The sequence below is a fragment of the Procambarus clarkii genome, chromosome 32 (genome assembly GCF_040958095.1).
Source record: "Procambarus clarkii isolate CNS0578487 chromosome 32, FALCON_Pclarkii_2.0, whole genome shotgun sequence".
Taxonomy (NCBI): domain Eukaryota; kingdom Metazoa; phylum Arthropoda; class Malacostraca; order Decapoda; family Cambaridae; genus Procambarus; species Procambarus clarkii.
The window spans coordinates 38,276,423-38,348,511 of NC_091181.1; the positions used below are offsets into that span (position 1 = coordinate 38,276,423).

At 43.1% G+C, this 72,089-nt stretch overlaps 1 protein-coding gene across 1 annotated transcript; it reads right to left on the minus strand.

Annotated features, from left to right (window-relative positions):
- Positions 1-8,942: 8,942 nt before the first annotated feature.
- On the minus strand, positions 8,943-50,664 carry LOC123759473 (ankyrin repeat and fibronectin type-III domain-containing protein 1). Its single transcript, XM_069335257.1, has 13 exons — positions 49,206-50,664; positions 39,618-39,710; positions 31,509-31,587; positions 30,282-30,385; positions 20,688-20,873; positions 19,770-19,883; positions 17,418-17,603; positions 17,013-17,235; positions 16,585-16,717; positions 16,147-16,260; positions 14,040-14,214; positions 12,222-12,453; positions 8,943-12,045 (listed from the first exon to the last, which is right to left on the minus strand). The coding sequence occupies exons 1-13, from the start codon at positions 49,906-49,908 to the stop codon at positions 10,125-10,127; spliced, it is 4,263 nt and encodes a 1,420-aa protein (XP_069191358.1). The 5' UTR covers positions 49,909-50,664; the 3' UTR covers positions 8,943-10,124.
- Between the last annotated feature and the right edge of the window lie 21,425 nt (positions 50,665-72,089).

The following is a 72,089-nucleotide window of genomic DNA, read 5'->3' on the forward strand; positions in this document are numbered from 1 at the left end:
CTTTTCCCCTTTTCAATATATTACTCAGCATTTTAACGAGAAACAAATAGATGATTGAAAACGAAGTATTTAATGTTATTTTCTGATCAATTATGGGTTTGCATAATTTTTATCGTATATATAAGGAATTAATAACAATAAACTGAAAATTCACAAAAACGTGGAAAAACGGCCTAATTCGATGATATTTTGTTTAAATCACATAAAGTAAAAGATGATAAAGGTCAAGATATTGCTAAATTCGATGATTTTTAGTACAAAACAAAATGCAAGAAAACTTGCTTAAAAATGCAAAACTTGCGAAATTCTGAGATTTGAAGGCCAAATCACATATCGTGAGAAAACATTAAGTAGTATCGAAATATTGGTAAAAACCAATATAAATACGTAAAATCACACTACATGAATAACGTGAAAAAAGTCACTATATTATCATTTTTGAGGATTTTAACTTCAAATCATAGAGCGAGGTTTCGTATTATTTAGATCCAAGAAAAGACATATGACAATGTTGTTTCAAATACAAATGATAAAAATCAATGTGTTTTCATTAGAATTAACTAAAATGTTTTCTGATTTTCCGTTTATATTACCTATGGAAGATGTACACCTTAAACCGCTTTAATCCGGCTGAAACGTCGATATATACAATAAAAACAGAACTTCTCCCCTTTCCAATATCTTACTCAGTATTTTAACGAGAAACAAATAGTTGATTGAAAATGAAGTGTTTAAGGTTAATTTCTAATCAATTATGTGTTTGCATCATTTTTATCGTAAATTTAATGAATTAATAGCAATAAACTGAAAATTCACAAAAGCGTAGAAAAACAGCAAAATATTGCCTAATTCGATGATATTTTGTGTATATCACATAAAAGAAAAGGGGATGATAAACCCTCAAAATATTGCTGAATTCGATGATTTTTCGTACGAAACAAAATGCAAGAAAACTTGCTTAAAATGCAATATTATGCGAAAAATCTGAGATTTGAAGGCCAAATCACATATCGTGATACTACATGAAATAGTATCGAAATATTGGTAAAAATGAATGTATATACGTAATATCAAACTACATGAAAAACGTGAAAAAAGTCATTATTATACCAAATTTGAGGATTTTAACTTCGAATCATAGAGCGACGTTTCGTATTTTTTAGACCCTAGAAAAGACGTTTAAAGATGTTGCTTCCAATACAAATGATAAAAATCAATGTGTTTTCATTAAAATTAACTAAAATGTGCCTGATTTTCCGTTTATATTTTCCGTTTATATTACCTATGGAAGATGTACACGTTAAAACCGCTTTAATCCGGCTGAAACGTCGATATATACAATAAAAACAGAACTTCTCCCCTTTCCAATATCTTACTCAGTATTTTAACGAGAAACAAATAGTTGATTGAAAATGAAGTGTTTAAGGTTAATTCTAATCAAATATGTGTTTGCATCATTTTTATCGTAAATTTAATGAATTAATAGCAATAAACTGAAAATTCACAAAAACGTAGAAAAACAGCAAAAATATTGCCTAATTCGATGATATTTTGTGTATATCACATAAAGGAAAAGGGGATGATAAACGTCAAAATATTGCTGAATTCGATGATTTTTAGTACGAAACAAAATGCAAGAAAACTTGCTTAAAATGCAAAAATTTGCGAAATTCTGAGATTTGAAGGCCAAATCACAAATCGTGAGAAAACATGAAGTAGTATCGAAATATTGGTACAAACGAATATATATACATAAAATCACACTACATGAATAACGTGAAAAAAGTCACTATATTACCATATTTGAGGATTTTAACTTCAAATCATAGAGCGAGGTTTCGTATTATTTAGATCCAAGAAAAGACATATGACAATGTTGTTTCAAATACAAATTTTAAAAATCAATGTGTTTTCATTAGAATTAACTAAAATGTTCCTGATTTTCCGTTTATATAACCGATTTTAGATATACACGTAAAACCGCTCTAATCCGGCTGAAACCTCGATATATGCAATAAAAACAGAACTTCTCCCCTTTCCAATATCTTACTCAGTATTTTAACGAGAAACAAATAGTTGATTGAAAATGAAGTATTTAAGGTTATTTTCTGATCAATTATGTGTTTCCATAATTTTTCTCCTATATTTAATGAAATAATAACAATAAACTGAAAATTAAAAAAAACGAAGAAAAACGGCAAAATATTGCTTAATTCGATGATATTTTTTTAAATAACATAAAGGAAAAGGGGATGATAAAGGTCAAAATATTGCTAAATTCGATGATTTTTAGTACAAAACAAAATGCAAGAAAACTTGCATAAAAATGCAAAATTTGCGAAATTCTGAGATTTGAAGGCCAGATCACATATCGTGATACAAACATGAAATAGTATCGAAATATTGATAAAAATGAATATATTTACGTAACATCAAAACTACATGAAAAACATGAAAAAAGTCATTATTATACCAAATTTGAGGATTTTAACTTCGAATCATAGAGCGACGTTTCGTATTTTTTAGACCCTAGAAAAGACGTATAAAGATGTTGCATCCAATACAAATGACAAAAATCTGTGTGTTTTCATTAAAATTAACTAAAATGTGCCTGATTTTCGGTTTATATTACCGATGGAAGATGTACACGTTAAACCGCTTTAATCCGGCTGAAACGTCGATATATACAATAAAAACAGAACTTCTCCCCTTTTCAATATCTTACTCAGTATTTTAACGAGAAACAAATAGTTGATTGAAATGAAGTGTTTAAGGTTAATTTCTAATCAATTATGTGTTTGCATCATTTTTATCGTAAATTTAATGAATTAATAGCAATAAACTGAAAATTCACAAAAAACGTAGAAAAACAGCAAAATATTGCCTAATTCGATGATATTTTGTGTATATCACATAAAGGAAAAGGGGATGATAAACGTCAAAATATTGCTGAATTCGATGATTTTTAGTACGAAACAAAATGCAAAAAATTGCTTAAAATGCAATATTATGCGAAAATCTGAGATTTGAAGGCCAAATCGTGATACTACATGAAATAGTATCGAAATATTGGTAAAAATGAATATATTTACGTAATATCAAACTACATAAAAAACGTGAAAAAAGTCATTATTATACTAAATTTGAGGATTTTAACTTCGAATCATAGAGCGAGGTTTCGTATTATTTAGATCCAAGAAAAGACATATGACAATGTTGTTTCAAATACAAATGTTAAAAATCAATGTGTTTTCATTAGAATTAACTAAAATGTTCCTGATTTTCCGTTTATATAACCGATTTTAGATATACACGTAAAACCGCTCTAATCCGGCTGAAACGTCGATATATGCAATAAAAACAGAACTTCTCCCCTTTCCAATATCTTACTCAGTATTTTAACGAGAAACAAATAGTTGGTTGAAAATAAAGTGTTTAAGGTTAATTTCTAATTAATTATGTGTTTGCATCATTTTTATCGTATATTTAATGAATTAATAGCAATAAACTGAAAATTCACAAAAACGTGGAAAAACGGCAAAATATTGCTTAATTCGATCATTTTTTGTTTAAATCACATAAAGGAAAAGGGGATGATAAAGTCAAAATATTGCTGAATTCGATGATTTTTAGTACAAAACAAAATGCAAGAAAACTGGCTTAAAATGCAAAATTTGCGAAATTCTGAGATTTGAAGGCCAAATCACATATCGTGAGAAAACATGAAGTAGTATCGAAATATTGGTACAAACGAATATATATACATAAAATCACACTACATGAATAACGTGAAAAAAGTCACTATATTACCATATTTGTGGATTTTAACTTCAAATCACCCATACTCATCCTATGGGCGATTCTAGGCCCCATACCCATTCAACAGGTGGTAGTGGAGAGGGTATGGGGTCCACTATCTCCCACCTGTGTGTGGTAGTGGACCCCATACCCATCCAGTGGGCGGTAGTGAACCATATTAATCAGCCTATTAATCTTTGTTAAATTATCAATCAAGCTGTCGATGCAATCAACCCTGAGGACCACATAAAGAACATTATATGAGGAGCCTATGCTATGCTTTCCTACCTCAGAATCACTTTTAAATACATGAGAAAATATTAAAGAAATTATTCACGACCTTTGCAAGACCAAAATTAGAATGTGCAGTAGTTGTATGGTGCCCATATTTCAAGAAGTACTGCACATCAATAAATTGGAAAAGATGCAAGTACGTGCAACTAAATGACCGGTGGGGGTGCAGCGCCGGTCCCCAAGTGTCCCGCTGTCCGCAGCTAATACTTTGCCTAGTCTAGGTGCTAGTAAGCCCTACTTTTAGTCAGGAACCCCTTCTCCTTATTCATTAGGTCTTTACGGCCTCTTGGTCAGGGTCCATTATGTGTTATGTGGTCGCTCACTTATTAGTTACTCTTTGTGTCCTGCCTGTTATATCCTAGTGTTATATAATTACTACACATTTGCCCACGGCCTTAATTCTAGTACCAGTTAAGCTATTAGGTTTCTGCAGAATTCGTTTGCCATGTCACTAGGCTAAGCTTATCTCATACTTACTACGGGTGTACCTTTTAAGTTAGATACTAGTCCTCGGACTTGGAATTGTTACTTTTGTTAATTCTTACTTTATATATCTACATGTTCTGCAGAATTTATTTTATCAATAAAATTTAAGCCCCATACTGTCAGTATCTTTCTCTCCCTGATCAGATAATGGCTTCTGTTACTGAAAAACGAGGTATAAAGAAAGGCTAGAGGCGTTAAATATACCAAAGCTAGAAGATATTAGAATAAAAGGTATATGACCAGGAAAATAGTAACAGGAACTGAATTCTTGAACCCTTTCCATTACCGCCCACAAGATGGGTATGGGGTGCATAATAAATGAACTAAACTAACTCAAGAACAAGAGGTCATAGACTCAAGCTAAGGAAACAAAGCTGCTGCAATAGAAAGTTCTGATTTTGCAGACAGTTGGAACAGGTGAGAAGATGGGACACCATGAGTGTAGCTCTCATCACTTAGGTAGTTGCTAAGTACAGTACCTACTTGTCTTCCAAGGGTGAACTGTAACCCCCATGAAGGCAACCAGTAAGAGTGGCAGAATTTTGGAACATTAAGAAACAAGGCATGCACTCTGCTAGACACCCACCTGTAGTAAGGCTGCAAGTGATGCCATTGTGCCCAGAGTGCCTGCTAATTCAGAATGGCAAATCAACAACAATGTTGATGGCTCTGACACCCCATGCCAGAGCCATCAACATTGGCCTGGCCAATGGCCTGTCCATTGGCCTTAATAGAACACTGGCAGCCTCCAGTACCAACAGTTTCTACTGTCCAAATATTAGAAACCTCAAGCTTTCATTGCTAAAATATTAGCAGGCACCCATGACACAGTAGTGATGCTCCAAGTAGTCACATTCACACCCACACTCAAACAACAGTAACATGTAGACGATCAGTCACAATAACGCAGCTGAAGATATGATGACTAAGCCACACATCAGAAGATGGAAAAGCTACGATGTTTCGAGCTGGACCATTATCATTGTCCAGGTTGGACTGAAACAGTAATATTATAAAAAAAAAAAAAAATATTGTATGAGCCCCTATTCAACTGTTTTAATTTGAAAGAATATATTTCTTTAATGAACCTCGAGACCCAAGTACTGTACTGTACAGTATTGTGTTATCAATTGCCCTTCCCTTAAGCTTTTATTATTCCCAAGAAAATGCAGATATTTTTGCAAGTACAGTACAGTACTTTATTTTTTTTTTTTTTTTAAGAATTAAACAAAGTTCTTCAGATAAATTATTTTATTTCAACATCAAATATACTTGTACTATTTAGTATTTACATAATTTGGTATGCCATTTACAAGGTACGTATGTATAATTTACACAACATAGCAAATTAGATAACAGCACTTCGTCTTTTCAAGCCGAGAACAAATTCAGGTAGTGTGCTATGAAAGCCAAAGGGTAATGCGATGTGAGGGTGAGGTGGGACCCTGGCACCACACCAGCCTCGCAATATACTGTACCATACTTTGGTCCACTGGACATCACATTAAATAGTTCATCTACTAAAATAGCATGTCTAATCTGTACACTATAAATACAAAATAATTCTAGTATAAATTTATTTTACTCTTATAAATACATAAAAATGAGACCAATGAAAATTGTGTGGTGCCATGGATTATATATTTAATGACATTTTTTTTTGCTACATCTGTAGGGGGCAATACATTGCATTATTATTAACCATTCCTAGTGCAAAAATCACTGAAATAGTTTTCACATATGTAATATATTCACAAATGGATGGGAATAAATAGGTGACCAGATGAGGAATGTAAATTAGAGTAGAAACTTACAAGGATTCCTTGGTCATTCATAAGGTTTACCATAAAAAAAATATTTGTTAGGTAATGAACACCAGAAAAGTTTGTAGACAAGTTATAATTACAGAGAGGTTATAAAGGTCTATAAATAGTGATGATACCTGTGCAAAATGTTCCATGGGACAATATTACTGGTGTTAGCTTGGCTTTTAACTGTAGGTGAATGTATGGGAAAAAATGTTTTGCTATTAGCCTTGGGCAGAACACTACATTGTTTCAAAACTATTATAATTAAAGTCTGCAAGGACAAAGTTTATAACTTTGTTAAATATAAAAATTATGTAGAATTGCTGTACAATAAACATCATTTGTATTCAATAACAAAAATTAATTCATTAAATAATATAACTAGTGAAACTAAGTTCACTTTAACAACAACATATATACCTTTATAATAAATCATTCAAGCTACAGTAGGCCTATTATGTTTGATTTCAATGACATTTAATGGATCTTCATATGGTAGAGCTCAACTGAAATTAATTCTTTGTATTCTAAACCATAAATTAAATAGGTTACAGAAAAGGTTAACATAGTAATTGGTATAATTGAAATCTTTCTAAATTAAATTTTTCACACGAGTTCCTCTGGGAAACGTTTCTTTCATTTCTAATTTTGTCTTTCTATTGTCTTAAATATTATCACTATAATAATTATTTTTTTGCAGGCTAAATGAGGCAATGAGGAAATGTTTTCGATTTGAAAATTATTACATACAATAGTAGATGTAACAGCCGTTTAATTTGTTTCAGAAAAAAAAATTGTGAAATTAATACAAATGTTATACAAAACGATCATTTTGTAATCTGGTAAAGTTCAGGAAAACCTAATGATATACAGTACTGTTCGTATTCAGCATTATGACAAACACTGATCAATCACAGTTAGCTAGTCTTAATTTGCACATGTTAAATTTCTTCTTGCCGTAACTGCAAGATACTCATGGGAATAAAGTAATCTGTAAAATGCAATTTACAGTACAGTAGCACCTAGACTTATGACTGCCCCTACTTACGAATTTTTCGAGTTACGACAAATTTCGTTGGAAAATGCGACTTGACTTAGTACCTTTGCCTCGACTAGAGACTTTGTTGATGCACGTTTGGGTCAACCGAGTGCGTGGTTCTTGTGGCAGGGGCCGACCCGACCTCAGTTTACCAAAGCTGCCCGCTTAGTGACGATCGAGCTCGTAAAGAATTTAATTGTTTTTGTGCTTTTTTGTTTTATGATGATAAAAGTAATTATTATATATCATGCCATGGAACCCAAGAAAGATGGTGGTAAGGTTCAACCTAAGAAAATAGCTGTGAGTAGAGGCAGTAGAGGATGTTCCTTCCTCATTAAGAAAATGTGTGAAGTATGGGAAGAACTGCAAAGTTTTGTTAAAAAAAAATCACCCAGATAAAGCTGTAGCAGGCCATTTCCTTGACCTTTTAAATGACAATGTGATGTCTCACTAAAGACAAGTGTTAAAATGTAGGGAAAAACAAGTGTCTTTATACAGATTCTTAGTAAGACAAGCAAGCAGTGAGCCACAACCAGGTCCTAGTGGTATGCCTGCAAAACGTAGGAGAGAGAGTACCCCAGAGAAGTCATCACTACCTGATGTTATAATGGAAGGGGATTCCCTTTCCAAACAGTAACACCTCTCCTCCTCCTTCCCTCCTCACCATTTTCCATATGCCAACAAGAGTCCTCAATAAAGGTAAGATATACAGTACATACTGTATTATAGCTAGTACAAGAAGACTGGTATTCGGTATAAAATGTATTTTTAAACTAATATTTTTGGGGATGTGGAACGGATTAATTCAATTTACGTTATTTCCTATGGGAAAATTTGTTTCGACTTATGAATTTTCGACTTACGAATTTAATCCATTCCCATAGACGGGTCGTAAGTCGAGGCCCCACTGTATAATGTATTCACCAGAAATTCTGGCAATCTGTATATTTAATACAAAATTAAAACATATATGCTGTTATAAAATCTCAAATGTCAATATGAAAAAAAATAAGCTAGCCTCCTGTATAGCCTTCATAAAAAAAAATTTACCAAGAAAATAATTATGTTTTGTATAACAAAGTAGAGTATAAGTTATTCAAGTAAATCTTAATTTAATGCCTTTGCCAAATAATTAAATTTTTGTCTATTATTTGCTCAAGAATGAGGTCTGATCATGGAAGAAAGTAATTATTAGAAGAAAGTGCAAACATCTTGCAAGTAAGGCACAGTTGACAATGCTGCACCAAGTGTTGGCTTTATATTTGCAATAATGTAATTTTGTATAAAACCAGATTTCTGTTAATGTATTTTGCCATCATATATATTATATATATTATATATATATATATATATATATATATATTATATATATATATATATATATATATATATATTATATATATATATATATATATATATATATATAAATTAATTTTACTGATCTTTTAAGTTGTGGATTGATTAGGTATGTTTAATGAATGACACATCATATAGGAAGCAAGAGTAATAGGAAGCAATTACTGTACGTCATTTCATTTCTCAAAATGTCATAACATTACAATTATTCTTCAGTTTGATTTCAAATATATTTTCTGTTGTGAATATAGTCTACATAAAAATAATAAAATTATATATTCTTGCAACTACAAAAATACTATAAACAAAAGGCAGTACTGTAAGAACACTCTCAAGAGAATCTTAGATACTGTATCAGAATAATTCAATAATTTGACAGCTCCATTTACTCTTAAGAAATGAAGCAACATTCATTTGGTGTATATATATATATAAAAAAGTAGGTTTCTGGTAATATGTTATGATAGGCAAGAAACATGTCACACTTGGATAAAACTTGCAACAACAGGGAATGTTATGTTTATGCACTTAACAAACAAAACTACTTCATATATACTAGGGGTCACATAAATAGATGTTTAAATAAGTAAAAAAAAAAACTTACCACCTGAACTGAATGCTACTATATAAATCGATGTGCAGTCAGTTACCCCTTCCTTTGGCTAACAAATCGTTGCTTTAAAGTCACTACATATTTTAGATTTATGGTGAATATCTACTGGGTTTCTCTCTTATTTCCTTTAGTTTTTCTTAATAAAGGGGTGACACTAATAACTAGAAATACTGTTTGTTATATCAAAGTTCACAGACTGTGCCTCGACAAACTACACTGCCAATTTCATCGATCGTGAATGCATACATAGTCCGCCTTATAAGAAATCAAAATTAACTGTCAGTTTCATGGGTATTGAAACATTCTTCATGCTTACTTGAAGTAAGCCCCAATGTTACTTATAGCTGTTTTATTTCATAAACTATGCTTAACTTCAAATGCCCTTAATTCCCAGGCTTGTTGCAATAATGCATTGAGGCAGGAGCTGTACACGGGTACCAAAAAATTTGGTAACACATAGAGAAGAGTGTTTAGAACCTGAAAGCAACTTAATACTTTTGGTTTTTGTAAAGCACTGAAAAAAATTGCACAAAACATCTAAATGACTAATAACACTGTTGTACCCAAGTACGAATCCAAAATTTTCCAGTACTGCATTCGGTTAAGGTAGACATAACAAGAATTGAAATTTCTCGAAGAAGGAATATAGCCATCCATTCTTACATATAAATAATTTGAAATTACAGAATGATAATGTATAATGTGGTGGAATGTACAGTGAAGGTTGATTTTACAGGTATGCTGAGTGACGTGAATTACTCTGCTCAAGAGCAGCCAGAACATCTTGTTTCAGTCGAACATAAAGTTTGCCCCGCTTCCATGGGTTTTGTAGCTGAAGTGGCCTAAAGTCTTCACGTAAACATCTTTCACGCATACCAATCACAGCCACCAAACAGAAATCTTTGAGCTTATCATTTCCATAGGTAGGGCCACTTTTTCCTTTTAGCACAACAGCTACATTAAGTTGTTTCACTACCAAGTCTATCACTTCTCGTGCTGTTGTTCTGGGTGTAATGTGTATTTTAACCGAGGTACCAGATGCCATACCAGTCTGATATGCAGCATACACCCGTATTATGGTAAAATCCTCATTACGAGCAGCTCCTTCAACTAACTCCTCACCTTCTGTACTCTTTGCTTCACTTCGCCCACTCTCTGAGCACATGAGACTTAAATTGTCTGTTTCTGTTTCATTTGAAGACAAGGACCGCAAACTAGCTGTCATACTAGAGAACGAGGCTTCGGAATCGTGACTCAGACTACTCCCTGCCCTCTGCATTTCAACATTTAGGTTGCTACTATAACGATGGTGTAAATCAAAGCAACTACTTGTCGGTGATTTACTACATGCCATAGTCTCTTCATATTCGAGATCAACACTATTTTTTTTCCTCTTACCTTGTTCTACAGACTCTAATGATGAAATGCTCTGATTTATTTTTGGTTCACTAGTACAACACTGGGATTTTAGGCATACCTCATGAGTATCATAAAATGCAGGAGCACTGGCCTTTCTAGGGGGATAACCATTATCTACACAATGTTGCAACTGATTTTCACTTCTAGAAGTTGGTAGGTCTTTACTGTACATTTTTCTCTCACCACTATATTCCATTTTTTCATGTGTCCATGAGAGCAATGGAACATTTTCATTTTGTTCTCCACTGTCTAATAAACAATCATTTAGAGAGTTATAGGATTTGATACAACTATGAACACATCCACTACTATGAACTAAACATTCTGCTGTTTTTGATTTGTGAAACCTTGTCTCACACTTGACTGCAGCCCGTATGTTTTCTGAGGTATTAGATTTTAGCATTCTTGGTGTTTCTGACTTTTTTACACTAAAATTTAAGTCATCATCTTTTCTTAATCTTTTACTATCCGCACCATGCTGAAGGGACTCACTAGAACTATGAGTATCCTGTAAAGGTGAAGTTGAAGCAGGCATGTGTGAGGTAGACTGCTGCACTGCTGGCTGAGGTGTTGTAGAGGGGAATGAACAAGAGAGCAAGTTCGTTAAGGGGGCACCAGATGCTGCCTTATCACGAGCATAGCTAATAGCATCCATAACCCACCGAAGGCCTCGCCACGTAGCATCAAGTTGTTCCTGAAAGGTTTGAAGCTGCCACAGACGGTACCGTGAGCAGTTAATCTCGTCCTGACTGAAGGCCTCTCGACTGGCATGTTGTGCCATCAGTGTATCCATCTCTAGGATGTATGAGAGTCTAGCATATCTTCCAATTAACTCCCTTTGGTATGTGCCCATATGTATCATTTCAAATATTTGGAGAGGCAAGGTTGCAAGATTAGGTTGAGAAAAAAGTGCATCTTCCTGTCCTGGAGCAGAACACACAGCATCCACAGGTGGCATAACAAGGAGAAGAGCCACATCGGAGCTCAACTCTAACACTTCTCTACAGTAAAGTCTGTGTTGCTGCTGAGCATCATCTTCAACCTGCAATTGCTTTAATAACTTCTGTGATGCTTGGCAAAGCTGAGAATGCCACACATGCTGTGCTGGCGATGGAACATTGGGAAGAGGAGAACTTCTTTCACTTTCATTTTCTCCAGCCTCAGCTCCAGTATTTAGATGCCATTGCTCTGTGCTTGCTAACTCTAAGCTCTGCACCCACTCCCACTCCTCTCTGAAAAACAATCATAATTTAACATGTGTTTTAAACAAATTAGCAAATCTAGACAACTGATTGCTCAATTTACTTTCTCTACTGCATACATATATAATCATCCATGATTATTATTATACTTGTCATGATAAAATATTTACAAAATACTGCATAACAGAAGAAACCAAACTACAAACCTTGACACGTGTGGATTGTCCCTGATTTTAACATGAGGGAACATATTGGGTGTTTTCTCTGGCACTAACACCTGCAAAACATCCACAGAACTTTGTAATTTGAGGTAACCCAAATACAGCCCTCTGCGTAAGGGTACACGACTCACTTTATCGTACAAAATCTGGTCTTGTATTGATGACAACAAAATGTCACCAGCTGATGTTCCTGGGTCGCTGTGAGTTGAACTTTGCCCTGTAATATTTGAAAGTAATTTTATTTAATTTTGGAATCAATAATAACTATACAAAAAAAATTATTATTCAAGTAGTCTTATTTAAGAAATAGTGGATGAGAAACTAAATAATTAGTGGATGAGAAACTGGATATTATTTAAGTTTCAATTACTGTATTGCTTTTACTGCTTTATTATTATTTTGCATTTCATTATTATTATTACTGTATTATTATTAGCAACCATGTTTTATGATATTCAGGCTTCATGCACAATTCTGGTAAAATCTAACATGGTTTTGTGATGAGCAAACCCTGCCTAAACAAACCTGCTCGCATTTCTGGAAACAGTAACCAACAACATAGAGCACTCAGTCCTTGTCAACATGGTGTTCACTTTTAAGCATTTGATGAAGCAATACACAAAAGACTAGCCTGTGTAACTACAAGCACATGGAATCATTCAAAATGCTGGAATGGATAAAGTAACTGCTAAAACTCGAAAAGAAGTGTTCCATAATGGAATATAATCAGACTGGAAAAACATTGTGAGCAGAATACTGCAGAGATTTATTTTTGGGCTAATCCCTACTGTATTCTACATAACACAGATGAAAATATCACAAAACACATCATAAAATTTTTGGATGTTACAAAGATCTGAAAACTTGAGAAACGAAAATTACATTACAGCCTTTGCAAAGTATCTACACAAACTTTCAAAACTGACCATTTATTAAATTTGTGTAGATAGTTTTGGAAGGTTGTAATATAATTTTCACTGCTGAGTTTTTCAAATCTATGTACCATCCAAAAATTTTATGATGTGTTTTGTGACTAAAAAATTTCTTCCGTATGACAAAATGAAAAACCTTACATAGTGACAAAATAATCTTGTAACACAGTGAGAAATGAAAGGACCTCAGAGTAATAGTCCACTGATCATTGAAAATGGCTCAGCAAATAGGGGCTGCTACAAAAATAGCCAACCAAATCCTAAGAATAATTAAATGACCCTTAAATTTCAAATTAAGGGAAGGATGTTGTCATCCTGCTGTACAGATAGATCCCTTGTGCACCCCATCCAAGACTGTATCCGATAATAGAAAACTAATCTACAAAAAGGCTATTTTTTTTTTTTATCTGCAAAAAGTTCAGTGCAGAGCAATGAAAATCATCTTAAAGTAAGTCAATACTCATAACAGAAAGGCTGATGGCCTCAGGACTAACAATTCAACAAATAAGACATAACAGAGCTCATCTTAAAAATACTGAGGTTAAAGACAATATTTTAGACCATGTTTTTGTAAACATTGTGATGTGACTCACTGTCAAGTATGCCAAGACTCAATGTAGGCCACATAATAAGAGATGTTTTTTCACCCATTTGACAATATACCCATGAACCCAACTATCCATCAAAGATCTAGAAGAGGAATACTACATTTCAAAAATGTTTTTCAGAAAAAATCCTCGGAAAGAATGGGGGTATCTGTCACAAGCTGGCAGTTCCCTCACAACCACTGGAGACGGTGGATATCATGTAAATCAGGAAAACAGTGGGGAATTATATTAAATAGATATTTGAAGAACGTTTGTAAACTCACCTGAAGCTATAGTTTTCTTCTCCTTTAGTTTAGAAAGTGGAATCCATTTAACATTCATAGCCGATATGACTTTTGTGCTTTTTACGTGTCGTATTGTACAAAACACCAGCGTTCCATTACTGCCAACAATGGGCTTATGATAAAACTGACCCAAATCTTGGATGCCAAGTGTTGTCTGAAATAAGCAAAAGTGCACATACAATGAACAGAGTAAACCAAAAAAATATTTAGATACTATAACAGACGATAGTTCAGAAGATTATATAGTGCATAAACTATTATACGCAGTATGCGATTATTTCTACCATATAATAATCGCATATGCAGTATGCGATTATTATATGTGTTATTCAGCAATTAAATTAAATACAGTACCTGAATAAAATGTGTCAAGTAGAATTGCTACTTCATAAAAATTACTTTTCTATATGTCAAAATTATCTCTGCCATTCTGTTATACATTTCTTATGAATATAACTTTAAGTACCTGTACAATTAAACAGTACAGTATATAATAGTACTGTATACTGTACTGTATATAATACTTGGTATACCAGTTATTTTTTTTAAGTGCATCTCTTTCCTTAATTTAACAAAAGTTGATGGGCACCAAATTTATAAAAACAAAACAATTAATGGAAATAAATGGTGGCACTCTTCAGGTGATGGGCTGTTGCACCCCACACGGTATCTTTAACTGTCTTCCTACTTGGATTGCAGCATAGGATGTCTATATTTTCTATGAGGCTCTGGATGCCTGCGGCAACATTTTAAGGGGTGGCAAAATTTACCTTTTATATTGGGTAAAATTGAATAAACTCTCAACTGGGGTGTGTTGGATAGGCAAGGAGTGCATAGGGCAGGAGAGGGTGGAGAGTTTGTTTTGAAGTTAGAAGGTGGAAGAGAATATGTTGAGGGCAGGGGAGGATGGGAGTGTATTTGTGGGAAGGAGCAATATGTTATGGGTAGGAGTATACTAATGGTAGGGAGGATACGAGAATGTTGAGAGCATGAGTGTGCTGAAAGCAAGGGAGATAGGGAGGGGGGTGGCAGAAATATGTTCAGGGCAATATAAGGTGTGTTGAGGGTGGGGAGTGGGAGTGAATGGTCAGAAGGGAGGTTATTGTACAGGGGAGGCAGCAATAAGCTGACCTATATTGGAATAAAACGAATTAAAGCTTTTGTCTATAGCAGTGACACACAGAGGAGGACACGGTGCTGTAATACAGTAGTCAGCAGTTGATTCACAACCAAAAGGTCCCAGATTTAATTCCCACAACAGGACAAGGATGTTTGGGACCATTTTCCCCGAACAAGTGTTTGGAGATTTGGCAAAATGAGGGATGTGTAGCTTTACTTAGGAAGTAGGGCCAGAGTTCACAGACTTGTAGAAGTTATCCCTCATATGTATGTAAAATGCATGGGAAATGTATGGAATGAATGGTAATTCTTAATATGTCTCCAATTACATTTTTCAATGATTTTTGTAGATGGATGCAACATTTGAGGAAGTTGTTGTAGCCTTGGAGAAGCTATTGATCATATTTAAAAATAAATTCTATGTTTCATTTTCATTTTGTGTTGCCACAGTTTTCGTTTACTTAAATTTGGGCCCTTCTTCCTTTGAAAATGAGGTTCCAAAGCTAGGATGTGGGAAATATTCTAGAAGTGGTGAAATCTCTTTACAAAAACGTTCTTGTGGTAGTTGCCCATCATATGATTGGTCGATTTTGTTCTGTGAATTTTGCTCACACTATGGGAAATATTAGACCATGAATTGTAACTCTTAATATGGCCCCAATCATATTTTTAATGATTTTCATAGACAGAACATTAAGTGAAACAATCGCACTATATATATAGCAATGTATCACAGAGCAGACAAATTACTATTTGTGTTTAACTATGCACCCTTTAAATGTCAATACGTACCTTAATATTTTTTATTTGTCCTTTAATTGGATATCTATTAATCTATCTATATCTGTCAATCTATATCTATCTTCACTGGATGATTTTTTGTTTAATAAAGCAACTTAGACCTAATGTGTAGTTAATACTGTACAGTATATTGAAATGATAACACTCCAGCACATTTTGTTCATACCTGCATATTGGCTGCAGCTTGTAGCAGTTTTATTCTGAAGGGTACATTAGAAGCTGACCCTGCTCGATCCATGTCTTGTCTGAGAGATTTGACATCTTCCCATGTTGTAGCTACCTGAAAACATCATTTGCGGGAATAAACAAGGAGACTATGGTGGGAAGAATGCTGTAGCTGTGTTGTTTGTAACTCTAGAGTTGTATAGTTCAAGTTCAAGTATGTTTATTGAGACAAGAAAGAAATACATCTCAAAGGGATAGAGTAGCTTAGGCTATTTCTATCCCCCTTGTTGTATAGCTGTATGGTTATATTATGCATCAACTTTTGCCACAATAATGTTTCTACATGATTAGTCAATCTATTATTTACTAATGAAGTGAATATGCCACGAAGTATTACTCTACTGCAGTGTAATTACCAACTTCATACAAAAGCTTTTACCTTCAGAAGCCAATGAAAATGAGATCTTGCTTGCCCCATATAGTCATCATCAACTTCAACAACTGGAGGAAACTCTTCTGTTGTTACAAGCACTTTGTCTTCACAGTATACAATGCATGCTAGATACGAACCCCTGAAAATATATATACAGTATATGAATAATTGAGTGTGACGATGAGTTGTGACGGGTAAAATCAATTAGAAGGAAAAAGTATGTTAGTAAGAATTCTAAAAAAAAAAGAACATCACTCAATGAAGAGAACCACGTAAATGTATAATGTACATTTAGGCACATATTGTAGTAGTGTACAATATATAGGTTCTAAAAATTATCTAATAATTGATGTGTACATTGGAAAATGTTATAAGTTAAATTAAGTAACATATAAAATAATGGAACATACACAATATTAAAAACAAAATCATACTTTTTTAAATTTCTATGAAATTTTGGTGCAGGAGTGAAGAGATTTTTTATACTTTTCTTTTTTTGTGCTTTTCTAAGATTGAGCGGTGTTTCTTGGCCTGGTTCTATTGCTTTAATTTCTGCTGCATGCTGTGGTCTTGAGTTACAAACTTGGTTGAAAAGGTTATCCAGTTCGCTTACTTGTCCATCTAGCCGAGGTTTCTGGGAGTCTGCATCTCGCCAACCTAAAATGTTTATTTTAAGACCATGAAATATAAGGTGAATAAAGCGATACAGTGTGTACCCAAGGAATTCAACTAATGAGTACAGTTAATTTTTCAAGATATATACAGCATAAAATTTCCTTTATTTAGCATGCTCATTTAAAAGTCCTGAAGACTCTAAGGAATTGGTAAAAGTAACTCACTGGAAGGTATTGCAGCTGGAGGGGTAGTTGTTGCAGGGGGGCCATAATCCTTCAGGTTTCCTGCACTCACTCTAAAATGATGTCTTTTTCCTTGTGATAAACCATCCACGAATACAGACATACGACGCAAGTCGTGAATTTCGAGACTCCCTCCAATAGTTGCCCATTCATCCATGCTCCATTCAACTGTAAGTGACAGTGAAAATTAATTAAATATTCTGGGTTCAACATGTATTATAATTACATTAAACATTATAATTAGAATAATTAGAATAATATTACAAGAATGTAAGAACACGTGTGTGTGTGTATGTGTGTGTGTGTGTGTGTGTATGTGTGTGTAATTACCTAAGTGTAATTACCTAAGTGTAGTTACAGGATGAGAGCTACGCTCGTGGTGTCCCGTCTTCCCAGCACTCTTTGTCATATAACGCTTTGAAACTACTGACGGTCTTGGCCTCCACCACCTTCTCACTTAACTTGTTCCAACCGTCTACCACTCTATTTGCGAAGGTGAATTTTCTTATATTTCTCCGGCAGCTTTGTTTCGTTAGTTTAAATCTATGACCTCTTGTTCTTGAAGTTCCGGGTCTGAGGATTTCTTCCCTATCAATTTTATCGATTCCTGTTACTATTTTGAATTTTGTGTGTGTGTGTGTGTGTGTGTGTGTGTGTGTGTGTGTGTGTGTGTGTGTGTGTGTGTGTGTGTGTGTGTGTGTGTGTGTGTGTGTGTGTGTGTATATACACATATACATATACACACACACATCTGTATTCGCCTGAGTTTAGGCGAGAGAGATAATAATTTACACGTAGAAAATATCAGAGGGGCTGGTTCCAAATCTGAACATAGAAATAACATCGCATGAAACCAGCAGGAATGGCAAGATGTGCAGAATACCCCCATTGAAAAGCAAAGGTGCAAAAGGTACGCTGAGAGAGAACTCTATCAATATAAAGGGCCCAAGACTTTTCAACACTCTCCTATTACACATAAGGGGCATAACTGGCGGGCCTCTTAGTGTTCAAGAGAGAACTCGACAAATACCTCCAAAGAATACCTGATCAACCAGGCTATGATTCATACATTAGGCTGTGAGCAGCTGCGTCCAACAGCATGGTTGACCAGATGACCAACTGGGAGGCCTGGGAGACTGGGCCACAGGGCCTTTGATTCCTGAAACCACCACAAGGTAGCCAGATGCTCGAGGCTAGCCTTGCCCATCTTTGCAGGGGGAATAGTCTGGGGTATGGGATGGACATAGGCTAATCAGGGTTGCCAGAATTTAGGAGACAACAGTGTACCAGGGTCATATTCTGACCCCCAATGGCCATATTTGGCACTGCCTGCTGGCTACACCTAGCTGAATATTTTAAAGAAAAAAAATATTCTTCTAATACTTTTTTTCCCCAAGATCAGTGAATAATACACCATTATTCACTGATCTATGGTAAATTAACATAACGTTTCTGCTAGTCATACTTTGGGCATAGTAGCATAAAACAGACAATCCTCCCACAGCTTCAAAGGCTTTCCAAGCCCTGCCCATGTCTGAAAGTAAACAGGTAAATATTGTATCTTTAATATTTCATGCCTCTAGGTTACTCCCACTGGCCGACGACTTACATGTCAATGGTAGACTATTATTTTATGAGAGACAAACAAGAGACAAAAGAGATACAGACACAGATAGGGAGAGAAAAAGGGGGAAGAGGGGGTGATGTTTGAAGAGAGGGGAGGGGGGAGACAGGTGGAGAGGGGAGGAGACAATGGGTGATTGGTTGTGAAGATAGAGAGGGGCAAGAAGTGAGAGAGAGGAGAATGGAGGAGAGGGTGGAAGAGTGGCAGAGAGGGAAGGGGAAGTGGGTGAGGAGAAGGTTGAGAGAGGAGGAAGGATAAACAACCCAGCGGGTTTTCTTCCTATTGGGGAGTGTTGTACATGCTGCTATGGCGGTATGTCCACTCACAAGATGAGTGGCGCTGCCCAATAAACTCACCCCTCGGGGCAAAATTTAAATTTAAGGAGGAAGATGGTAAGTGGAAGGGGGATAGGGAAAGTTTGATGATTGATAAAGATTAAGCCACCCAAAAAGTGGCACGGGCATGAATAGCCCATAAGAAAGAGAGGTGAGAGAAGGGCAGATTAAGAGAGAGGGGCAGTGTGAAAGGGGCAGGGGTAAGAGACCCTGTGACAGCCCAGTTCCCCACCCCCCTCCAATATACAAATTTTGGAAACAAAATTAGAGTACTGTAATTAAAAACAAAACATAGAAAACGTATGTGTGACCACATCAGTTTCTTTGTAAGCAAGAAACACATCTGGCTAACCTTACGCTGACTTTTAACAATACCTTTGATTTTTGTCGTAATAGCATAGTTTTGTGGCTCAGGTTCCCTGTATGTGACTCTGACTCGTGTGCTGTCGATGACCTCTACCGTCGCACTGCTGGGAGGACCTGGTGGCTCTGTCAAGATAAAATTCCATGTTCAAAAATATTCAAATTGATTTGAGAAAATTATACCTATAGTATCTACAATGAGCCCTTGCGAGTTCACTACCAACTATACTATATGTTCACTATATATGTGTGTGTGTGTGTGTGTGTGTGTGTGTGTGTGTGTGTGTGTGTGTGTGTGTGTGTGTGTGTGTGTGTGTGTGTGTGTGTGTGTGTGTGTGTGTGTGTAAATCACGAAAATTAACACGCGATAAAAAATGTGAGTGTCAAATCACGGAGGAAGAATTGAAACAGGAATTTCCTTAAGTACATTCGTATATTAATATATCTTCAGAAGGAATGAAGATGTATTAATATACGAAAGTACTTACGGAAATGCCAGTTTCAATTCTTCCTCCGTGGTCTGACATTGTCACATTTTTAATCACATGTTTATTTTCGTGATTAATGACAATGTAAGACCACGAAGCAAGGATTGAAATAGGAATTTCCTCAAGATCAGCTAATAAATTTTGCTTTGATTAGCTGATCAATAAAAAATGGATCTAAATTATACAAACCACTATTAATGTTAAAGCAGATCCAATAATGTTTCTAGTGAAAATGCTTTGACAATTCGTTATTATAGAGCCTTCTCCCAATCAATATGGTGAGAACCTAATGACAAGCTAACAAACAAAGCATTAGGAAATTGGCCATTTCTTACAGTACTTAATGTTGCAAAATTCTAAATTTAGAATTTAGAATCCCTTCATGCAAACTGCACCTACTATCAAAAAGAAGAAGAAAGAAGAATTTAGAATTTAAACTTACTCATTTGTTCCAACCCCATCTTCATGTTGCGCAGCATCTTAACCCGTCTGTCCCAGAGGTCCCGTTGGCGCTCTGTTTCCCGCCCGTGCGGCGCGCCCCCAGAGAGCTTCGAGTCGAGATCCTCTCGCCGCCTCTCAGCCGCGCTTACCAGTTCGTTGAGGTGGTGGATGCGTTGTTCAATAGTACCTGTTCACAACGTCACATGTATCAGATACGTTCATTTCAGCTGTTAATGTAGATTGATTAGTTTGTTATGGAAAAAAATAATCATTCTATGGTTGATGTCAGAAAGGTTAGTCACAAAACGTGACTAACACATGTTAGTCACGTTTTGTTAGGCTTGAGTCACAATACATGTTAGGCTTATATTGAGCCCCTCCCCCCCCCCCCAAGGGTCTTAATTATTGACCCTGTTATCTTGAGTTATCTTGAGATGATTTCGGGGCTTTTTAGTGTCCCCGCGGCCCGGTCCTCGACCAGGCCTCCACCCCCAGGAAGCAGCCCGTGACAGCTGATTAACACCCAGGTACCTATTTTACTGCTAGGTAACAGAGGCATAGGGTGAAAGAAACTCTGCCCATTGTTTCTTGCCGGCGCCCGGGGTCGAACCCGGGACCACAGGATCACAAGTCCAGCGTGCTGTCCGCTCGGCCGACCGGCTCCCTTCCCAGGATGCAGCCCTACATCAAGCTGACTAACTCCTGGGTACCTAGTTACTGTTAGGTGAACAGGAGCATTATGTGATAGGCGCGCTCAACCAGTCCTGTCCCGCTCTGGATTTGATCCGGAATTCCCAACTGCGAGTCAAGAACGAACCCGACTGTTTCAGAATTTGGTTCAAATATCTAGACATTTATTGCATTTTATTTTTTATCATTCAATTACTAGGCGTGGGAATAATTTTGCTAGCACCGTTACATTTACCCAAATCCACATTCCACAAGTGTTGCAAAACTCTTAAATATACTTATAGCTAAACCTAAGAATGTTGTTTTTCTTGCATGGTAGTATGATAGATGGAATAGTAAATTTAGACCACTTTATATCATTATGGAAGGGGGACGGGGAACTACCAGGGGAAAGAGCCAATCCATCACGACTATATAGCACTGGGAAGGGGTCAGGATAAGGATTTAGGATGGGACGGGGGGAAGGGAATGTATCATTATGGAAGTTCTTGGTGTACCTTACCGTATTTTTGTTTTTTAGGTTGCATATTGGCCATCTAAAGGTTATAATCATAGCCGTTATCAACTTTGAAAGCATATGCTTTAATTAGTTCATCAGTAATGTTATGCCTTTGAAGGCCAACAAGACAGACTCCACACGAAGTGGTTGTTGATACCATCATTAAAAATTACTTTTGTCCGATCTGTGCCCAACTCTGGAACCAACCATGTTACAGTTGGTATTGATGTGATCTTGTTCATGTGCGCTTCCCTCGTTAGTGCTGGTATTATGGTATCCCATTATCGGGGATAGTTAGTCTATCAGGGTTATCGAGGTACCGATAGGGGTTAAGGGTATCGAGGATTAATGGCCTCGAGCGAGGTCAATAGTAATCGGCTGACCTTCCCGAGGCTACCTGGCTCTTTGGTCGTGGTTTACTTCTCGTAGTGTAGCTCCCTTCTAGCCTCCTTTGCTCTCGTCCCGTGTTCATTGCCTTACACTTACTGAGTTGAGGTCTAGCAGCCATTTAATTCCCACCCCTGAGATTTTTCAGTGCCTTTCTGTAATACTCTTTATGATAAGCACAAACTCGCCCCTTCCAATAGGTAGTTAACAGATTTTACGAAGAGTATCGACCCAATTAAGTGTAGTACCGAGTCTTGAAGAAATCGTCGCCCATGTCCAAGACTTTATGACCATCCACAAATATGAAGTCAGCCGACCATTCTCAATCTTGTCAACTGGTCACAAAATTCGTAAAGCGAGATTTGCTCTTCCTAAATCCATGTTTGTGTTGTGTTATAAATGCCTTTTTTCTCTCTCCATATATTCAACCTGCTTGTTTTGTCTTGTCTTTTCCATCACGTTAATTTGACACCTCCTCTCTGTTTCTCCTGCTGTAAACTATTGCCTGTGTTTTGACCAGACCACACACTAGAAGGTGAAGGGACGACGACGTTTCGGTCCGTCCTGGACCATTCTCAAGTCGATTGTGAGAATGGTCCAGGACGGACCGAAACGTCGTCGTCCCTTCACCTTCTAGTGTGTGGTCTGGTCAAATTACTTTAGCCACGTTATTGTGACTCATCGCCTGCCTATTGCGTGTGTGCATGTATAAGTACATGTATACTCATACATATCCACATCATGCAATTAGAAAACACGGCGATAATGATAATATATGTGAGCTCACTAACAACACAACTTAAAATCGTTTCTTCAGGTAACATGAATGTAAATGGAGCGTCCTTGTACTGTTTAGTCGTAAAGAAAGTAAAATGATAAGTTAGAGGACCTCCAGGATTCGGAAATGACTCACACGAACACCTGATTACTTTTACGAGCTAACCTTCCCACACTCCCGGTCACACCAAGTGTAATTACATAAGTGTAGTTACAGGATGAGAGCTACGCTCGTGGTGTCCCGTCTTCCCAGCACTCTTTGTCGTATAACGCTTTGAAACTACTGACGGTCTTGGCCTCCACCACCTTCTCACCTAACTTGTTCCAACCGTCTACCACTCTGTTTACAAAAGTGAATTTTCTTATATTTCTCCGGCAGCTTTGTTTCCTTAGTTTAAATCTATGACCTCTTGTTCTTGAAGTTCCGGGTCTGAGGATTTCTTCCCTATCAATTTTATCGATTCCTGTTACTATTTTGAACGTAGTGATCAACAGTGTGTGTGTGTGTGTGTGTGTGTGTGTGTGTGTGTGTGTGTGTGTGTGTGTGTGTGTGTGTGTGTGTGTGTGTGTGTGTGTGTGTGTGTGCGTGCGTGCGGGCGGGCGGTCACACTGGAGGCGCTCCGCGGTCACTTGTTTTTAATTTATTTTTTTTATTTATATTTTTATACAAGAAGGTACATTGGGTTTGTGAGAATACATAGCATAGTATTTACAATCTTGTAAAGCCACTAGTACGCGCAGCGTTTCGGGCTCAAACCTAGCCTGACTCCATCATTTCCATGCCTATGGCTATCTGGTGTGGATGGGTATGGGTACATCCGGCTGTGGTACGGGGGCACAGGAAGCCCGCGGTGCATCGAGGTTTCAATTCCTGACCAAAGTACGAGACCATATACCCGTGGTGGCCCACCCGCTGCCACACACACACACGCCAACCCTGCTGCCATACACTGTGGCAGCTGCCATACACTGCGGCAGCTGCCATACACTGCGGCAGGAGGGAGGTCAAGCGCGGCGGGTCTGTGCAACCCGTTCTCGCACTTTCTTATAGTCAATATTGACTTATTAAATACGTGCATATGTGACATACTAATTTATTGTGAATATTTTAGTTTACCTTGAAAAGCTTCATAGAAAACACCGACCTTACCTAACCTTCTTAGTATGTTAAGATAAGCATCTTATTGCTTCGTAATTACAATTATTACTTAACTTATACCTATAATTGGTTAAGTCTGTGCCACAACCCATTTATCGTAGATTTTGTACTTTACGTCCTGCTGACTGAGGTTGTAAGCCGGTTATTAATGTTATTATAGGCAAGTCTATCTTAGGAAACTATTTTATTATTTTTAGTCATTAGTGTTATTTTATTTGCTCTTTAAGTACGTATAACTGCAGGAATGTAGGGTGTGTAGTGACCAACGTCCACGACCCCGGTAACTATCTTTGTATCTGCTGGATAACTATCTATAGATATCACAGTTATCACAGTTATCTTCCATGTACATGGAAGATCTGCTGGAAGGCCTGAATCGAACCATGTGGCTGGAAATGCAGAATAGAACCAGTTCAGTCCGTCCTCTCAAGCGTTCACAACCTCACTAAACTGATGTACTAAATTGCCCGAACCTAACCTAACCAAGGATCCACAAATAGAAAACGTGACATCACGTCAATTTTTGCGAGCCGCTACAGTTTTTAGTACATCAGTTTTTGGCTTTTGGGGAAATTTACACGTCAAAATCTTATGTACTATTCGTACATGGCATTGTACTTTTCGTACATGGCATTGTACTTTTCGTACATGGCATTGTACTTTTCGTACATGGCATTGTACTTTTCGTACATGGCATTGTACTTTTCGTACATGGCATTGTACTTTTCGTACATGGCATTGTACTTTTCGTACATGGCATTGTACTTTTCGTACATGGCATTGTACTTTTCGTACATGGCATTGTACTTTTCGTACATGGCATTGTACTTTTCGTACATGGCATTGTACTTTTCGTACATGGCATTGTACTTTTCGTACATGGCATTGTACTTTTCGTACATGGCATTGTACTTTTCGTACATGGCATTGTACTTTTCGTACATGGCATTGTACTTTTCGTACATGGCATTGTACTTTTCGTACATGGCATTGTACTTTTCGTACATGGCATTGTACTTTTCGTACATGGCATTGTACTTTTCGTACATGGCATTGTACTTTTCGTACACTGCATTGTACTTTTCGTACATGGCATTGTACTTTTCGTACATGGCATAGTACTTTTCGTACACTGCATTGTACTTTTCGTACATGGCATTGTACTTTTCGTACATGGCATTGTACTTTTCGTACATGGCATAGTACTTTTCGTACACTGCATTGTACTTTTCGTACATAACATCGTGCTTTTCGTACACGTCATTGTACTTTTCGTACATAGCATCGTACTTTTCGTACATAGCATCGTACTTTTCGTACATGGCATCGTACTTTTCGTACATGGCATCGTACTTTTCGTACATGGCATCGTACTTTTCATACATGGCATCGTACTATTCGTACATGGCATTGTACTTTTCGTGTGCTGCATCGTACTGTCAAGCACTCTGGGAGTTGCATGTACTCCCAAGCTAGAGTACTTGACGAAGGGGGGGGGGAAACTCCCTGCCTGGGAGGTGTGCTCCCAGAGTCAAGTAGATGGGAGCAGAACTCCTAGAGGCCACTGTGGGAGTAGCGGACAGCACGCTAGACTTGTGATCCTATGGTCCTGGGTTCGATCCCAGGCGCCGGCGAGAAACAATGGGCAGAGTTTCTTTCACTCTATGCCCCTGTTACCTAGCAGTAAAATAGGTACCTGGGTGTTAGTCAACTGTCACGGGCTGCTTCCTGGGGGTGGAGGCCTGGTCGAGGACCGGGCCGCGGGGACACTAAAAAGCCCCGAAATCATCTCAAGATAACCTCAAGATAATCACCCAAAAGGTGGCCCGTAAGTGGTGGTGGCCCTTTGGAGCCATTACCAGCATCATTAGCTGATACTGGAGATCTGTGGAGGCGCGACTGCACCCTACGGAGAGGTCGTGACCTCTGGGTCCAGTTGAGTCAACGTGTGACCCTTCACGCACTGACCCACATCACGGATGTGTCAGCAGGATGAAGCTGTGCCAATGGGACACACACTTAAGTCCACTTTCGGGACCAAAGAGCCAAAGCTCAACCCCCGCAAGCGCAAATACTCACTTAATCGCCTCAGAATTTGGAGCAATTTTAAAATTTGAGATTTTTATTTGAGATTTGAGATTTGAAATTTAAAATTTAAAATTGGAGCGAAATTTAAAAAAAATATGTTAAAAAGTTAAAGCTAAATAACAAATTCACGACTTTTGAAGAAATAATTATCATGTTTATTAGTGGGGAAAAAAAAAATAAGATCCGCACGTTTAAAGTGTGCGGACTGAGTCAGGTGTTCTACCGTGACTACACACCTGCAGGGTATCAAACACCTGTTGGGGGGGATAGGGCTGGGGGACTACTGAAACGATATGCTACAATACATCGCATATTCCGCACCCAATACAGGCTCCAAGCCTCGTTCCTTACCTGGTTCCAGCAGGTGCTCTCTACCTGGTTCCAGTAGGTGTTCTCTACCTGGTTCCAGCAGGTGCTCTCTACCTGGTTCCAGTAGGTGTTCTCTACCTGGTTCTAGCAGGTGCTCTCTACCTGGTTCCAGCAGGTGCTCTCTACCTGGTTCCAGCAGGTGCTCTCTACCTGGTTCCAGCAGGTGCTCTCTACCTGGTTCCAGCAGGTGCTCTCTACCTGGTTCCAGTAGGTGCTCTCTACCTGGTTCCAGCAGGTGCTCTCTACCTGGTTCCAGCAGGTGCTCTCTACCTGGTTCTAGCAGGTGGTCTCTACCTGGTTCCAGCAGGTGCTCTCTACCTGGTTCCAGCAGGTGCTCTCTACCTGGTTCCAGCAGGTGCTCTCTACCTGGTTCAAGTTATGTTACTCTTTCACCTTGTTGACCCAAACATATTGTCGATGAGTATGTGTGATGAGTCAGGGGAGAGGTGAGCCACAGTTGACATGAGTAGTTGGTTATCCTGAGTGGTACTCCACTCAGGATAACCACCCAGGAGTGTTCACTCCACTGTGTTTGTAACTGCTCTGCTGCTTGTATAATCTTACCCAATTTCTCCCGTTCATTTTGAACCTGATTTCTTAATTATCACTTTCTTTTTCCTATCTGCCCACTTCGATGTTTCTGTATGCCACTTTGCCAGTATTAGGTCTAATATATTATTTGCCCTAAGTGATTCTGTAAGATGTTTGAGGGAGTACTCTTGAACTGCCTCCACAAATTTGTCTGCCTCAGTATACCTTGAGGTGCCTTGAGGTGCTTCCGGGGCTTAGCGTCCCCGCGGCCCGGTCGTCGACCAGGCCTCCTGGTTGCTGGACTGTATTCCAGTATTATCCCACTATTTGCGCAGTTTATTAGCTACAATTTAATTTTAGTTGATTTTACAATTCTACAATTCAATTTACGATACAATTTACCATTCTACAATTCAATTTTATTAACTACAGTTTCGGTTTGCCCGAAACGCTATGCGTTCTAGTGGCTTTAGGTATTGTATGTACTAGCTCTATCTATAAATCCAACATTATGTGTGTAAATCACGAAAAATAAACACGTGATTAAAAATGTGACAGTGTCAGACCACGGAGGAAAATTGAAACAGGAATTTCCTTAAGTACTTTCGTATATTAATACATCTTCAGAAGGAGTGACATTATGTTGGAGTACCTCCAACATTATGTTTGTAAATCAACTATGTAATTTCCTGAATAAAATTTACTTTAAGTCGCCTATAATGGAACTGTTACACCTGGATGCTCTAGATATTTCTGCTTAGATATGGCTTCCCACTGTCGGTGACAGGAAGCCTGGTAGGCTTATGTAGGTCGCCCGCCGCCAAACACTGACCTTTTCCAGAGAGCAGGCCACAACTGCTGCTTAACTCCAGGTACCTATTGACTGCTTGGCGAACAGAGGCATTAGGTGAAAGGAGACGTGCTCTAAACCTTGTTGGCAGGCTAAACTTTCCGTCACCCTGGCCTAATGATTCCAGCCTCCCGTCACCCTAAGCTATACACGCCAGACTAAGCCTCGCATCACTTTAACCTGTACCTTGTGTGCTATAATATGTGGACATTCCAGGAGGCAACTTAACCTAACCCAGTGAGGATTTCCCGCGCTCCCGACCGTCCGAAACTGTTGCCGCTGGTGCCTGGGCAGAGGGCATTGGGGAGGGGTTCTAATCTGGCAAAGGTGTGTCCGGTCTACCATAATAAGAACGCTTTAAGTGGAGTGTAGCGAAAGTGCGCCTGACGGTGGGCCTGGGAACGCCAGGCCTCTTGTAAGTGTTCATTAACATGTTTGATTGCATCTATAATTCCCTAGCAACATTGCGGTATCAACCAGCACCCACAATCTCCCTGCGGCGTGGAGAAAATCATTCCCTAGTACATATCACGCTATGTAAACAATGAGAGCAGGAGACATTGACGAAGATTAAGCCAGCCAAGAGGCGGCGCGGGCATGAATAAGCCCGTAGAGCAGGAGACAACACGCCATGACGGTTTTATATAAACACACGAGTCGACGCTTCCAGGAAAATCCCCAGACGCAGGCGGAGGAGGACAAGTCCGACCCGAGTCACACTGGTATCTCGGTAACCCTATTGTGGAACACACTCAACCTGCAGCTTAATTAGCGCCGGCACGCTCACAATTACAGAACTGTGGGGTTGTTATCTCGAACGCGGAATAGTCACGCACATTGAAGGAATGAGGAAAAACGAGGCGAGTTTCAAAAGTAGGTGTGTAATTACACACAGAGATCACACTAACGTGATGCATCAAATGAACAAATCCACAAGGGCCGTGACGAGGATTCAGTCGATTAGGGCAGTGTCTGGGATGTTCCCGGACGCAGGTTCGAATCCTCGTCACGGCCCTTGTGGATTTGTTCATTAGGTGTGTAATTGTGGAACGAGAACAGGTGTAAATAACTGGTGTGCGGGGGCACGGGTAATAGGAGGTACTATTAAATACAATGGGGGAAGGGGGTCTTTTGAGTATTAGGAAATAGGGCCGTTCCTCGCATTATACACATCACCCCTTCCCCAGGTGTAAATTACAAAATTCGGAGATTAGCATACAAGCAAGTCATAATTTATTTTCCCAGGATTCATTACATTTCACAACTTTTCAAAAAAACTGCGGGAAAACAAGATACAGTGACACACATCTCTCCCGTCTCTCTCTTACGAACACTTCCTCTCCCGTCTCTCTCTTACGAACACTTCCTGTCCCGTCTGTCTCTTACAAACACTTCCTCTCCCGTCTCTCTCTCTCTTACGAACACTTCCTCCCCCATCTCTCTCTCTTGCGAACATTTCCTGTCCCATCTCTCTTTCACGAACACTTCTTCTCCCGTCTCTCTCTTACGAACACTTCCTCTCCCGTCTCTCTCTCTTACGAACACTTCCTCTCCCGTCTCTCTCACGAACACTTCCTCTCCCATCTCTCTCTCGTATGAACACTTCCTCTCCCATCCCTCTCTTACGAACACTTCCTGTCCCATCTCTCTCTTTCACGAACACTTTCTCTCCTGTCCCTCTCTCTCTCTTACGAACACTTCCTCTCCCGTCTCTCTCTCACGAACACTTCCTCTCCCATCTCTCTCTCTTACGAACACTTCCTCTCCCATCTCTCTCTCGTATGAACACTTCCTCTCCCATCCCTCTCTTACGAACACTTCCTGTCCCATCTCTCTCTTTCACGAACACTTTCTCTCCTGTCTCTCTCTCTCTCTTACGAACACTTCCTCTCCCATCTCTCTCTTACGAACACTTCCTCTCCGGCCGTCACTCAAGTGTTTATCTTCCAGGATGACGACAATAACGCGTGAAGAACAGCCAGGGGAGGGGATGGATGGGGGGGGGGGATTTCACACCTTCATGCCAGCACTTTCCTTAATTATATTTAAATTAGATTAATCATCACCTATGACATTCATGACACTTTTCTCCACCATTCTTGACACTTTCCTCCAACAAAGATAAGGAAAAAAGAAAGGGAGAGAGAGAGAGAGAGAGAGAGAGAGAGAGAGAGAGAGAGAGAGAGAGAGAGAGAGAGAGAGAGAGAGAGAGAGAGAGAGAGAGAGAGAGAGATAGAGACAGTACCTGCGTTACTCTCTGTGGCTCCCGCCTGCTGGAGGACCCTGGCCAGGGCGGCGTGGTTGTGCATCACTGCCACCTCCAGCACGTTGGAGCCGTCCTTGTTAACGCTGTGGGGGGACCAGAACACTTGGTTAGTGCCACTTGTGGTGGTAGTTGTGGTTGTGGTGGTAGTGGTAGTTGTGGCCGTGGTGGTTGTGGTGGTAGTGGTGGTTGTGGTGGTGGTAGTGGTGGTTGTGGTAGTGGTGGTGGTGGTGGTTGTGGTAGTGGTGGTGGTTGTGGTAGTGGTGGTTGTGGTAGTGGTGGTGGTGGTGGTGGTAGTGGTGGTTGTGGTGGTAGTGGTGGTGGTGGTGGTGGTAGTGGTAGTTGTGGTCGTGGTGGTTGTGGTGGTAGTGGTGGTGGTGGTGGTGGTAGTGGTGGTTGTGGTAGTGGTGGTGGTGGTGGTGGTTGTGGTGGTGGTTGTGGTAGTGGTGGTTGTAGTAGTGGTAGTGTGAGAGATTGAATTTTACCTCTAGGTTATAGCTACTCTATATCAGTGCTCTCTCTCTCTCTCTCTCTCTCTCTCTCTCTCTCTCTCTCTCTCTCTCTCTCTCTCTCTCTCTCTCTCTCTCTCTCTCTCTCATACACTGTCCAAAGGCCCTTCATTCGATTCCTAGCCAAGGCAGAAACAAATGGACGGTTTCTTTCACCTGATGCATCTGTTCCCCTAACAGTAAAGAGGTTTCTGGGAGTTAGACAACTGTTACGGGTTGCGTCCTTGGTGTGTGTGTGTGTGTGTGTGTGTGTGTGTGTGTGTGTGTGTGTGTGTGTGTGTGTGTGTGTGTGTGTGTGTGTGTGTGTGTGTGTGTGTGTTTGAGTGTGTTTGAGAGTGTGAAATACATGTAGTAAATATAATACCGAAAATTAAGTCGGGAGTCAGCACATTAGACAACCGACGATTAGAAAGGCGGGGTCCAAGAGCTAACAGCCTCGATCGTGCAGATACAAATAGTAAATACAAGTAAATACTCTCCCTCCCCCCCCCCACACACACACGCCTGCTTCTCCATACACACACACACACACACACACACACACACACACACACACACACACACACACACACACACACACACACACACACACACACACACGTGACTTACCGATTTGTCGTTGTTGTTAAACATTCGCTACCTGGAACGTAAAATTCCAAGTAGCACGGGCTATGGTGAGCCCGTAGGCCTTAGTACTTACCTATTAATGTCTAGTTGATTATGTTCGATGATATTCTTTGCCTTCTCCAGCTGCCCGTGTTCCACCGTCGCAAAGAGCGCTGTGGAGGGAGAGAGAGAGAGAGGAGATCAGCGGACATAGAATACACACACACACAAGCCAGACACACACACAGGGAAAGAAAATTGTAGATATGTCGTAATAGCAAGCCTGGGGGGGGGGGTGTCAGACTTGCTGACACGGTGTGTGTGTGTGTGTGTGTGTGTGTGTGTGTGTGTGTGTGTGTGTGTGTGTGTGTGTGTGTGTGTGTGTTTGGTGGCTAAGCTTGCTCTGTTGCCAGGTGTTTGGTGGCTAAGCTTGCTCTATTGCCAGGTGTTTGGTGGCTAAGCTTGCTCTATTGCCAGGTGTTTGGTGGCTAAGCTTGCTCTATTGCCAGGTGTTTGGAGGCTAAGCTTGCTCTATTGCCAGGTGTTTGGTGGCTAAGCTTGCTCTATTGCCAGGTGTTTGGTGGCTAAGCTTGCTCTATTGCCAGGTGTTTGGTGGCTAAGCTTGCTCTATTGCCAGGTGTTTGGTGGCTAAGCTTGCTCTATTGCCAGGTGTTTGGTGGCTAAGCTTGCTCTATTGCCAGGTGTTTGGTGGGTGTTTTAGTAAGGTGTTTAACCTAAAACGCAGCATATTTAGAATGTGCGCAGATGAACGCTTTGGAGCGTTCATCTGCGCACACACACTGATGCCTGTGGGCATGCTTAGCTGCTCCTCTGCATAGGTCATGATTTTGGGTAGCTATGCCTTCTTACATGGGGAGGGGGGGGGGGGAGTCAAAATCAACATTCTATCATGCAATTATGTATTGAGGGACTGGGTTGCCCACAAGTAAATTCAAGCTCTTGGGCCACCAGGGGCCAGATTCACGAAGCAGTTACGCAAGTACTTACGAACGTGTACATCTTTCCTCAATCTTTGACGGCTTTGGTTACATTTATTAAACAGTTTACAAGCATGAAAACTTCCCAATCAACTGTTGTTATTGTTATAAACAGCCTCCTGGTGCTTCGGAGCTCATTAACTGTTAAATGATTGTAAACAAAGCCGCCAAAGATTGAGAAAAGATGTCCAGGTTCGTAAGTGCTTGCGTAACTTCTTCGTGAATCTAGTCCCAGATTAATTCTGAAAGAAAAATGAGCCAAGAGAGTAAACCAGTCGTTGTTTATCAGGATAGTCCTCTTGTGGAGAGGATAAAGATACACTGAAGACTGAGTGTATGGAGCGGGATAATCCAGAGTGCTGCACAAGGGCCATGTTGGTGTGTTGTGCGACCATCCCTGACCTGGTCACAAGGGTGCAGGTGAAGACGTTATCTGGTCAAATGAACAAATCCACAAGGGCCGTGACGAGGATTCGAACCTGCGTCCGGGTGCATCCCGGACACTGCCTTAATCGACTGAGCTACGACAGGGTAAAAGGGTTGAAACCGGCCCTTGTGGATTTGTTCATTTGATGCATCACGTTAGTGTGATCTCTATGTGTAGTTATCTGGTCGACGACCCACTCGCTAAGAGTACCACGACAGGACCAAGAAGCAAGTCGAAAACAAGGAGACAGGAAGACAAGTGACTAACGTAAACAACGAAGAAGGGGAACATAACAAAAAATAACAAAGAAACGTACAAAATCTTAAACAAATGATATCAGGAAATGCTCAATCAAGAGTCGGGAAAGCTGGGGCTTGTGTGAGGACAGTGGCAGACAGACAGACAGACAGACAGACAGACAGACAGACAGACAGACAGACAGACAGACAGACAGACAGACAGACAGACAGACAGACAGACAGACAAGAGGACAAGTACCAGAGTTGTGACAACACAAACATGATTTAGTGGAGCTGGATGAGACAAAAACAGCAGATCATTGACCAAAAAGTTTATGTGGCACACTAAAGTAAACTTCTGCGGAGTAGAGAATGTTGTTGTTTTAGATCGCGCTACTCCACGTACAATATTTCCATGTAGTGGGCTCCTTGTGATGCCCGCTACATGGGCACCATAAGGAGCGGGCACCATAAGGAGCGGGCACCATAAGGAGCGGGCACCATCAGGAGCGGGCACCATAAGGAGCGGGCACCATAAGGAGCGGGCACCATAAGGAGCGGGCACCATAAGGAGCGGGCACCATAAGGAGCGGGCACCATAAGGAGCGGGCACCATACTCCTTGTACGTAAGGAGGAGAGAAGACTACTGCCGTTGATATATAACACCTCACTATAAAAAGGAGAACACTTTTATATATCTTGCCAGACATGTAAAAACCAGGAGCGAAGGTTTATATATATCACTGAAATCCTACATATAGGGAAAAAAACACAATCTAGAGCTATCAATCACCCTAAATTGGATACCAAGTCACATTGGCATTGATGGTAATGAAAAGGCAGACTCACTAGCAAAAACTACCACTGCTCTACCTGTTGTACAGGTAAAAATACCTCCACGTTTCTCACAGATTAAGGAGCAAATCAAAGAAGAAAATACTCCCAACTATCAAAAGTCGCCACAGAGCCAAAGTAGCGGAAGGGAAATTCACTGCGATGTGGTACGAACAAGCCACTGGCTTGTTCGTACCACTGCCACTGGGTACTACTCTTTCAAGCCTGGCAAAAACCTATCCAGACACACTGCAGTAGCCACACACACACCCAGACTTGGCTACAAGTGCTGCTGGGAGGTAATAAACCCAATAGTTAAAGTGTGTCATATCTGTGCAACAGAAGCAGAAAATGCCACTATTGCATTACTTACTGGAATGTGAAGCAAGTGAAGCCTTGTCCATCAAACTCAACATTCAACCAACAAGAGCAGCTGCATTAAATGCAAAATCCACAGCGACTACAATTGTTAAAACACAGTTGAAGAATGGGACACACTAGTGAACACTGTGCACCTATATCCCCCACCAAGATAACGTTATTAAAACAAGACTAAAAAAAAGAAGGAAACTCTACTTTCATTTAATACTGTGACCCAAATATCACAGTAACAAGGTTATCGTGACTAACCGAACTTAATTACGGGCTCACCATAGCCCGTGCTACATAGACATTCTGTTCAGAGTAGCTAAATCTAAAACAACAACAACAACGTTTACTGTCAAACGAACAAATCCACAAGGGGCCGTGATGAGGGTTCGAACCTACGTCCGAGAAGATCCTAGGAGGCATCCATCAGTCTCAGGAGACTATGGTGTTGTGGTCTGGAGTGGCCTCACCAGGGCGCAAAGCCAGGGTAGGTTGATATGGAGGAGAAGCTGTTACCCAGGCAGCAGGTCCCCCCTCTCCACGGCGCCGAAAGTCCCCAATGGAAAGGCGAACGCCAATACGATTGGTTCCAGCGCTGTCGCAGGCGGCGACGACGATCTAGAAGATCCTAGACGCGCCTTAATCGACTGTGCTACGACCTACGTAGGTTCGAACCCTCATCACGGCCCTTGTGGATTTGTTCATTTGATGCATCACGCTATTGTGATTTCTGTGTGAAACGTGTACTGTCGCTTGTGTCTGGCAAGATATATACACCCAAGCTCCTAGAACCTTGTTCAGAACATTGTATACAGCACACAGTTGAGAGGCGGGACCAAAGAGCCAAAGCTCAACCCCCGGAAGCACAAGGCGGGACCAAAGAGCCAAAGCTCAACCCCCGCAAGCACAAGGCGGGACCAAAGAGCCAAAGCTCAACCCCCGCAAGCACAAATAGGTGAGTACAAATAGGTGAATAGGTGAGTACAGAGAAATGATAGAGGTTACATGCGATAATTAGTTTTTTAATACACTTACACTTACACCTATATTGGGTCTTTCCTTCATTCAAGTACTACGGCATTGTAGTAAGTTTCTTAATACGAATATTATATACAAGATACAGAAGGACGTGGACAAGTTTCAGGACTGTTCTAAGAAATGGTTACTAAACTTCAACCTATATAAATGCAAGGCAACGCTAACTCTTAGGAGAGTCATCATAATATGTAATGATGGGTTGTAACATAAGAGTTGTCAAGAATCTAGGAAGGCTCCTCCAGAGTGCCGTAAACAACGTACATTAGACACGCCTAGAATATATGCAGCTCTGGCACGGAGCCTCCTCCTAAAGCAGCATAAAATCAAACTACAGGTATGCAACGCTTACACCACTGGCGAGAAGACGAGAGCAGTGAGGGAGCTGGGCCTCACCACACTTGAGAAACAGAACAGAGGAGACATAGTAGTGACATACACGATTCTCAGGGAATAAATCGAGTAAATGCACAAGCTGTGAGTAGTATGTGAGCTTGCGGCCTGTTAACACATTCTCACTGACCAAGTAATCACTAGAAAGTTGACAAACTCTCGAAGTCAGCCACGGGTAAACGGGCAAGGACAGGCACTGTAGGAGCGAGTGGTGACGAGGGTGTTAGGAAGAAGTACCCTGTAAGAGCAGTGAGCAAAGAGAGAGGATAAGAGGAAGGGGTGTTATAATCTAGTTCAACAGCCTCAAAAGCATGTGCGATAAGACACAAGAGTGCCTGGAGTGGCTGCATTAGACAAGTGACAGCGTATAGGTCGGGGCTTAGGAGGGAAGGGAGGGAATTATCAAGAGAAAGCACCAAGCCATTACGACTATATAGCACTTGGAAAGGGTCAGGATAAGGATTTGGGATGGGACAGAGGGAAGGAATGGTGCCCAACCACTTGCACGGTCGGGGATTGAACGCCGACCTGCATGACGCGAGACCGTCGCTCTACCGTCCAGCCCAAGTGGTTGGACTCGGGGCTTAGGAGATAATGTTCAACCCTGGAAGCACACACACAGGTCAGTATAAACACAACAATTAGGTGAATGTACACTTGAGATCTTATCACTCTTCCTTCTGCTTGGTCTTGAAGGAAGCGGGCCTCGGGTAAAAGAGGGCTGTGACGATCTCTGTCAGGAACCCGTAGGTGCGGGACAGGGACGTTCACCTCCTGGGGCCCGTGCGGCCCCAGACACTGCTTCAGGAGGCTGGGGTCGTTCATGCCCTTGCTGGGGTGGTTCTTCTCCGGCCCCGACCACGGCGGTCTCCGGGTTTGGAGTCCCTGTGCCTTCTTTCACCAACTTCGAGGTCAACTCCGGAACTCACAGTTCCTGCGACGGCGCTGGAACTAATCGTATTGTCGTTTGCCTTTCCATTAGAGTCTTTTGGCGCCGTGGAGAGGGGGAACCTGCTGCATGGGTAACAGCTTCTCCTCCGTATCAAGCTACTCTAACTTTGTGCCCTGGAGAGGCCACTCCAGACCGACAACCAGAGAGCAGCTCCATAGTCTCCTGAGACTGATGGATGCCTACTACTACTACTACAATTGCCCAACCATTTGGGCTGGACGGTAGAGCGACGGTCTCGCTTCATGCAGGTCGGCGTTCAATTCCCGACCGTTCAAGTGGATGGGCACCATTCCTTCCCCTCCGTCCCATCCCAATTCCTTATCCTGACCCCTTCCCAGTGCTATTTAGTCGCAATGGCTTGGCGCTGTCTCCTGATAGTTAATAATAATAATACTGCTACACTTGCCTACACCCTTCACCTGTACTGTACTACCCCCAACCAGTATGAGCCGAGCCTTAATGTTGCAAGTGTTTCGGCTATCTTGCCTGCCACGCTCAACACATACACAGTGCAATCGCAAAAACATGAGTTATCTGTGAAAAAAACAACATTTTAAACCCGTAGTTCTATCAAACTTCATTTCCCAGATGTCTGCCTGATGGCTGAAATAGTCCCAGTAGTCACGTCAAGCTATCAACAGTTATCAACACTGTCTGCAGTTCCTCAGCAGCAGACAAGTGGCTTTTATTATCCCAAACAAATATGACTGGTCGCTGGTGACAGGTGTAGGTGACAGCAGTAAGCGTGACTTATGCCAGTAAAGCTGAGAGACTCCATAACATGGGGGCCAAGTACACGTCTCTGGCCTGCACTCCTGCCAGTTGAGTGACGTTCAGACTCCTTCATTAAGGTCTGCTCTGAGGGACCTTTATCTTTCTTGGAGGTGTTGTACAAGAGCGCCCGAGATTGTTAGTATTGCTGCACTCTCTCACACACACACACACACACACACACACACACACACACACACACACACACACACACACACACACACACACACACACACACACACAGAAAATGGAATGCACTTCAGGAACAGGTTGTGGAAGCAAATACTATTCATAATTTTAAAACCAGGTATGATAGGGAGTCATTGCTGTAAACAACCGATGCTCGAAAGGCGGGATCCAAGAGTCAATGCTCGATCCTGCAGACACAACTAGGTGAGTACAACTAGGCGAGTACACACACACACACAAACACACACACACACACACACACACACACACACACACACACACACACACACACACACACACACACACACACACACACACACACACACACACATCTGTGTATCCTGTGTATCTGACACAGGATACAGAATGGGAGATGAAGTACTTCATGAAACGGACAGAGAGAAGGATCTAGGAGTGGATATCACACCAAACCTGTCTCCTGAAGCCCACATAAAAAGAATAACATCTGCGGCGTATGGGAGGCTGACTAACATCAGAACAGCCTTCAGGAACCTGTGTAAGGAATCATTCAGAACCTTGTATACCACATATGTAAGACCAATCCTGGAGTATGCGGCCCCAGCATGGAGCCCGTACCTTGTCAAGCACAAGGCGAAGCTGGAAAAAGTTCAGAGGTATGCCACTAGACTAGTCCCAGAACTAAAAGGTATGAGTTACGAGGAAAGGCTGCGGGAAATGCATCTCACGACACTGGAAAACACGAGAGTAAGGGGAGACATGATCACTACCTAGAAAATTCTCAGAGGAATTGATAGGATAGATAAAGATAAACTGTTTAACAAAGGTGACACAAGGGACACAGGTGGAGACTGGTGGAGAATGAGTACCCAAATGAGCCACAGGGACGTTAGAAAGAACTTTTTCAGTGTCAGAGTAGTTAGCAGGTGGAATACATTAGGCAGTGATGTGGTGGAGGCTGACTCCATACACAGTTTCAAATGTAGATATGATAGAGCCCAGTAGGCTCAGGAATCTGTAAACCTGTTGATTGACAGTTGAGAGGCGGGACCAAAGAGCCAGAGCTCAACCCCCGCAAGCACAACCAGGTGAGTACAACTAGGTGAGCACACACACACACACACACACACACACACACACACACACACACACACACACACACACACACACACACACACACACACAGACACACACACACACACACACAGCCTGGTGGGGGCCTGGTAGCCTGGTGGATAGCGCGCAGTACTCGTAATTCTGTGGCGCAGGTTCGATTCCCGCACCAGGCAGAAACAAATGGGCAAAGTTTCTTTCACTCTGAATGCCCCTGTTACCTAGCAGTAAATAGGTACCTGGGAGTTAGTCAGCTGTCACGGGCTGCTTCCTGGAGTGTGTGTGTGTGTGGTGGGGAAAAAAAGTAGTTAGTAAACAGTTGATTGACAGATGAGAGGCGGGCCGAAAGAGCAAGGCTCAACCCCCGCAAGCACAATTAGGTGAATACACACACACACACACACAGGAAGCAGCCTGCAGCAGCTGTCTAACTTCCAGGTACCTATTTACTGCTAGGTGAACAGGGGGATCAGGGTGAAAGAAACTCTGCCCATTTGTATCCGCCATCGCCAAGGGATCGATCCCCGGACCCTAGGATTACGAATCCGAGCGCTGTCTACTCAGCAGTCAGGCCCCATATGTGTGTGGGTGTGTGTGTGTGTGTGTGTGTGTGTGTGTGTGTGTGTGTGTGTGTGTGTGTGTGTGGAGAGAGAGCCAGTCTTTCCCTTCTTTGTCCATCTTCTGTCGCTCAGTAAACCACTGTCGCCTCATGTATTAAAGTTATCACGTCCCTTCCTTACCACCAAATTCTACTTTCCAATTATCCATCGCGTCAACGATAATGCGATGGATAATCCCTGATAATCCATCTCCTTTCCCTGAACCCTATAGTCCCTTCCTTCCCATACTCCCTTGTCCCCCCCCTCCCTCCCCTAAGTCCCCCCCCCCCCTAATGCAACATACCGTGAAGGTGAATGTTGATCTTCTCAAGTTTCTTGCGGTCTGCCTTGCTGGGGTTGAGACCGTCCACCAGCACGTCGTCCATCGTCGACAGGGCTGTAGGAAGGGAAAAGTCTTCACTTTAGTACCAGTGTGTGTCTCTCTATGTCACTATAGCACCAGTGTGTGTCTCTCTATGTCACTATAGCACCAGTGTGTGTCTCTCTATGTCACTATAGTACCAGTGTGTGTCTCTCTATGTCACTATAGCACCAGTGTGTGTCTCTCTATGTCACTATAGCACCAGTGTGTGTGTCTCTCTATGTCACTGTAGCACCAGTGTGTGTGTCTCTCTATGTCACTATAGCACCAGTGTGTGTCTCTCTATGTCACTATAGCACCAGTGTGTGTCTCTATGTCACTATAGCACCAGTGTGTGTCTCTATATCACTATAGCACCAGTGTGTGTCTCTATATCACTATAGCACCAGTGTGTGTCTCTATGTCACTATAGCACCAGTGTGTCTCTCTCTATGTCACTGTAGCACCAGTGTGTGTGTCTCTCTATGTCACTATAGCACCAGTGTGTGTCTCTCTATGTCACTATAGCACCAGTGTGTGTGTCTCTATGTCACTGTAGCACCAGTGTGTGTGTCTCTCTATGTCACTATAGCACCAGTGTGTGTCTCTCTATGTCACTATAGCACCAGTGTGTGTCTCTCTATGTCACTATAGCACCAGTGTGTGTCTCTCTATGTCACTATAGCACCAGTGTGTGCGTGTCTTTATGTCACTATAGCACCAGTGTGTGTCTCTCTATGTCACTGTAGCACCAGTGTGTGTGTCTCTCTATGTCACTATAGCACCAGTGTGTGTCTCTCTATGTCACTATAGCACCAGTGTGTGTCTCTCTATGTCACTGTAGCACCAGTGTGTGTCTCTCTATGTCACTATAGCACCAGTGTGTGTGTCTCTATGTCACTGTAGCACCAGTGTGTGTGTCTCTCTATGTCACTATAGCACCAGTGTGTGTCTCTCTATGTCACTATAGCACCAGTGTGTGTCTCTCTATGTCACTATAGCACCAGTGTGTGTCTCTCTATGTCACTATAGCACCAGTGTGTGTCTCTATATAAGGCTCACTTATACCACACGTTCTCATCCTCTGCTAGAGTGAGGCAGAATTGGTTATAAGTGGTGGTGGAAACGCATGAGAACTTATAAGTGGTAAATTAGTGCACCTATATGTAATATAATGCACTCACCGACGCATTGTGTAATATTGTGTATGTTACACGACGCTCAATTACGCACCGTAATCAGCTGTTATATATATATATATATATATATATATATATATATATATATATATATATATATATATATATATATATATATATATATATATATATATATATATATTACACATTTATTCTATGTTATCTGATGGGACACATGGTCGCGTAAGTCCACACTTACGATGTTTTAATAAACCATTCAGAGCACGTACACTTACGATGTTTTACTAAATCATTCGGAGCACGTACACTTACGATGTTTTACTAAATCATTCGGAGCACGTATACTTACGATGTTTACTAAATCATTCAGAGCACGTACACTTACGATGTTTTAATAAGCCATTCGGAGCACGTATACTTACGATGTTTACTAAATCATTCAGAGCACGTACACTTAACTTACGATCCTTACTAAACCATTCACAGCACGTACACTTACGATGTTTACCAAACCATTCAGAGCACGTACACTTACGATGTGTATACTAAACCACACAGAGCTCATCTATACTTACAAGATTTACTAAACGTGACAATTAGGAGAAAAACTCGTAATACAATAATGGATTATTAGGAGGAGAAAGGGAAGGAGGGGGGGGAGGGGGAAGGACTTGGGTTTAATATTTTATCACTCGAGACTTGCATTGATGTTTGGTTTACGTAAACCACTACACTGTAACTACAGTGTCTCTTACACTGTAATTACAGTGTCTCTTACACTGTAAATTACAGTGTCTCTTACATTGTAAATTACAGTGTCTCTTACACTGTAAATTACAGTGTCTCTTACACTGTAAATTACAGTGTCTCTTACATTGTAAATTACAGTGTCTCTTACACTGTAAATTACAGTGTCTCTTGCACTGTAAATTACAGTGTCTCTTACATTGTAAATTACAGTGTCTCTTACACTGTAGCCACTCTGGGAGTTTATAACAGTGATTTAATGCTGCAATAATATTGGTTTATGCCATATATAATGCTGAACTTACCACTTTTCTGTATATTTACATTAATCATGCCTTTGTTAAGTAAACAGGGGGAAAAAAGTGCCCATTTTTAACACATATATAACTTCATCTATTCGGAACACTTACACTTAACAGTGCCACTATAGGTGGCACTGGCCCTATACACTTATAATAAGTCCGTCAACTCAGTCATTATCACACCAGGGTTAAGTAGGCTAAAAAAAGGTCAGTTTAATACACTTGACATGCGCAACTATACTTAACATACTTTATACTTAACAGTCATAGCTAAACTTATATTATACATTCTCAGTTAGCACAAAACAGGTGCAAAAGCCTTCCAATAAACGCACTTGTGTATACTTATAACTGAGTGACACTCTACTTACGTATACTTATGACTGACCCCAAACTCCTGCATACTTATAACTGACTTTTAATGTATACTTTTCATTTATATTACAATGTACTTACCGGGTGCTACTGGATAACTCGGAGCGGCTGGTGCACTTATAAAAAGTAGACACGGAAATGCATACGTATTTACCGCACTTTTGAGAGAGAGAGAGAGAGAGAGAGAGAGAGAGAGAGAGAGAGAGAGAGAGAGAGAGAGAGAGAGAGAGAGAGAGAGAGAGAGAGAGAGAGAGAGAGAGAGAGAAAGAGAGGGAGAGAGAAGAGAGAGAGAGAAGTGAGAGAGATAGAGAGAGAGAGAGAGAGAGAGAGAGAGAGAGAGAGAGAGAGAGAGAGAGAGAGAGAGAGAGAGAGAGAGAGAGAGAGAGAGAGAGAGAGAGAGAGAGAGAGAGAAAGAGAGAGAGAAAGAGAGAGAGAGAAAGAGAGAGAGAGGGAGAGAGAAGAGAGAGAGAGAAGTGAGAGAGATAGAGAGAGAGAGAGAGAGAGAGAGAGAGAGAGAGAGAGAGAGAGAGAGAGAGAGAGAGAGAGAGAGAGAGAGAGAGAGAGAGAGAGAGAGAGAGACAGACAACATACCAGCGAGGCGGGCCAACAGTGGTCATCTTGTTACCACGAGCTTAAAACACATCCAGATTTACTTATCAACTTCCAATTACTCTCCCCAAGGTCCTCTCACAGTCGTGTAACTCCTCCCCACACGTCCCCCAGGAGACGCAGAGACTCCCTTCCCCCCCCCAAGAGACGCAAAGATATTCCGCGTCACGCAGCAGACGCAAAGTCTCCCTACACATCATCCAGGAAAAAGGGAACTCGCTTTACGGGAAATTTATGTAAATATATATATATATATATATATATATATATATATATATATATATATATATATATATATATATATATATATATATATCTTAATAGTAATAAAGGTATTTTTGATAATAAAATAGTGTAATGATTGGTTCAATGAGAGCGTATTGTGGCAGTACCATCACAAGGGTCGACTTAAGCTCTTCCATTGACGGCCAGTTTGCTATTCAGGTCTCGTAATCAGGGTCATTATAACTTCCATTTAGAATTCACTGTACATCTACTAAACACTTGTAACTGTTAACTCAGCCAGCTCTTTTTTTCTTCAGTAGTACACGCACGCACGCACGTACGCACGCACAAATATGCAGTCAGGCAGACTGCATATTTTGGGATTGCCAGAAAGCATTTGACACTGTACTTCATAGGAGACTAGTGCATAAGCTGGAGATGCAGGCAGGAGTAAAAGGGAATGTACTCCATTAGGTAAGGGAGTACCTAATGAACAGAAGACAGTGTCACTGTGAGGGGGGTGAGGTCTCAGAGGGGTAGGTCCACAGAAACAGTATAGGTCCTTAGACCTATATTGTTTCTGATATATGTAAATGACCTCTCATTATTTGCTGATGATGCAAAGATTATGAGGATTATTAAGACCGAGAAAGACAGCAAGAGGCTGCAAGATGACCAAGACAAACTGAAATAATGGTTCAACAAATGGCTACTAGAGTTTAACCAAAGTGAATGTAAGATAATGAAACTAGGAGGAAGGGAACAGGAGGCCAGACACAGGATACCGAATGGGAGACGAAGTCCTCCACGAAACGGACAGAGAGATCTAGGGGTTGATATCATGTCGAACCTGTCTCCTGAAGCCCACATTAAAATAATACAAACAGCGGCGTATGCGAGGCTGGCAAACAGCTATTAACGTGTAACTAAGGAATCGTTGAGAACCCTGTATGCCACATATGTAAGACCAATCTTGGAGTATGCGGCTCAGGCATGGAGTCCATACGTTGTCAAGCACGAACCTGGAGAACGTCCGAAGGCATGTTACTAGTCCCAGAACTAAGAGGCATGAGTTACGAGGAAAGGTTGCGTGAAATGCACCTTACGTCGCTGGAAGACAGGAGAGCTCGGAAAGACATGATTACTACCTACAAAATTCTCAGAAAAAATGACAGGGGTAGATAAAGATTAACTGTTTAACACGGGTGGTATGCGAACAAGGGGACACAGGTGGAAACAGAGTACCCACATCAGCCACAGGGACGTTAGAAAGAACTTTTTCAGTGTCAGAGTAGTTAACAGGTGAAATGCATTAGGCAGTGATGTGGTGGAGGCTGACTCCATACACAGTTTCAAATGTAGATATGATAGAGCCCAATAGGCTCAGGCATCTGAACACCAGTTGATTGACAGTTGAAAGGCGGGACCAAAGAGCCAAAGCTCAACCCCCGCTAGCACAATTAGGTGAGTACAACTAGGTGAGTACATACATACATACATACATACATACATACATACATACATACATACATACATACATACATACATACATACATACATACATACATACTCCATACACAGTTCGGGGACACCTCCCAGAGGGTATAGTGAAGAGAGAGTGTGCAAGTTTAAGACATAAATAACAGAGACACGAGTAAGAATGCTTGCATAACAGTAGTAGGAAAATGAACGTCAATAAGCATGTAGTAGAAGCCAATGCCATTCACAATGTCAAAAGTAGATACGATAAGAAAAAAATAGACGACCCTGTAAAAACAGAACAGGGGTCCGGGTGCTGAAGGTCGACGGTGTAGGCACAACTAGGTGAGCCCATCACAGAGGGAAGAGACACGCGTCAAGGGGGAGAGACCTGACACATGAACAGCCAGGGGTCTGTGTGTGTGTGGTCGGGGGCAGTATGGGGCGCTCTATGATGCTCACCACCAACCAACTCCCCATACCTCCCTCACCCCACATACCACACCATAACTCCCCAAATCCTCCCACCCACCCACCAAAAACCCACCCAAATCCAGGTACTCACAAACTCTCACTCACTCTCAGAAATTTTAATATTACAACGCACTCAAAAACTGCCAAAAATTCTCCGGAAAACAAATCCCCACTTTTTTGACTTCATGAAAATCGCAAGGGGGTCCACATAGACGCTGGTATCTCTTAAACGATGCCAATGAGGCAGACCCCGACTGGTCACTGACATTCATTTATGCCCCATATGTCATTATGGAAAATTGCGTGAGGCTAGCCCCAAGCGTTTGGCCTACACTTAAGACAGATAGACGGACATCGTATTTGATATAGATGTGGCTGTACAAACTCACACCTTGTATTATCTGTCTATACGGCATTCCCTGAAAATGTTGAAATACACTAAAGTGTTCAGATAATTGTATTTTGTGTACTCTCCTCCTCCATGCGAGAGTAGTGTTGAACATTCAAGCCTCAGGTATCACTGCTCTGTTGTTCATATCAGTTCATATCACACAAGAATAAAGGAAACCTGCAGAATGCCTTTTGGCCCCTTACGAGGCATCTAATAATTTACATCCACCCAAACGCATTATTACGCATGTCTAACCTGCGCTTGAAACAATCCAGCCATGCCCACGTCTACTGTCAAGCAGGTAATATGTCCCATAAATCAATGGTTTCATACCAGTAATCATTTGATTTATTATAAGTTCATTGCTATTTGTAAAAGTATATGCTAGGTTGTTGTTTTCTAATCGGTTCTACTATTGGTTGCTTTAAGGCTAATTATCAATTATTAAACGATCATTTGAACGCAAGGAAATGTAGATGTTTATCTCTCAGAATGTTTGGTAATATGTTTATTGTTTGTGATGTGTTTATATGTATGTATTTTATATGTATGTATTAACACGATGTACTGAACGGGGTGAGAATAGCTTGAGCTACCTCATCCCTTTGTGTGTATTTTACCTCAATAAACTTATTTCAATTTCAATTTCAATTTGAACGCAGTTGCACATTTAAGACGACTTGCTGGCAATATTTCTACTGTACATTTCTTTCCATTGCAGGTGCCACATATAGACGATTGCTGACTTTTACAGCTTGGTTTGTGAAGTTTTCTAAGCCGCTGTCGTAACACTTTGGGGCAGAACAGTGTTTATGATGGCACCTTTGACAAGGACAGTTTGATGGCACCTTTGGCAAGTACGGTGTGTTTGGCAAGTGCAGGTTTTTGTTTTGTTTATTAATCTATTTTACAAGATAAATTTGGCTGTTAATTCAGCCTGGTAACCAGCGAACATACATTCCTTGGTCAGTACTGGCACTCTGCAAGTTGAGCTTCTCTTCCATCAGTCTCCCTCTCATTCCTTTCCCCTCTCTCTCTCTCTCTCTCTCTCTCTCTCTCTCTCTCTCTCTCTCTCTCTCCCACCCCTCCCTACCCCCTCCCATTACTCTCCCTCCCTCACAGTTCCTCACCCCCTCTTCGCTCGCTGCGGCGCGCGTGCACTCAATTAACTTTAACCCTCAAGTGTAAAATACACACACACACGCAACCACGAACACGTGTAAGCTGAGGCTAGGCCATGTGCACAAGCCATCATGTGCACATATCACAAGGTGTGTGTGTGTGTGCGCGCGCGCGTGTGTATAAAACATAGACGTGCACATACCACCACAGGGATGACACAAATACACACACAAAGGGATGATATAACTCAAGCTATCCCTGCTATCCAAGACAATGTGTCCATGGAACTATGGCCATGTGTACACGATACCGTACATGTGTGCACGTGGGGGGGGGGGGGGAAGGAGCAGCAAGACGGAAGTGTACACACACATGGATGAAAGGCACTAACAATGGCGATATTGACGGGCCGCTAAATATATCAACGCGAGACAAAACACGTTACAAACTGGGTTTACACTGGACGGCTTTACATTCAAGGAGGACCCTGGAAAATGCGAGTTTGGGTTGTAGATCGATTGTTTCGCGCGTAGGTTAGACATGTATATATATATTCGAGTCACTTCTGGGGTGTGAGTTTTCAGTTGCATATAGTCCTGGGGACCATATGCCTCAGATATATATATATATATATATATATATATATATATATATATATATATATATATATATATATATATATATATATCATCCCAGAAGTGACTCGAACCCGTTGCTTGTATGCCTGGGGGACCATTCAGGCTTGTTCGCATATATATATATATATATATATATATATATATATATATATATATATATATATATATATATATATATATATATATATATATATATATCATATAAGTGAGTTTGGGTGCACATAAGCTGCCTCAGATGGGTTAATGACCCATTTACAGGGGGCCTTCATACTCAGGTTGTCACTGAAATGCGCACATGGCCCATGTTGGCGGCGACAGGAAGCCTGTACTTAGGTTTATCGAGGTCATCCCCTTGGCTAACGTGCCATGTCCAGGATGCCTCGCCTAACACCTGCCAACCCCCACAGGTACCCGTCTAGAGCTATGTGAGGAACAACATTAGGTGGAAGGGTACTGTGCACAAACGCTTCTATCCTGCCGCGGGGTTTAAACTCGGGACCCCCTGAGGGTCTGGTCTGACGGACTGCGTGACATACATGTGTGCGTGTAACCAGAGAGATGTGCATATGAACTACCACGTACACACGTCACCACGGCCTAAATAAAACACATTTCATGTTTTATTCACGGGCTCACCATAGCCCGTGCTTCTTGCCCCGCTCCTGTGCAGGTAAGTTACGGGCTCACCATAGCCCGTGCTACTTGGAACTTATTCCGAGTAGCTGAATCTATAACAACATATGTTTTATATTCTTTACGGGCTCACCATAGCCGGTGCTACATGGGCATTTCGTTCTGAGTAGCTAAATCTAAAACAACAACATATGTTTTATTCTATGTTCACTTGGAAGGGATCAGGATAAGGATTTGGGATGGAACGTGGGTGGAGGGGGGGGGGGGGAAAGAAGAAATGGTGTCCAACTACTTGGACGGTCGGGGATTGAACGCCGATTTGCAAAAAAGCGAGGCCGTCACTCTACTTAGAAATTCCAAGTGGTTGGGTGCTAGTTTTCTCACGTGAAACAAGTATTAACATAAAGGAGTACAATCTAAGCATGAAAGAGCCGCAGCTGACTGCCCTAAAGAAAACGTCTGCAATCTTTATTATTCCCCATATAAATAATAACATAACCTTTCATAGGAAGTTTATAGAAAAAACCTACACGAAAACCTGGACGTCTAATACGAACTGAAAATTAGCAAAAGCTCTCCACTCCGGACACATGTTAGATTCTAAGCTTTAGTAATACACGTTCCATCGTTATCCATCCCGCCGAAGCCCTAAATACTATAAGTGTTCCAGTTCATAATACCGCTTGAAACACTCGAGGATATTCCTATCCCGGCCACTAAAGATGATGTTTGCGATCCACGTGACTATGTTGATCACCGGTATTGTGAACTTTCAATTTGAAGAGCAGGAAAGCTAAATTTGCATTCTCTCGCAAGGTACTTAATTTGAGGGGTCTACGTGGCTGAACATAACGACGGAAGGGGATATAGAGGCCTCATTAGGGTTTTTGACAATACCACTGTGACACAGAACACGAAGGAATGGATTTATATAAGAAAAAGATTAAAAAAAAAGGTTTTATATTAGTTCTAGTTCAGAAATAGAGTGCGAGAATTGAGTTAGTTATTATTCAACATAAAATCAAACTCATTGGAGAGTTGCAAGGATAGGTTGGAGACACGCAGGAACCGCCTTGGATGAACTAATGGGTCTTCTGCTGATTACTTAATTCCTATCCTCTTTGTAAATAAGAAAGAAAACAAGCAAATATATACATTAAAAAGCAAGAAAACACACACACACACATACATTATATATATATATATATATATAGTGTATATATATATATATATATATATATATATATATATATATATATATATATATATATATATATATATATATATATATATATACAGGTCATAGTTGTTGTGGAGCGACAGTTACCAGTAGTGTGAGGCCTGGCGAGGCCGACACTGGGGTGAGGAGGACCTACCATCGTGTCCTCGAGAGTCGTCCTCGGAGACGAAGGTGGGCGAAGACGGCCCCGTCGACAGCGACGTGTTGGAGGCGTTGGCGAAGGTGTTGCGTCGGGAGCGGAGGTTATTTGGCACCTCCAGGAGCTCCCTCTCCCAGTCTTCCATCTCCCATGATCGCCGCGACACCTCCGTCGACCTCGTCTGTCGGGCCTTGCTGCTCCGACGCCGACGGAGGGTGGTGAAGCTGAGCGCCCGCGCGCGCGTCATCATGTCCTCTTTGCTGCACGACGAGAGCGACACTGACTTGAGGGAGGAGCTGAGAGCCTGGTCGTCAACCGGTTGCATCACCCCGCCGCCTGCGCAGGTCACGGACGTCGCCGAAGATATGCTCGCGGTGGGAGAGTCCTGTGACGCGGGACTGTAGCCGCACCCCGTGCCGGACCCCGTGCCGGACCCCACCGACGGCGCGCCGTGCTCCGGCACATCGATGGGGGACGAGGCAGGGAAGAGGGGCTGCTGGAGGGGGTCCTCGAGGATGGTGGGGCTGCCGGTCTCGAAGAAGGCGGTGATGCGCACCGGCGACGTGGGCGAGGAGAGCAGGTCGAAGTGCAGGGAGGAGCGCAGAGAGCGCCGCAGGGAGGAGAAGGGCCGCGACAGGTTCAGGGTGGGTTTCTTGCGCCTTCTGACCACCGCCGGGGACGCGGCGCCCGGCACGTGCATGGCGCCCACGCCCTTCGTCCCCCACGCACGCGCACTAACACGACGCACGCGCACTGGTACAACACGCACCGACACAACCCGGCGGGGTTTACATAGCGGCGAGGGGCTGGGAAGGGTGCCCTGAGCTACTGCTGGCAGCAGCAGGAGCGCTGCGGCGTCACTGCTGGAGGGCGCTGTGTCTGGTGTCACTGCGGGAGAGCTGTGTCCGGTGTCACTGCCAGCAGATAACACTGGCTTCCTGTAGATGCCCAAGCCCCTCTCTCCTCTCCTCTCCTCCTCTCTGCTTGCTCTCTTCCCTCTCACTTCTCCTCTCTCCCTCTCTGCTTGCTCTCTTCCCTCTCACTTCTCCTCTCTCCCTCTCTGCTTGCTCTCTTCCCTGTCACTTTTCCCTCTCTGCTTCCTGTCTCCCGTCACCACCACCACTTCCACCGTCCCTTGTTCCTCCCTCTGTCACTATTGAGGCCTTGCATACTGCCTCTATTCCCCAGCCGTTAGCCAGTTTAATTGCACTTCACCTGTTTTAATATGCAAACCACATCATTATCCAATACTTCACTAAGCACAGACGTACATACCACGGTACCCGTGAACGGTACACGGTACACATGCCACTACACCGTTCACGGTACCATCGAGCAATCAAGCACTGTCGCGAGCTCTAAGCTCAGGCCATAAACAAAGCTTGTGGCGCCATCTATGACTCGCCCATCGAACATTTCTGCTGCTCACTCACCAACTCTTAAAACATCATCTGAAATGTGTATCCCAGAGCTGTCGTGATGTCTCGAACTCTCACACGAAATAACCGGTTTATGCCATTTTGAGCCCCACACTAGATGGTAGATCATACCTACTTTAAGCCCCACACTAGATGGTAGATAATACCTACTTTAAGCCCCACACTAGATGGTAGATCATACCTACTTTAAGCCCCACACTAGATGGTAGATCATACCCACTTTAAGCCCCACACTAGATGGTAGATCATACCCACTTTAAGCCCCACACTAGATGGTAGATCATACCCACTTTAAGTCCCACGCTAGATGGTAGATCATACCTACTTTAAACCCCACACTAAATGGTAGATCATACCCACTTTAAACCCCCACACTAGATGGTAGATAATACCCACTTTAAGCCCCACACTAGATGGTAGATCATACCTACTTTAAGCCCCACACTAGATGGTAGATCATACCCACTTTAAGCCCCACACTAGATGGTAGATCATACCCACTTTAAGCCCCACACTAGATTGTAGATAATACCCACTTTAAGCCCCACACTAGATGGTAGATCATACCCACTTTAAGCCCCACACTAGATGGTAGATCATACCCACTTTAAGCCCCACACTAGATGGTAGATAATACCCACTTCAAGCCCCACACTAGATGGTAGATCATACCCACTTTAAGCACCACACTGCTGGATAATATATGTACAAATGTACATATAAACGCACACTAGGAAGTGAGCATTACAACACTCCTCTGTACCAGGAAGTGTTCGCGTACACCGAATTCGTTGATAAAACCTCACGAGACGATAAAGACCAGTGAAGACGAGCATCGAACCAGCTACCCGAGAATATCTGCAAATACCCACAAGTGCCTGAAGTTGTATCTCTGTATACAGTGGGGTGTCCTTTCAAGTGCCTTCAACTGCTGACTGATAACCGCGTGTTAGTAAATACTGGATCAGTGTCACCTAACGCGCCAAAAGCAGCTGTAATTACGAATGAGCTACTAGGAACAAGTACGTGTAAGTGGTCAATAGTTTGGTCTCTCAGCTGGCGTTGTGTTGAAGAGGGAGGACGGTAGGGAACACTGGGAACTGTAGCCCCCTGGAAACACAAACCGAAACTGTCTCTATTTTCCGCTTGTTACAACTTGTAATAAAGTTGTTACATCTTGGCTTAACGTGTTTATGGCGTATTAGAACGTCGTTACAACTTGCTATCTTGGTTGTTATAACTGGTTAGGAAGTGTTAAAACTTGTTCGAATGTTGTACCAACGTCGTAGTTACGGTGTGTGTTTGGGCGGGAAGGCAGCAATTCTGGTCATCCGAGAGTCAGTCAAGAGCGTGTCGGGTCAGCCGGAAAGGGCGCGAAGAACGCCATGAAATTGAAGAGATAAACGGTTACTAGCGCCTGCCCTCTTCGAGCAGAGGTCAGCAGGTAGGAGGACGAGTCAACATGATGGCGAGGGAGGCCATGAGGCCAACACCAAGACAAGAGAGGCCACGAGGCCAGCATCAGGACACGACAGGTAAGGAAGGGTCACTGTCCACGCACGGCAGGAGGCAACGCGAGGTCAACACCAAGGTAAGGTAAGTAACTGGAGGCGGTTACCAAGACGATGTAAGTTATGTGAGATGAGACGAAGGTCAACACACAGCTGACCAACAGCCCTGATCAACAACACCTGGCCACTCAGGTGCCGTGTGTCGTGACACTGACGGCAGGTGTGGCAACACCCAACAGTTGTATTGCCCAACATACACGGCTGCTGTATGGTGCTACTGTGTATGGTGCTGCTGTTGCTGTATGGGGCTGCTGCTGCTGTATGGTGCTGCTGCTGTGTATGGTGCTGCTGCTGTGTATGGTGCTGCTGCTGCTGCATGGTGCTGCTGTGTATGGTGCTGCTGCTGCTGCTGTATGGGGCTGCTGTGTATGGTGCTGCTGCTGCTGTATGCTGCTGCTGCTGTATGGGGCTGCTGTGTATGGGGCTGCTGTGTATGGGGCTGCTGCTGTATGGAGCTGCTGTATGGTGCTGCTGTATGGTGCTGCTGCTGTATGGTGCTACTACTGTATGGGGCTGCTGCTGTATGGTGCTGGGCTCCACACACGCAGAACTAATACTATCCATTATACAACCGGCCTTCTAACCGAGACAAATTGTAGTGTTTGCTGTCATCAAGGACGCTCTCGTTAATGACAGCTAAGACAATGACACGTGGAGATCGGAATACAGTCTTCAGATACAGGGTATGTATCCTGTATCCTGTATGCAGAGGCCGAAGAGAGTCAGCCTCTTCCCTAAAGCGTCCCTCGTATGTAGTGAGCTGCTCAACCCTACAAACGACATAGTGGAAGTGCTGACAATCAAGATTTATAATCAAAATAGTTATTGTTTTCCTCCATAAATGTCCATCTGATGGTATATGAATGCAAGCCGTGTTCAAATCCGCGTGACCATGGTGTTACTTCACACAAAATACGCACGCAGAGAATTACTGGCAAAAAATAAGATGAATCTACAACTTTCTAACGAACGGAACTCAGTGTGTAATAGTCAGTAAAGTCAAATCCGGACCATCCACTGTCAATATCTTCCGCCCCTCCAAAGTACCGTGCTTTTTCTCATTCTTTATTTTCGGACATTGACAAGACCACGGGCTATAGTACCGTATCATTCTCTCTAGATGACACCAGGATTTTCATGAGAGTACTATATAGAGGCTGTCAAGTTATACAGAATTAAAGACTACCATGTGCAGGCGATGAGTCACAATAACGTGGCTGAAGTATGTTGACCAGACCACACACTAGAAATTGAAGAAATTTCTTGCCTATTTATTGCCTGTCCCTACCTCCTCATCACAATCGACTTGAGAATGGTCCAGGACGGACCGAAACGTCGTCGTCCCTTCAATTTCTAGTGTGTGGTCTGGTCAACAAAAAGACTACCATATTTTTTTTTGTTTGGGGGGGGGGGGAAAGAAAAGGTATTTATTTATATTTTTGTCTGAAACAAGTTCTTTGATCTCACCTACAATCATTGAGCTCACCCAGGGAGCTAGGACTCACCTGTGATAACTAGGAAATGAGTCAAATACTCAAGGTGAGTGTGACTCTTTTTGTCATGCACTCAACACATGGGTAAAGCAAGCAACACCTAGGGAGCTGGGGACACTCACTCAGGGAGCTGGGACACTCACTCTGGGAGCTGGGGACACTCACTCAGGGAGCTGGGACACTCACTCTGGGAGCTGGGACACTCACTCAGGGAGCTGGGACACTCACTCAGGGAGCTGGGACACTCTGGGAGCTGGGACACTCACTCTGGGAGCTGGGACACTCACTCAGGGAGCTGGGACACTCACTCAGGGAGCTGGGACACTCACTCAGGGAGCTGGGACACTCACTCAGGGAGCTGGGACACTCACTCTGGGAGCTGGGACACTCACTCTGGGAGCTGGGACACTCACTCAGGGAGCTGGGACACTCACTCAGGGAGCTGGGACACTCACTCAGGGAGCTGGGACACTCACTCAGGGAGCTGGGACACTCACTCTGGGAGCTGGGACACTCACTCTGGGAGCTGGGACACTCACTCAGGGAGCTGGGACACTCACTCAGGGAGCTGGGACACTCACTCAGGGAGCTGGGACACTCACTCAGGGAGCTGGGACACTCACTCTGGGAGCTGGGACACTCACTCAGGGAGCTGGGACACTCACTCTGGGAGCTGGGACACTCACTCTGGGAGCTGGGACACTCACTCTGGGAGCTGGGACACTCACTCAAGGAGCTGGGACACTCACTCAGGGAGCTGGGACACTCACTCAGGGAGCTGGGACACTCACTCTGGGAGCTGGGACACTCACTCAGGGAGCTGGGACACTCACTCTGGGAGCTGGGACACTCACTCAGGGAGCTGGGACACTCACTCAGGGAGCTGGGACACTCACTCATGGAGCTGAGAGGTGAGTGTCAGTGTAGTCAAGGGGAGCTGGGACACTCAGGAACTGAGAGAGACCTCTCAGTGTGGGTGATTACACGATCAGGTGGAACCAAATTATGCCTTTTGGCTGGGAGGATTGACAAGGCCGTGCCAGGATCACGTGGCCTTCTCAAGCCGTCACATTCGAGTAGCTAGGATGGACAGCGTTGGGACACTTGTTCAACACACAACGTAAGGAGACCTAGGCTGATCGTAGATGGTGACGAAGGGGGAGGGGGGGGTATGATTGACACGCACGCACCTAGACACATGCGCAGTATGGACATGCGTTCCAGACACGCATCGGAACGCAGAGCTGTGCGCACGGCACGAGTCGGATGTGGTGAGTGGGGGAGAGGGGGGTGGAGGGGGGGGGGCAAGGGAAGCCGTCAACACCACTACATCAACAAAGAGTATGACGCGAACAGGCACAGTCACCTTGATCACATCCTGCCTAAAATGGCACAACACCACACACACACACACACACACACACACACACACACACACACACACACACACACACACACACACACACACACACACACACACACACATGCAAATGGAATGCATTACCTAGCAGTAACAGGTGGAATGCATTAGGCAGTGATGTGGTGGAGGCTGACTCCATACACAGTTTCGAATGTAGATATGATAGAGCCCAGTAGGCTCAGGAATCTGTACACCAGTTGATTGACAGTTGAGAGGCGGGACCAAAGAGCCAGAGCTCAACCCCCGCAAACACAACTAGGTGAGTACACACCCACTCTCACACACACACACACACAGGGGCCTGGTGGCTGAGTGGACAGCGCTCGGCATTCATAATCCTAGGGACCGGGGATCGATTCCCGCGATGGCGGAAACAAGTAGGCAGAGTTTCTTTCATCTTACGGGTCTGTTCACCTAGTCGTAAATAGGTACCTGGGAGTTAGACAGCTGCTACGGGCTGCTTCCTGGAGATGCGTATGACAAATACACCTCCTCCAAATTCGATAGTACCGAATTCTACTTTCCAATTGCGCTGTACGTCGGAACATGTACGGAACATGTACTATTGCGCTGTACGTCGGAACATGTACGGAACATGTACTATTGCGCTGTACGTCGGAACATGTACGGAACATGTACTATACCCTGTACGTCGGAACATGTACGGAACATGTACTATACCCTGGAAACACAAACCGAAACTGTCTCTATTTTCCGCTTGTTACAACTTGTAATAAAGTTGTTACATCTTGGCTTAACGTGTTTATGACGTATTAGAACGTTGTTACAACTTGCTATATTGGTTGTTATAACTGGTTAGGAAGTGTTAAAACTTGTTCGAACGTTGTACCAACGTCGTAGTTTCGGTGTGTGTGTTTGGCGGGTATAGTAACTCGTGGTTACTTTAAGTACTCCCAAAACAGGAGGAGGGGCGGAGTGCCATGACCTCCGACCTATTTTTCAGGATCAGATCACATCTACGTTGTTGTGAATAGAGTTCGCTTCTACGACCTGCTCGTTACGTTCATTTCATTTCCCTACTGCTCTTACGGGGAGCCGGTCGGCCGAGCGGACAGCACACTGGACTTGTGATCCTGTGGTCCCGGGTTCGATCCCGGGCGCCGGCGAGAAACAATGGGCAGAGTTTCTTTCACCCTATGCCCCTGTTACCTAGCAGTAAAATAGGTACCTGGGTGTTAGTCAGCTGTCACGGGCTGCTTCCTGGGGGATGGAAGCCTGGTCGAGGACCGGGCCGCGGGGACACTAAAGCCCCGAAATCATCTCAAGATAACCTCAAGATAACGGTAATTAAAAACAATCTTTCTAACAACTCAGTGTCTCTTGGTCTTCATTTTTCACATTTCCTGTTCTTCCACCCCCTGTAAATTCCCTTAGATATTTTGTATGTTTCTATCATGTCTCATCTCTCTACTCTCCTCTCTAGCGAGTCAGGTCTAGATCTTTCGGGTTTTCTTCATACTATCTTTCTTGTATTCTGAGACGATTCGCGTTTCTTATCTCTATCTCTCTCTTTTCCAGTTTCCTCGAGTGTTCCTAGAGCTGGGGATTGCACACCGGGGGCTGCATACTCTACCACTGGTCTCACATACGTGTTGTAGAATGCTTCCCTATTTAGCTTCCTGAAAGTGTTTCTGAGGAACGCGAGTGTTGAGTATGCCGCTGATGTTATCGTATTTAGGTGTGCCTCTGGAGTCAGACCCGGTGTTATATGTTACTCTTGGGGGGTCTCTTTCTCTGGTAGTTACAGAGAGGTAGTTTCCCTCTATTGGGTACCGTCCTGTCTATGATGGTTAGTGGGAGGGGCAGCCATTGTGGGAGGGGCAGCCATTGTGGGAAGGGCGGCTATTGTGGGAGGGGCAGCCATTGTGGGAGGGGCAGCCATTGTGGGAGGGGCGGCTATTGTGGGAAGGGCAGCCATTATGGGAGGGGCAGCTATTGTGGGAGGGGCAGCCATTGTGGGAGGGGCGGCTATTGTGGGAGGGGCAGCCATTGTGGGAGGGGCGGCTATTGTGGGAGGGGCAGCTATTGTGGGAGAGGCAGCCATTGTGGGAGGGGCGGCTATTATGGGAGGGGCAGCCATTGTGGGAGGGGCAGCCATTGTGGGAGGACGATGAGTAACAATAACAATAGGTCCATGACACAGGAAGCACGTGACGGACGCTACGGGGTTACCGTTGGCTCAGGTTGCTTGCAACCTGACGCCTTTCTGCAACCTGTCACGTCACGGCAACCTGGCGACGTGAGGCTGTTTTGAGGAGCGTGCCCCCCGCCCCCTGGAGCCCCCTGGAGCCCCCAGGAGCCCCCTGGAGCCCCCTGGAGCCCCCTGGAGCAGGCGTCAAGGCCCGCCTCGCCTCCACAGGTATCGATAAGACACGAGAGAGAGAGAGAGAGAGAGAGAGAGAGAGAGAGAGAGAGAGAGAGAGAGAGAGAGAGAGAGAGAGAGAGAGAGAGAGAGAGAGAGAGAGAGAGAGAGAACAGGTAACGACGCAACACCCAACAATGGCCGTCGGGAACACAACGCGCAGGTAAACTCTAATTTATTGAACGGGCTCACCATAGCCCGTGCTACTTGGAACTTATGGATCCAAGTAGCGAATCTTAAACAACAAACAACTCTAATTTATAAACCGACGCTTTAACAACCTGGTGAGTCAATCAGATGGAGGGGGGGGGGGGAGGGAGGATGGGTTGTAGAAGTGGTAGTGGTTGTGTGAGGGATGGTAGTGGGGTGGTGGGTGCCGATGGGCTGGTTGTGGAAGGGGGGGGGGGTTGTAGGAGAGATGGTGGTTGTGGAGAGTGGGTGATTGTGGGAGGGGCAGCTATTGTGGGAGGGGCAGCTATTGTGGGAGAGGCAGCTATTGTGGGAGAGGCAGCTATTGTGGGAGAGACAGCTATTCTGGGTCGAGACAGCTATTCTGGGTCGAGGCAGCTATTGTGGGAGAGGCAGCTATTGTGGGAGAGACAGCTATTCTGGGTTGAGACAGCTATTCTGGGTCGAGGCAGCTATTGTGGGAGAGGCAGCTATTGTGGGAGAGACAGCTATTCTGGGTCGAGACAGCTATTCTGGGTCGAGGCAGCTATTGTGGGTTGAGGCAGCTATTGTGGGTTGAGGCAGCTATTGTGGGAGCGGTGACTGTATGACGGACGAAAAAAAAGAGGAGAATAGGAGAAGAAAATAACAAATTAATAATTAAAACACCAAAATTCTCTACAAAGATGCTTAAAATTGAGCATCTCATCTCCCACGCCGGAGATGAGGGCATTATCAGGAGAAAGTCCTACGCCAGTACAAACCCGTGGGAGGGGGGGGGGGGGGTATGAGGATAAGGATCAGGGGTCGGTCGGAGGAAAGGAATGGTATCCAACTACTTGGACCGTCGGGAATCGAACCCCAATTTGCAAGACGCAACAGCACCCCCCCCTCCCCTCCACACGACCAGGGGGGGGGGGAAGGGGGGGGGGTGAGAGGGGGCTGGTGTATGACCTTCCCTCCGGTGGGGGGAGGGGGGGTGGTTACAGCCACCTGTAGCCCAGATTCCAGACAATTATCCCCCGAGTGGTATATTGGTGCCTTAGTATATATATATATATATATATATATATATATATATATATATATATATATATATATATATATATATATATATATATATATATATATCAGTAAACAGTAAGTGACTAAGACATGTGTGAGCTGAGACATTACAAGAGTGAGCTGAGACATTATAAGAGTGAGCTGAGACATTACAAGAGTGAGCTGAGGCATTACAAGAGTGAGCTGAGGCATTACAAGAGTGAGCACACGAAGTATGAATTGCTGAGAGCAGCGTGGACCATCACCCGAGACACCAGATGATGAGACAGCTCCACATGCCAGCTCTACAGACCGAAGCAACCACAACAGGACCACCCCTACTATCTCCGTGACCGGGGACATGATCACAATATATAAGATACAAAAAGGGGGAGGGGGGCTAGAAAAGGTGGTCAGGGGACAGCTTTTCCAAGACCATAGGAATAAAGGACATTGCAGATAGCCCATCAGGCCATACGACGTAGCTTAACAAGTCCATCATAAGTCCACGAACGTTTGGGTGTATGTGTGATTGCTACGCAGTATTCATCTGTAGACATCCATATATGCTGAAACACATGTGAGAAATACCTTACACACACACACTCGCAGCTTCCGGAGGAGAGCGATAGCAAGCTTAACTTAGCTGCTAAACACACACACACACACACACACACACACACACACACACACACACACACACACACACACACACATACACACACACACATAGAGAGAGAAAGAGCTAGGGGGTTGATATCACACCGAACCTGTCCCCGAGGCCCACATCAAAAGGCTATCATCAGCGGCATATGCTAGACTGGCCAACATAAGAACTGCCTTTAGAAACTTGCGTAAGGAATCGTTCAGGACTCTGTATACCACTTATGTCAGACCAATCCTGGAATATGCAGCTCCAGCCTGGAGTTCATACCTAGTTAAACACAAGACAAAGTTAGAGAAGATTCAGCGGTATGCCACCAGGCTCGTCCCGGAACTGAGAGGTATGAGCTACGAGGATAGGCTGAAGGAGCTGAACCTCACGTCCCTTTAAAACAAAAGAGTAAGGGGAGACATGATAACCACCTACAAAATTCTCAGGGGAATTGACAGGGTGGACAAAGACAAACTCTTCAGCACGGGTGGGACACGAACAAGGGGACACAGGTGGAAACTTAGTACCCAGATGAGCCACAGAGACGTTAGAAAGAATTTTTTCAGTGTCAGAGTAGTTAATAAATGGAATGCACTAGGCAGTGATGTGGTGGAGGCTGACTCCATACACAGTTTCAAATGTAGATATGATAAGAGCCCAGTAGGCTCAGGAATCTGTACACCAGTTGATTGACAATTGAGAGGCGGGACCAAAGAGCCAAAGCTCAACCCCCGCAAGCACAATTTGGTGAGTACAATTAGGTGAGTACACATCGTGTCAGCAAGGCGGACAGCCCGCCTGCTATCATAACTCACACTGCATTTCCCATTTCTAAAGTTATACCTTCACCTGTACCTCTCCATTCTCTTTACTAAAACACATAATTCCCCCTCAGTGACCAACCCGTGACGACCCCAGACACGCACACGTGACGCTGACAAATGTCCACCACCCGCTGATGAGAGACGAGGCTGCAACCTTTCACTCCAAGCCGCGTTGCACGATGTTGCAACACAGTTTGGTGGTGTTGATGTCCACCACATCAACGGCTGAGGCGGTGATGTCCACCACATCAACGGCTGAGGTGGTGATGTCCACCACACCAACGGCTGAGGTGGTGATGTCCACCACACCAACGGCTGAGGCGGTGATGTCCACCACACCAACAGGACATCACCACACCAAAAGGAAGTCAGAACACAGGGCAAATTCCTGAAATCTTGTGCTGTTAAAATACTAACCAATCAAGAAAGACACCGTTTAACTGTGGATTCCTTGTAATGCTGACACGAGAGTAAGTACCTGGCAGAAGGGAACCATACTGAATACTACATCAATTAAGACCCTATTACGGGCTCACCATAGCCCGTGCTACTTGCAACTTTTTGTTCCCAGTAGCTGGATCTAAAACAACAACAACCCTTGCCCGAATTACAGGTATCAACCAGGCAACAGCATTGTGACAATGCAATTGAGGCACGGAGAACAGAGGAGCAAGTCAGTGAATCTGTACAGTGAATCTGTACAAAGCAGCTTCAGCCGACAACCTCAATCCCTTTTGTGGGAAACATGGAGTTGGGGCTGAGGGAGGGAATCTGCAAATAGCAGGAATTCTAAAGTTCCAATGAGGGGGAGTGGGGGGTAGAAGGATTGAAGATGGAGGCGACGGCTGAGTTGAGAAGCTGAAGAATCTGCAGCAATGTCCTCCTCTGGTGCTGAGGAGGACAGGTACTGATGTCCTCCTCAGCACCAGATGAAGGCATCACCCGATCCCCTGCTCCTCTAGAGACACTGTATCCGCCAAGACGTTAATAATACGTCCAGTAATATCAATCCCACATTATCCGAACAAGGGGAAAAACTGTTGGATAAATACGGATGTTATCCTTCAAAAGATTCCCCGCTCCCACCCCCCTCCCCCACACCCACTTAACACCGGGAAGATAACGTAAGCTTGAGGGGTTGTAAATGTTAATCTTGTTTGACAGTCACTTGACCCACGCGACACAGTTAAATGGGGCCCAGCTGTGTCTGGGAACAAGTGACAGGATGAACAACCCGGCAGGTTTTCGTCTAGATTGGGGATTGGGTCCCCCCCAATCCCCAATCTGCCTCCCACCCACGCGAAAACTACATGACTTTTGAAGTCTAATTACAACGTATTTAATAATAGGTTAAGTAATAATTGTAATTACGAAGCAATAAGATGCTTATCTTAACATACTAAGAAGGTTAGGTAAGGTCGGTGTTTTCTATGAAGCTTTTCAAGGTGAACTAAAATATTCACAATAAATTAGTATGTCACATATGCACTTATTTAATAAGTCAATATTGACTATAAGAAAGTGCGAGAACGGGTTGCATTAATAGATCTGTCGTGGACAGAGATTACATGAGACGGGGAGCGTGATCACTGTCCCACGGACCGCGGCTACTGCCCCAGGGAGCGTGATCACTGTCCCACGGACCGTGGCTACTGCCTAAGGGAGCGATATCACTGTCCCACGAACCGTGGCTACTGCCCCAGGGAGCGATATCACTGTCCCACGGACCGCGGCTACTGCCCCAGGGAGCGTGATCACTGTCCCAGAGAGTAGTGGATCACACGGGCCGTCCTGGCCTGTTTACTCGAGTCAATTTAAGATAGGGAACGACTGTTCCCTTGCCTCAAGTTTCACCTCACGTAGGAGAGTCGGGAGAGAGAGAGAGAGAGGGGAGATAGGAGAGAAGAGGGGTGAGGGAGAGAGGGGGACCCAAAAACCCAGACAGAAAACAGAGGGACAGACCCTGAAATCAAGAACACTCTGAAATTGCTAAACCAACCAGGGAAGGATGATCAAGTTCCCCCTGAATTCCCTCTCACGTTGGAATCTGTGGAAATTACGCCAAGTCTGACCCCTACAGTAGTTTAAACGTTACAGAGACACCTAACGAGGCGACCAGAGGGCAGCTGAGTCTACTCTAGTGGTCGCTGAAGGAGACTGACTTCAATATTGGATGCCAAAGACGCGGCAACCAATCAGGGAGAGGTATGATTGGGCGGGAACTAACGAGACCTTGGCAAGGTAACTGAGGACAGAGAGTTAGCAGCGCCAGTGTGTGTGTGTGGATCTGTACGTTGGTACAAAAAAAACTCCGACCGATAACCTCCATCCTTATACCAGAACAGGGGACGGTTGTTCATTTTCAACACCATACTATATATATATATATATATATATATATATATATATATATACATATATATATATATATATATATATATATATATATATATATATATATATATATATATATATATATATATATATATATAATATAAGCAGTTAGCCTCCGTCCAATCAGGGACACTGGCGTCGACCTTGCTTCTAAATAACTTAGCAAAAGTTATTTAAAGCCAATAATATCTTTAATAAAACTTGAGAATTCAATCCTTGGACTGGCATATCATGGAGGTCTGGTCGAGGACCGGGCCGCGGGGACGCAAAGCCCCGAAATCATCTCAAGGTGACCTCAAGCTTAGGATATTCCGAGTCACCCTAGTCAGGGTGTCAGCTTGAGCGAGGGCACAACCCTAACTTAGAATGATATATGTATGATATCAGGATATGAATGATATGTATGATATCGTGATATGTATGATATCATGATATGTATGATATCATGATATGTATGATATCATGATATGTATGATATCATGATATGTATGATATCATGGTATGTATACTACCATGTGAATGTGTACTCTCACTCAATAAAAAGATAAGATAATTATATAGACCAAAATTAATTGGAGTTCAGACAGCACATACAGAGGGTTCACAGAGGGTTCACATGGAGGGTTCACAGAGGGTTCACACGGAGGATTCACAAGGAGGGTTCAGATCCTCACCCAGAACAGTGTCCTTGGATCCGCCATTCCTTAACATCACCTCAGGGTGATGTTAAGGAATAACAGGGATAACAGGGTGTGTTTTGGGTGTGAGAGGGGAAGGGCCACGCGGTGCGAGCTCCGCGGAAAACAATATATAACTAGGGACATTTCAGTGATACAGGAACTAAACACAGTCAGATAACTTTTAAAGTGTGTCTCAACATATTAAGCAATATATCATAGTGATTACCATCCGACCATTTGTGTTAAAGGAAAAATAAGTGAACTTCGTGTGTAGTGAAGGCCTGCCCTCGTGGTGCCAGGGGGCCTTAGGCGATAGTTGCCAAGTCGTCAATAAATCACATCTCTCGCTATTGAAACATCGAGTAATCAGTGCCCATAGTGCTAAGCTCTCTATGCAAAACCTGTGTCTATTATAACAAAAATTAAGATAACATAGTCTAATATCAAGTGAACAAATTACACACAAAATAAGTCCGTCGTGTGTATGTAAACAAGGGCCACTTGGAGGTAGGCCCACCCCAGTACCCTCTTGTGTGTGTATTCTTTCAAATAGTGTAACGTACTCAGGTAACTAGTGCCCAGACACAGAAACTAGACGCCTCTACTGTATGATAACTAGTGGGAAAATGCAAGTAATGTAATCTAACAAGTGAACAAAACAAATTAAGAGTGCGACACGTGGTAGCAACAGTGGCCGTCCATACAGCCTCTTCCAGGCCTATCTCAAGTTGGTAAACACCCACGGTCAACACCCACGGCCAGCTCCCACGGCCAGCTCCCACGGCCAGCACCCGCGGTCAACTCCCCCACCGGTCAACACCCCACCTTGTAAGACCATCACCACTGAACAGAAGTGTTCAAAAAATGGCTTTGATAAAAACGTGCATAGAATGCAACATGAAGGTAGATTACCAACAGAGCTTTCAATGCCAACTCTGTTCAGCAGCCATACACAAAAAATGTGCCAACATGACTAACAATTCAAGGAGAAATGGTCCCAGTGACCACTCTGTGTACTGGCTCTGCAAAAAGGATGATGTAACTTTTTTGAAATTGATGGAAATCCTGGATAAAACTCCCGCCGAAAACAGAGAATTACTAATTAATGCCTGCATAGCAATTTCTAATGTCTTCAAACAAACTGTACATGGCACCAAGGTACAACCAGCTGTAGCACAGAGCTCTGTGGCAGCGGCGCCTGAGCAGGGCGCGGAGTCGGGGATGCCTGAGCAGGGCACGGAGTCGGGGATGCCTGAGCAGGGCACGGAGTCGGGGATGCCTGAGCAGGGCACGGAGTCGGGGATGCCTGAGCAGGGCACGGAGTCGGGGATGCCTGAGCAGGGCACGGAGTCGGGGATGCCTGAGCAGGGCGCGGAGTCGGGGATGCCTGAGCAGGGCACGGAGTCGGGGATGCCTGAGCAGGGCACGGAGTCGGGGATGCCTGAGCAGGGCGCGGAGTCGGGGATGCCTGAGCAGGGCACGGAGTCGGGGATGCCTGAGCAGGGCGCGGAGTCGGGGATGCCTGAGCAGGGCACGGAGTCGGGGACCCTGAGCAGTGCGCGGTGTCGCAGGCACCGGAGCAGAGCGCGGTGTCACAGGCACCGGAGCAGAGCGCGGTGTCACAGGCACCGGAGCAGGGCACAGTGTCACAGGCACCGGAGCAGGGCACAGTGTCGGGGGCGCCGCAGCAGAGTGCGGTCCCTGGCAGAGGGAAACAAACAAAACAAGGCCCCAAAATCTGTTGGTATTACAGATGGGCTACCTGTAAGCATGGGGAATCGGGAAGAATAAATGGAACATGTACACACGATCACCCTAGAAAGTGCAGAAACCTCCTCAATACAGGTAAATGTACCAAAAGCTGTGAATTCTTTCACCCAGAAATTTGCAAGAACTCTTTGGACAGGAAAGAGTGCTTCAATGCTGAATGCCCAGCTTTTCATATAAGAGGTACCAGGCGAATAAAACCGACAGACTACCACTATGAAAACAGCCACTACTCCATCAACCGGGATAATTTTTTAGCAAGAGGAGGAGGAGAAGAATGGCTAAAAATGACCAGACTCTACCACCAACTCGGTCAAATGCTAGAGAGGACGCAAACACAGTGGCCTCCTTACCAGAGCCTCAGATATTAACACCAATTAAAGCATCCAGCACTTCCACTAACACGATATCATCATTTATATTTGCCAACATCCAGGGTATAAAAACACGCAAATCCAACAAAGTTCATTTTATAGATGGTCTCCTTCATGAGGCAAATGCAGTGTTTGCAGCCCTAACGGAAACTCACACAAAGGACTACCTTAGATGGTGAAATATGGATCCCAGAATACAATCTCTTCAGATGTGATAGGAAACACCGGCTTCAGGGTGGGGTCAGCCTCTACATCAAAGACACACTCATCTGTACTGAGCTGCTAAACACCTCAAATGATATGGTGGAAGTGCTGATAGTCAAAATAGAGATCCTAAATGTAGTTGTTGTCCTTGTATATAAGTCACCGGAGGCAAACCCTCAGCAGTTTAAAGACCAACTAATGAAAATAGAGCACTGCTTGGAAAACCTCACAAATCCAGCTCCGAACATCATCCTGCTTGGGGACTTCAACCTACGGCACCTGAAATGGAAGCACCTGGCTAATACAGTAATATCAGAAAGAATACCAGGAAGTAGCCTAAATGAGCAGGCACATGCAAATGACCTGCTACGGATGTGCGATAGGTTTGCCTTAAACCAGCAAATAGTAGAACCAACTAGGAAGGAGAACACGCTGGACCTCATTTTCACTAATAATGATGAGTTGATCGGGAACATAATGATTACAAATACCTGTTACTCAGATCACAACTTAATTGAAGTTCTGACAACCATGGGAAATGGACCTTCAAAACCAGTCCAGATTCCCGGTGGAGGAGATTTCAGCAAATTCAACTTCAATAATAAACGGATAAACTGGGAGCAAATAAACCAGGACTTCACAGAAATAAACTGGGTAAGAACAGCTAGGAAATGCAAACCTGAACCAGTGCCTGGAAAAAATAAGCTCAGTAGCACTAGAAATATGTTCAAACCGCATACCCCTAAGAAAAAAGAGAAAGAGATGCAGATTGGAACGGGAACGTCGTTCCCTATATAGGCGAAGAAAACGAATCGCGGAACAACTTGAGAGTCGCACCCTATCTCAAGAACGGCGAAGAAGGTTAGGTAGAGAAATAGAAACAATTGAACTCAAGCTACAAGAATCATACAAAACCCAGGAGAGGCAAAGAGAGCAAAAGGCCATCATTGAAATAGAGAGAAATCCGAAATATTTTTTCTCCTATGCAAAATCAAGATCAAAAACCACATCTAGTATCGGGCCCCTGCGAAAGGGAGATGGAACTTTCACAGATGACAACAAAGAAATGAGCGAGTTACTGAGGAAGCAGTACGACTCTGTTTTCAGTGAGCCATTAAATGCACTAAAGATTGATAACCCAAATGAATTTTTCATGGATATGATACCAACATCAAATCACATATCAGACGTCGCCCTATCCCCACTAGATTTTGAAGAAGCCATAAACAGTATGCCTATGCACTCTGCACCAGGCCCGGATTCTTGGAACTCCATATTCATCAAGAACTGTAAAAAACCACTATCGCAGGCCCTTCACATTCTGTGGAGACAAAGTCCTAGATACTGGCGTTATCCCTGACATACTAAAAACAGCAGAGATAGCACCACTCCATAAAGGAGGAAATAAGGCAGAGGCAAAAAATTACAGACCGATAGCACTAACATCGCACATCATAAAAATTTTTGAGAGAGTGCTAAGAAGTAAGATCACAAAATACATGGAATCACAGCATCTCCATAACCCCGGACAACATGGTTTCAGAACAGGGCGCTCTTGCCTGTCGCAGTTGCTGGACCACTATGATATGGCATTAGATGCTATGGAAGACAAACAAAACGCTGATGTAATTTACACAGATTTCGCAAAAGCTTTTGATAAATGTGACCATGGTGTTATTGCACATAAAATGCGTTCAAAAGGAATTACCGGGAAAATAGGCAGATGGATGTACAATTTCCTGACTGACAGAACCCAATGTGTAATAGTCAACAAAATAAAATCCAGCCCATCAACCGTGAAGAGCTCAGTCCCCCAGGGTACTGTGCTTGCTCCAGTACTTTTTCTCATCCTCATATCGGACATAGACCAGAACACAACCTATAGCACTGTATCATCCTTTGCAGATGACACTAGGATTTTCATGAGAGTTGGCAACATAGAGGACACGGCAAACCTCCAATCAGATGTAGATCAGGTCTTTCTATGGGCTACAGAAAATAATATGGTATTCAACGAGGATAAGTTTCAGCTCATGCGATACGGAAAAATTGAAAATATAAAAACAGAAACCACGTACAAAACGCAGGCAAATCATAACATAGAACGAAAAGGCAATGTAAAGGACCTGGGTGTACTCATGTCGGAAGAACTTACCTTTAAAGAACACAATAAAGTAGCCGTCACAACTGCAAGAAAAATGACAGGTTGGATAACAAGAACTTTTCACACTAGAGATGCTATACCGATGATGATACTTTTCAAAACGCTTGTGCTATCTAGAGTGGAGTACTGCTGCACAATGACAGCCCCTTTCAAAGCTGGAGAAATTGCTGACCTAGAGAGCGTGCAGAGATCCTTTACTGCTAGAATCCACTCAGTAAAACATCTAAATTACTGGGACCGACTAAAGAGCCTAAATCTGTACTCCCTTGAGCGCAGGCGGGAGAGATACATAATAATTTACACGTGGAAAATAATTGAGGGGCTAGGTCCCAAACCTGCACACAGAAATAACACCACATGAGACCAGAAGACATGGCAGGATGTGCAGAATACCCCCGTTGAAAAGCAGAGGTGCAACAGGTACTCTGAGAGAGAACTCTATCAACATCAGAGGTCCGAGACTGTTCAACACGCTTCCACTACACATAACGGGCATAACTGGCCGAACCCCTCACAGTGTTCAAGAGAGAACTGGATAAGCACCTCCAAAGGATACCTGATCAACCAGGCTGTGACTCATACGTCAGGTTGCGAGCAGCCGCGTCTAACAGCCTGGTTGATCAGTCCAGCAACCAGGAGGCCTGGTCGACGACCGGGCCGCGGGGACACTAAGCCCCGGAAGCACCTCAAGGTAGCCTCAAGGTAGGTATCACAGTATTGAGACGTGTTTAAAACGACTTTAAGACACAAGCGAAAAGTCTACCATTCAACGGTCACCTTGCAGTGATTCCGAGGATCAATGTCGCCGCGGGCCGGTCTCTGACCCCCCTCAATCTAAGTCACACGCATAAACTGTGTTGGTTATGTAAACAATGGGGGAAAAAAATCCCATACGGCACAGATAATGTTTTCTAAGCTGCCAATGTTTACTTCGAGAATGGTTAATAATCGGCCTATCACCACTTCAGATGTGGACATTACCTATCGCTTAGGCCAAGTTTGGTGGTGATTAGATAAGTGTATAATTGTTCCTGGCGACGAAGCAGTTACTGACTAACTGACAGACAGACAGACAGACGTGAAATATTGGGAGCAGATCAACTCGAAGGCAAAGGAAAAATAAAAGAAGGCGAGGGATAAGTGAATCATGAAGTTTTACTAGCCACTCTTGCCCCACTACCCACCTGAGCCCACCTGTGAGAGCCCACCTGTCAGAGCCCACCTGTCAGGGGCCCACCACCCTCCTCCGTTTAAGCCTGCAGATGTGTTCTACTTATCTGTGATGACTGTAAGCCCGCGAGCTACGAAAACAGCCTCATTGACAACACAATCACTAGGAAAGACTGGCCTTAGGGAAGGGTGGGGCCACGGAAGACTGGGGCCAGGTAAAGACTGGACCCCAGGTAAAGACTGGGCCTAGGCCAGACTGCAATACGAGAACTACGGAAAACCCCCACAGGTAATCCAGATATAACCTGCTTTCCACGGTATATGTGACACACGTTTGAACAGGTGTACGCCACATATAAGTCCAATTCTGAATTTGTGTATGTCATGTAACCATGCTTCTCTTGAACCTTTAGGTCGACGATTCAAACTGAAGTTTCTCTTTTATATTGGGTACTTAAACCCTGCTGGTATGTTGCAGTAATTTGTATAGCAACAGGTCATGGACGCTTGCAATATAAATCCAAATTCTTCATTCCATCTTAAGGCTATATATATATACATATTTTTTTTTTTAACTGTAATCACGAAAATCTGCGCACGAAATGTTTGTTGATCTATGGCATTTAACATGTTTTATTTCAAGTAATTTCTTAAAATATAACAGTAATGAGTTTTTTTATTAACTCCAATATTTTTAATGTTTACAGAGTGTTTTACTGACCCTAAATCATCCGTGGGGCTCTAAATCTTATAATATATATATATATATATATATATATATATATATATATATATATATATATATATATATATATATATATATATATATATATATAATGTGTGTGTTACAATTACACACACACACACTGGAGTCCCGCAGGGGTCAGTCCTTGGACCTATACTGTTTCTGATATATGTAAATGATCTCCCAGAGGGTATAGAATCGTTTCTCTCAATGTTTGCCGATGATGCAAAAATTATGAGGATTGAAACAGAGGATGATAGTAGGAGGGTACAGGACGACCTAGACAGACTGGGTGAATGGTCCAACAAATGGCTGTTGAAGTTCAACCAGAGTAAATGCAAAATAATGAAACTAGGCAGTGGAAACAGGAGGCCAGACACAGGATACAGAATAGGAGATGAAGTACTTAATGAAACGAACAGATAGAAAGATCTAGGAGTTGATATCACACCAAACCTGTCTCCTGAAGCCCACATAAAAAGAATAACGTCTGAGGCATATGCGAGGCTGGCTAACATCAGAACAGCGTTCAGGAACCTGTGTAAGGAATCATTCAGAATCTTATACACCACATATGTAAGACCAATCCTGGAGTATGCTGCCCCAGCATGGAGCCCGTACCTTGTCAAGCACAAGACGAAGCTGGAAAAAGTCCAAAGGTATGCCACTAGACTAGTCCCAGAACTAAAAGGCATGAGTTACGAGGAAAGGCTGCGGGAAATGCCCCTTACGACACTGGAAGACAGAAGAGTAAGGGGAGACATGACCACAACCTACAAAATCCTCAGGGGAATCGACCGGGTAAACAAGGATAAACTATTCAACACTGGCGGGACGCGAACAACGGGACACAGGTGGAAACTTAATACCCACATGAGCCACAGGGTACGTTAGAAAGATTTTTTCAGTGTCAGAGTAGTTAACGGATGGAATGCATTAGACAGTGATGTGGTGGAGGCTGACTCCATACACAGTTTCAAATGTAGATATGATAGAGCCCAGTAGGCTCAGGAACCTGTACACCAGTTGATTGACAGTTGAGAGGACGGGACCAAAGAGCCAAAGCTCAACCCCCGCAAGCACAAATAGGTGAGCACACACACACACACACACATGCAGGAATGTTCTGTACAAGTTCATAAATACAATATCATTATAGATGAAAATATTTTCAAGATCTGGATAAAGTGATTTTGAATATCAACATTTAATTATCTTACCCAGAACACTTATTTTACCCATATTTACACTACTATAATAAGTGCTTCTACTTCTTAGATTGCTACTTTAAAAGCAGTACTGTAACTGCGACTACTTATAACATCACAAGTATTCTAACCAACCCTAACACTACCACCACCCCGGGTTAGTACTTACCATCACCACTACCACTACTACTACTACCAACTTCACCACCACTACCATCTCCAACACTGCCACCACCATCCCTGCTACTACCACCATCAGCGTCAGATTTCAGGCCATGAGACAGACGCTCGCTCTCTGTCCTCCAAAATGCCTCAAAATGGAGAAAATATTCCCATTGATAAATATACTTATTTCTGTGTCACTGATATGTGAGAACTCTCGGAGCTGACTCCTATACACACGATGAATGGGACGGTTATCTTAAGGTTATCTTGAGATGATTTCGGGGCTTTTTAGTGTCCCCGCGGCCCGGTCCTCGACCAGGCCTCCACCCCCAGGAAGCAGCCCGTGACAGCTGACTAACACCCAGGTACCTATTTTACTGCTAGGTAACAGGGGCATAGGGTGAAAGAAACTCTGCCCAATGTTTCTCGCCGGCGCCTGGGATCGAACCCGGGACCACAGGATCACAAGTCCAGCGTGCTGTCCGCTCTCGGACGCAGGTTCGAATCCTCGTCACGGCCCTTGTGGATTTGTTCATTTGATGCATCACGCTATTGTGATTTCTGTGTGAAAACTTGTCCCTTCATGTGACCACAATATTCCAAGACAAATACAATTATGGAATCCAATATAAAGATCCAGGATGATGACTCTCTAGACTACCTTCAAAGAGACTTTTATAGATTGAGAAATTGCAAATCGCCTCCTGAGGTGAGTTAATAGCTCAGGACATGGAAGCTTCATCAGAAAATTTCAAAACGGGCATCAATGAACTTGTTCAAAAATACATACCAAGGAGGAGGAGGTAATGTAAAAGAACTATATGGATGACATTAAACATATATGATAAAGCGAAAGTATCAATCCACCAAGGATCACATAGATTATGACATGTACAGGAGGGCAGCAAATTCAGCAACCCAGGAAATGAGATGGGCCAAAAGGAACTATGAAAGAAACGTGTTGACCAAACCACACACTAGAAGGTGAAGGGACGACGACGTTTCGGTCCGTC

What these genes read in the sequence shown, in the direction of transcription:
- LOC123759473 (XM_069335257.1), bottom strand. Translation starts at nt 49,908, where the DNA reads ATGCACGTGCCGGGCGCCGCGTCCCCGGCGGTGGTCAGAAGGCGCAAG. An exon ending in TATTACGACAAAAATCAAAG is followed by an intron (nt 17,604 to 19,769) that starts GTATTGTTAAAA and finishes TGTCACTTACAG; the next exon opens with TTGAATGGAGCATGGATGAA. An exon ending in ATTTTCATTGGCTTCTGAAG is followed by an intron (nt 16,261 to 16,584) that starts GTAAAAGCTTTT and finishes TGATGTTTTCAG; the next exon opens with GTAGCTACAACATGGGAAGA.